This window comes from Microcebus murinus, chromosome 15, assembly GCF_040939455.1.
Source record: "Microcebus murinus isolate Inina chromosome 15, M.murinus_Inina_mat1.0, whole genome shotgun sequence".
In the NCBI taxonomy this organism is placed as follows: domain Eukaryota; kingdom Metazoa; phylum Chordata; class Mammalia; order Primates; family Cheirogaleidae; genus Microcebus; species Microcebus murinus.
The window spans coordinates 52,998,098-53,070,186 of NC_134118.1; the positions used below are offsets into that span (position 1 = coordinate 52,998,098).

Genomic DNA, 72,089 nt, shown 5'->3' on the forward strand with positions numbered 1-72,089 from the left:
CATTAATGAGTTTCTTCTTACTATTCTAGATGTTTCTTCTCTCCCTCCCCCCATTCTCTCCCTGGCCCCTGCTTGTATCTTAATGCTAAACTTTGAAGTTCTTCAGGTATCAGTCCTGGTCTCTATCATATTCTATTCTTACTATGCACATAATCACTAAATGGATTTGTGTGTTCTTTTCTCCTTTAACAAATCCCATATTAATATTTTAAGCCTAGAACTATCTTCTAATTTCCAAATTGGTATATACCATTGTCAGGTTTTCATCTCTGGTTTGATATCACAGATACATTCATGGTTCATGTGTCTAAAAATGGATCATAATAATTAGGAGTGTCAGGGACCCCAAATAATATCCATCATAAGTTAGTACCTTCCTAAGTAAGAGAGATGTAAGATGAAAATTAACATATTTTAAGAAAAGCTGGATTTGAACATTGATTTAGAATTGTGTACAAATTGAGCTTCCTAATACTTCACATTTGAATAAGGCTTACCAGACCATTCACTCTACATAAACCATAGACTTGGCTTCCTGGACAGGCCCCTTAGTACAAAGGAGTAGACATGTTCAGAAGGACTCTCTCTGCTAGCAGACAGATGGAAAAAGAGGAATGAAAGAAGATAAGTGAGAAGCTGGAAGAATTCCCACTATGATTTTCCCTATCAAAAAGAGTGGAGTGGAAATTTTTTTTAATAGAAGCTAAAGGAATTGAGGATAATATCTCTCCCTAACAATGACTTTCCTCTCAACATCCTCAAATATATACACTGTAGTTGGTAGCCACTGTCATCTTTTTTTCCAAGGTAGGATTATCTGTTTTATGAACTACTTCAATATCTTCTAATGATTATTAGCCCTACAATATGTACTCAAAGCAGCTAAATTGGCCTTTTTAAAAACATCAATTCATTTCATGCTCTGCTTAAAAGCCTTCAACGGCTTTCCACTGTCTTCAAATCTTTCATATGGCTAAAGAACCCTTATATAACCATTATTTAATCTTAAAAGCAATAGGTATTTCATTTCCATTGTTCGTATGAGAAAATAGATTCAAAAAGTAAAGATAATGTATAACAAAGAGGTTTCATTTTAAGAATTAGACAGATTGTATGGGTATAACTTTGTGGCTGTCAATTATTTCTTACTATAGTTCATAAAGTGCAAGAAACCATAAAGTGACTCTATCTGTTTCCACTCTCAATAAAAGCATAACAAAATGAAACAAAATTCAGTGCTAATATTTAAGTATCATACTAGACAAATTAATTTTTTGGTGAAAGTTTTATGACTACATTAGTTTTAGCAATAGGTTATTGGTCATACATTTAAATATATAGGAACTTACCACAGAAGTTCGCTGACCAGACATATCAGCTGCCAGATTATCTCAGAAAGAAGGAAAAGTTTTAGATGAAAAAGAAACAAAGAAACAAACATAGATCAGGTGTAACACCAAGGGAAAAGTTCCAGAATCTACCAGAGATTCCATGGGAAGAAGTTGCAGAGTAGAACAAGAAGGAGCAAGATATGGGCAGAAATCAACCTTGAGAGGCTTAGACTTCCATAAAAAGGGTTAAGTGGAGTGATTTCTTTTTCCCTCCCTCACATCTCTGGCAGTTATCAGGTTCCTGAGTTGCTGGAGAGCCTCTCTACCCTCATGTGCCCAAAAGTGGCTGCCACTAGTGAACTGGGAGCTTCTTGAGGACAAAGCACCAGGCCAACAGCTCCTTGGGTTCACTTCCCGACACTACAGCCAAGCCAAGAAGGCAGGGACTATATGTTTCTCTATGCGCCACTGTTTATCCTTCCCAGGGGGCTTTTAGTCCCTCAGTTTTCATCTCATTCATTGCCACACAAACATTTCCCAACTCTGGCCCAGACTGTGGAAGGCACAGGCAGCTGGTGGGTCCCAGGGGATCTGTGGAGCCTGAAAGCCTGGACATTCTGGGTGGGCTCCCATCTGGAGAGAGGGACAGAGATGATCAGATTGCTAGCTTTCCACCATTCAGACTCTTTTCCTCCCTTTCTTCTCTCTGCCTATGGCTGCTGAGAGACATGATTGAGCTGGGGCTTTCAGGATTGGCTGCTCCTCCTCTGTTGGTGCATCCATCACACCAAGGCTTCCAAAGAGAGTGGGGCTCAAACCTCTCCTCTTAAAGACCTGCAGTTGACTAAGGGGTTGTTTAGACTGTCAGCTCCCTACTCGCTAGCCCTCTCTGGTGCTACTTGCCTGGCTACTCCATCAGAGCAGGGCACACCCCAAAACAGAGAGACATCAAACCTGCTTAAGCACTCCATAGGCAACTCAGGACCAGCACACTTCTCCTTGGAACAGTTAGGGATTGATTTTATGGGACCTGGGACAGGCCTGCAGGCCAGATCCTGTACCCCCAGGACTCAATTGTGTTGCTTAGGGGTACAGAAGGGAGATTTGTAAAATATTCTTAGGAGGCAAGGGAGCTCTCATGGCAGAACTGAAAAGAGAGCACAGTGTAGGTCCCAGGCACAGTGCACTTGTGGAGCACCCTTCCTCCCACAGGAAGGCCATGTTCTCAGCCCAGGGAGGGGTCCTGGACAGGGAAGCTCCCAGCCCATATCACCATCAAGGGAGAGATCAGCTAGTTTGTGCCCCTGCCTCCTGGCAGACACTGGAGAGAGACTGCAGAGCAGGGGAAGGAGGAGAAGAGTGAAACCTGCTCCTGACAGCCAGATTGTGAATCTCAGATGGCCCCTCCCCCACAAACAGACTTTCTTTCTGGGTGGAGCCACTTTATTCCCTCCCTGGCTGCTTTCCCTAGAAGCCTGGGAGCAGAGGTTTGACTCTTATGGAGACAGCTACCATACCAGGTTTTATGGACCCTAAAGGAAGGCTCACCCAACCCAGCCCCACCCAGCCTCACTCCCCAACCTGCCTCTGCTGTGGTGGAGAATAAAGACTCACCTGGAAGTTCCAGGGCCTTCCTTACCACCTGGGGCATTCAAATGCTTCCGAAGGGCTAGAGCCAGTCACAGTGCCCCAAAACAACACCACAGCTGGTTCTTATTTCCAGTAGATGCCACCTTCTGACAGGGAGGTAAACTTGCATGGCCTTTTACAACATGTACTGATTCAATCATATAAGGTGTGGTTGATTCTTACCCACATATACCACCTATTCTCTCAGAGATTAAAGTAAGGGTGCCAACACAATTCATATTGTTAAGAAGACTACAGGCCTGGGGAAAGAGAAAGGATTCTAAAGACCTGCATTGTCCTTCTTCAGAGAGAGCCTAAGAAGATGCCGACACACATAGCTCACCACTACTACAGTATACGAACACTAGCAACTAAGAAAACCACCACACTAAGGATGACTATAACTAAGATATCCATTCAGAATCTAGACCACCATCAAAACACCCACAAGCAAAGCCAGAGTTTCTTACCCAACATATGCTACAGACACAGTCTTACAAGTGAGAAAGGGGAAAAATAGCCCCATATAAACAAAAGAAAATCCAAAAATAAGAAGCAATAACTGCTTCAGAGGAGAAGGAATCAGTGCAAGAATTTTGGAAGTATGAAAAATCAGAGTGAAAGAACACCCCAAAAGGGAACATCCACTCTCTAGATATGCACCCTAACCAAAATGAAAATATTGAAATGACAAAGAATTCCAAATATGGATTGTAAGGAAGGTCAATGAAATCCAAGAGAAAATGGTAAACCAACTGAAAGAAACCAGGAAAATAACTCATGTAATGAATGAAAAATTCACTAAAGAGATCAACATATTAAACAAATACCAAATAAAACTTCTGGAAATGAAAAATTCATTTAAGGAAATATAAAACATAGTGGAAAGTTTTAAGAATAGATAAGGCAGAAGAAAGAGCTGAGAGCTTTTCAATTAATTTAGTCAGTCAAAAATAAAAAAAAAAAGAATTAAGATTAATGAACAAAGCTTTATAAGAAATATGGGATTGTGTAAAACAGCCAAATAGAAGAATCACAGGTGTTCCTAAGGGTGAGGAAGAAAATACACAAGGGCTGAAAAACCTATTTATTTGAGGGAATAATTGAGGAAAACTTTCCTGGTTTTACTAGCGATTTATACATCCAGGTACAAGAAATTCAACAAACACCTGGGTAATTAGCAATTTCTTCTAAAATAATATTCTTAGGAAAGGAAGCACTCAGAAAAGCTTTCTATCTAAGCAGCATATCACCAACCCCTGGGTTTGGAGGAGGTAACATAAATCAATCGACCTCCCACCCTGTTGCACACCTGTTCCATCAACAATTCAGGACATTGGGGCCAATACATAGGATGTTGCTACACATTACTGGAGTGATGAAAAACAATGGCATTCCCAAGATGATGTCCCAAGGTGAGAATTTTAAAACTGCCCCCCATTGCAGTATCCTCCTGCAATATCTCTTTCTCCCAGGACACTGTTAACTCATATGCTATCCCCTCTCTCTCTTTTATGTGTACAAATTCACAGCAGCCTCTGATCTCCCAGGTTGCTCACTCTAGTATTAATTCTTCAAATCTGTGCTTCACTATGGCTTCTGTAATTTCTTTGGAGTAAATAATATGGGAGAAATCCAAAAGCATGTGGTAGTTACCATTTTATCAGATATCAGAAGTCCCTTGACTTACTTGCTTAATATTTCAAGTTCTAAAATTTTAAGAATATCTGCATATATACTCCAGAGAACTTCAAAATAATTTGAAGCAAGTTAAACATTTTGTTCATAACCTTTCAATAACTTCTGAAAGCTTATTTTATCTCCTAACCAAATGGGTTATTTTGACATTTTATTGATGTAATCATAAATAGACATATCAAAGAAGTCAAAAAGAGTGGTGAGTCATAATCATTATTAAAATATGTAAAATAAAATGAGAGAATAACTCAGTATAATTTTAGTTTTAATTAAATGAGTGACAATTGAGTTTAGTTAGATTTTGGGAAAAATTCTAGCATATTGTATTGAAATTGTCAAGGTCTAAAGATATTGATGTATGTTTAACATTTTATGACAGAATGATAATAAAGCCAAAGGAAAGATTATATCTCAATGCGGTGGTCCCCAACCTTTTTGGCACCAGACTAGTTTCATGAAAGACAACTTTTACACAGACCAGGGCTGGAGTGGGGGATGGTTTTGAGATGATTCAAGTGCATTACATTTATTGTGCAGTCAGAGTTCTCTGGAAAATAGAAATATATTATAGACAGCAAGGGCACTGCTAAATCTCTAGGAACTTCTTATAATTTCTGAAATATTTATATTAATAACATTTACCCTTATGAAAAATTGAATCAAGGGAATGCTTACCATCTCTTTTGATTTACAATGCCTCCCATGTAACTTATAACATATTAAATAACCTTAATTATTTGTAACACCTCTCTCATAGGAAGGTGAAAACCCAATTCCTTTATGATTCTCAAGGGCCCTTTGGGAAATCTCAAAGACAGTGTTAGGTGCAAATGATAACATTTAGAATTTGTTTTGGGAAGGCAAAAATGTCAAAAGGTGTAAGGAGGTTTGAACACTATTAACTAGGATCATAGGTTACTGAGAAAATACTTGGCTATCTATCTATTTATTGAGAGGGTCGATAAGGATTTTAAAAGCAAACACAAGAGGTAACATGACTGTAAAGAACCTTAGTTCTTTCAAAGGCAAAAAGACTTGATTCTCTTAAATATTCAAGGACATGATAAAGTCAACAAAAGCACAAGAAATTATTCTGGTAAAAGACAGAATTTTTGCCTTCAAGGTAGATTATTCACAAGGTAAAGAAAAACATTCTGTAAACTCTTATTAAGAAACTCTTGTCATTTTAACAGAGAGAAAACCAAATTCTAATCTTGTTCCTGCATAATATTTGATACTGCAGTTCTTTTTTATACATAATCCCATGAAACCTTAGCTAGCTTTGACCACAACAGATAAAATTCTTTTTCTACAAATTTTACACAGCTTTCTATATTCATTCAAATTTTGATCTACAGTTTCCTCTTACTCATTCTGAACAATCAATCATTTTACCTTAAAACAAAACTACTATCTTTTACTTAAAAAAATGTTCTATAATTTGTATACTAAAGTTTTTCTTTCTGATATTATTTCTCCCTGTAGATTCTTATTTATATGATTGGTTATAACTATAATAACTTTTATTTTACAGATGAAACCATGAGGTAAATAATTCTGAATTGTCTGTCACATCAATATTCTATAGGAGACAAGCAGAGTTTATGAATATACATTTCACAATTTTTTATGCCAATATACTTCATTATAGTACAACTTCTTAATTTGGTAAAGATGAACATTAACAGACCGAGATTGAGTCACCTATTTATCTATCTACTCTCTTCTATGTACCATAAAAATGAAAGGCAAAAAGTATATAAAATTAAAACATAGTTTCTATAAAAATACTATTGGAAGTATTAGAAGTTCAATTTTCTTAATATCTGGGAATTATAGGAAGAGCTAATTTATATATGTGCTTATTTATTATTAAGCCAATAGGAAAGAGACCCTTAAAATTTTTTATACCATAAATTGATAATATCTTTTGAGGGTAGGAAAATATTACCTATATATGACTTACATACAAAAATACACACATGTATATTTATAAACATTCAGACAGACACAGATAAAGATCTCATAGATTCAATTTCAAAATTTTAGACAGGAGTTGGGGATAAGCACAGAAAAATGAATCAGATTGCTTTATATAAGGGACCTGGCTCTCTCAATTGCCACACCTTTACTAAGATTGTGTTTTTAGCAGATAAGACAAATTAACATTACTCAGTCAACATAAAGCTAATGTGTCCCCACTGATATCTGTGGATAAGAGCCTTAAGATTTTCTTTGCCTTCATGTGTAATCTTATGAAGACTGTGAACTCAATTTTGGCTGAGAGCCTAAGGAGAAACCAAAAGTCCATTGGGTTATCTCCAAATCCCCCATATGAGTGGATAAAAGATTCAGCATGTTTCCAGTTTTTTAAGCCTCATGTGGTTCCTCTTAGGACTCTTGAGCCCTTCAGAAGCCCCTGATGGGGAGGGAGCCTGAAGCTTGAGTGACCATAGGGAGTGATGTGATGGCCAAAATGGGAGAGAAAAAGTTTGAGAGGTTTGGGTAGAGGGATGGAGAGAGCAGGAGTGGTTAAAGAGGCAGATCAAGGATTTAAGGGAAGGGAAAGAAAGGTCAAAGATGGTAAAAAGAAAGAAGAGGGAGGCTTGGTGATGATAAGGGGGACATCTTAGAAGAGCCAGTGCAGGGAGATCCCAAATTTCCCAAGAAGTCATTGAAGTTCGAAATATTCTTTAACAAAATGTGGCCATATTTGAATCTATGGAACTGAATTAGTGCCTTAATGATGAAGTATGTAGTTTTCTGCAGAAGAAAAGGAGAAAGGATGCCAATACAGTGAAAATTGCAGTGAATTAAAATAATTAAATCAAAGATAAGATCCTAAAGATCTTATCTTATCTTTCTGCAGAAGAAAAGGAGAAAGGATGCCAATACAGTGAAAAATTGCAGTGAATTAAAATAATTAAATCAAAGATAAGATCCTAAAGAACCTGGGGAAATTACAGGGTCCCCATGCTAGTGGTCAAAGTAGCTCACCCTCAACCCCCAACCTCCAGCACAATCCTCAATGGAAGAGCCAGGGAAACACCCTTGCTCAATCCTCATTACAGGAACAAAGGAAAACCATGATAGTCCTCATGGGGGCCAAAAACCATTTCTTTGCCTGAAAGAATCAAATTAATGCCTTACTGTGCTTCTACAGATAAGACAACTGTCACACTGGTTTAGGCAGTGTCTATGGTGACTAAACCAGTCTGACTCACCACCATAGACACTGATTTCTCCAGTGAGGAAAAGGATACAAAGGACCCAAAAAGCTGGCATGAGCACCTGAGTGAAGAATGCTATTTCTGAGGGAGTCAGCACTCATCCAATTCATAACACCAGAAAACCATCAAACAAAACAAACTTGGACTTAGGTCAGAAAAGACTTTACTCCAAAGACTATTGCTACAGGAAGAACACTCTGACCAGCAGATTTACAAATGTCTCACAGGTCAGGAAAAAAGCCATTTTCTTTTACAGAGAAGAATAACCAAGACTAGAAAGACCAGATGTTGGGGACTTGGATGAGCAAATGGCATGACTTTTGATCAGGGGGCGTTTTTCTCTGCAGTCAGAGGATTTTCAGTTAGCATTACTAAGGAATTTTTCCATGTTTCAATGCTTGTTTAAACTCAGGAGAAAGCCAAGTTTCAGGGATCTGTGGGAAGGAGAGAAGCCTAACTAAATTTTGGTCGAGTTAAGTTAGAAGTTAGGTTCTCTGTCCAAATTGATTAGGGGGCAAAGAGTTCAGCTAAACATTTATGAGACAAAGAATGGAAGGTCTTAGAAGGTCTATGTCTGGCTTTGTCATAGGTGAACAAGGGTATCATCCACAAGTCTTAAATAAGTCATAAGGGGAAAGACAGGTTTTTTTTGTTTGGTTTTCTTTTGTAAACCATATCCTGGAACTCAAAAGGATGACAGTTTCTTTATCACCATCATTTTCAAGGACATAGGGCTCAGGTAAATTTCAACATGGTCAATATGAAGAAATTATGAAAAATGTATATAATAATTGATTACTATTTTAAATATTCAAATTGTGTATATATATCTTCTTAAGTCACTGATCATTTAAAAATCTATACATATTTTAAAAATGATTAAAATACTTCTGTCTATAATACTCAGGTTTTCAAAAACTAACAAGGATATTATGATACATAACAATAATTTGTGGCTTTTAAAAATATCCAAAGAATAAAAATATCATAAGCAAACACAACTAAGTTAACATAAAATGTAACTACTAAAAAATGGTTGAAATCACTTTTTCTATGAATATATAAATATGCACTAGATTATCAGCTCAATTTTTTTTTTAATTCTGACAAAGCTATAGAGATAATAAAATAGTCATGGCTTTCACCCTTGGAATTGTAATTCCACTTCCAATCTTTCCATTTGAGCAAGTTTAAGCATAATGAAAAATTTAACAGTAATTAATGGATCTTTAAAATTTTTCTTCAATTGAAGGCATATGCTAATTACAACCCTGCCTGGGTAGAAGCATGGGACGTGTGCATAGAAGAGATCTACGTGAGCTCAACCATGATGTGAACGTCTATGAATAGTTCTTTCCACAAAGTGTGCAGTGTTTGCAAATGCTTCACATTAATTATGATTTGTTCATAAAAATGTTTACTTTTGATTCTGAGCCTAGGACTAAATTTTAAAGCTTGTATTTCATGACTAAGAAGGCAATTATTCTGTCAATTTCAGTAACTATATAGCAGTTATTTCATTACCAGGTTTAAGGTTTTTTAACTACCTGAAGCTGTTATTTAAATTACACTTTAGGGTTTTATTATCTCAACTTCTAACAATGCCAAATCCATCTTCCATTTCGATTCTCTTTTTCCCTTAAGTCGTATCTGTCCTTTTGCTTTATTTCAAGCCATAAGTCTATTAAATACTATGCACAGAGTCCACAAATTGCTACCAGAAGTCACTTTTTATTGCTGCTAAAAAATCAATTGCAGGTTAAATTTTTAAATCTGAATATTTGGACATTGTGTATATGGCTTCAAAACGATATTCCATATAATCCTTTTTATTAATTATAGAAATAATCAAGTTGGAGAAAATCATAATGGTAGTTGAGCATAGGAATTAACATCATTAATCTCAAATAAAACATGGACAATGTTTCTTTCTCAATATAGTAGTTTTTAATAACTTAAATTGAAGACCACTTTACAAGTTTTAACCCAGTTGATATGGCTTTATGAAAAAGTGAATAAAACACTGTATTTGAGAATACAAGCGTGCAGTATTTCTGGTTTTATCATTTCCTGATAAGTAACTTTACTCAATCACTTTTTGTTCAGTTTTTTATCTTATTTATTTATGTATTTTTAAAAGTTTATTTATTATTTTTTATTTCAAAATATTACAGGGATACAAATGTTTTTGGTTACATGGATCACTTTTGTAATGAAATGCAATACTAGTTGATAACATTGTTGTAATACTAAATCAGATCATATACATATATAATAGAGCAGCTGAGATAATTTATAATATTAATGATATTAGTTTAAATATTATGCATACCCTAAAAGTCTTATTTCATATTTAATGAAAACAACTTACTTAAATAGATGACAAAAATAGTTGTGTCATTAAATACAATGATCAGATTACAAACTGGTCATTCTTAATAAGAATTCTCAAGTGCTTTTGATGCTGAGCAGGTCTGAGCAGATTTCCCCTAACAGTGCTAGTTACTTTACACCTAATATCCAATCATTGTAAATGCTCCTTCACTGTTATAAATGTTGCCAGAGTCCTTTCATTAATATATAATTACAATAGGATATTCTATTTTTTTCTTCATTCCCTCCACCCTGCAAGAACTCTGACATGGTCTTATGGCCAGGCTTCTGCTAAAATGACAACAGGGGATATGGTAATCTCTAAAGGGTACTTGAAATAGCAACCACAGTGACCAGACACCATGGTCCAAAACTGGGGCCTTCATGGATACAGTGCAGAGGACTTCTAGGCAGTCCAAACCTACACAATGCCTAATAGTCCAAATATTGCTAGCCAGTCAATGGCATTCAAATACTTTATTTCTTGCTCTCTGCTTCTCCCCATTTGACAGACAGCCACATCTTCTCATGTAGGGCCAGTGACATCTCTGAGACATTATAGTGAAGGTCGGAACAAATGGATCTGGTCATATTAGGTTCCTGGTCAACAGGCCTGCTTTTAACTCAAGCAAAGTGGATATTGTTATTGTCAATGGCCCCCTCATTGACCTCAACTACATACCTCAAATACATATGTTCCAGTATAATTTCACCCATGGCAGGTTTAATGGCACAGTTGACGATGAGAACAGGAAGTTTGTCGTCAATGGGAGGCTCATCTCCATCTTCTAGGAGTGAGATCCTACCATCACATGGGGTGATGCTAGTGCTGAATATGTTGTGGAGTCTTCTGGTGTTTTCACTACCTTAGAAAAGACTGGGGCTCACTTGAAGGGTGAAGTCAAAATGGCCATCATCTCTGCCCCCTCTGCTGAGCCCCCATGTTTGTGATGGGCATGAACCATTGGAAGTATGGCACTTCCCTCTTGATCTTCAGCAATGCTTTCTGCACCACCAACTGCTTAAATGCCATGGCCAAGGTCATCCATGACAACTTTGGGGGCGTCATAGGAGGACTCACTACCACATTCTATGCCATCACTACCACCCAGAAGACTGTGAATGACCCCTCTGGGAAACTGTAGCATGACAGCCATGGGGCTACCCAGAACATAATCCCTGCACCTAGTGGTGCTGCCACAGCTGTGAGCAAGGTCATCCCTGAGCTGAATGGGAAGCTCACTACCATGCCTTTCTGTGTCTCCTTCCCCAGTGTGTCAGCCGCAGATCTCACCTGCCATCTAGAAAAAGCCGCCCAATACGTTGACCTCAAGAAAGCAATGAAGCAGGCATCACAGAGCCCCCTAAAGAGCATCCTTGACTACACTGAGGATATTTCCTGCGACTTTAAGTGACAGCCACCTTCCACCTTCAGTGCTGGCACTGGCATTGCTCTCAACATCACTTTGTTAAGCTTGTTTCCTGGTAGGACAATTTGGCTACAGCAACAAGGTAGTGGACCTTATGGTCCACATGGTTTCCATGGAGTAAGAGCCCCCTGGACCACCATCCCCAGTGACAGCATGAGAAGAAGAGAGAAGTTCTTGGTTGCTAGGGGGTTTCTGCCCCAGTTCCATCCCTCCAAACACTGAGAATCTCTCTTCAAACTATTTTTATTCCATATTTCCTGAAGAAGGGGAAGGGCTGAGGGAGCCCTATTGTCCTGACCCTGCCAAGAAAAAAAGAAAGAAAGAAAAACCCAAAGAGTTTGCTTTCCTGATCTGGGACATAAATTCTATTTTAAAACATAAAAACTTTAAAAATTCTACTTAATTTTTTCCAGAGTTCTATCTCACAAAGTGTGTTGGATCACATGCTCCTTGCCTGGCAATACAGTTCACATGCAGTACTCAATCGTTAGTCCCAGAGTTTTTAATTTTCTCTTTAGCACTTAAAAATTTTTCACATATGTTTTATCTGCCCAGATTGCATCTTTCCAGTGCCATTTCATCTTGCAAACTCCTACTCAACCTTCACATTTTGGACCAAATATGTTCTTGTCTAGAAAAGTTTATAATATATCTGTAGGCAGAGTTTCTGTAGCATTTATAATTTTTATAACAGTGATTATATTTTTCTCTTCATGAATATGATGAGCCCTTGTGTTCTTTGTGTCACTTTTGAATCTCTATACCCTACAACTGTGCCTGGCACAGAGAAGATACCCAATAAATATTGACTAAATGAGTGCTGGTATAAGAAATATTTCTTTAGGATCTACTCTGTGACAGACATTGTTATAGGTGTATAAATAGAACATTCAACCAAACAGCAGTTTGCTTGCGTGTATGTTTGTTTGTTTTGATCTCTATTGGGTGTCCAAGTAGGTCTGCTTATCCCAGGAAGCTGAGCATTTAGGTTTTGTCAGGGTTAGATTCTAATAGCCATTTCTGGGTGTGACGTTCTGAGGAGCCCTAAGGAGATTCTGTAACTTCACAAATTGGAACATATGATAAAACTGTGGTCCTGAGATTATACAGTTAAGAGGGAATATAAAACATTTCTATTCTGAGGTGCTACCCCCCAAAAAAAATAGCCCATAAAACTGTCCTGAATTGTGAGGTAAGAGCAGACACAGTAAACATCAGCCTAGAGAACCGTCAAGCAAAAAAATTTCCAGCACAGGGCAAATTTCTCCTAGATTTTATCAATGATGCAAACATCATAAAATGATAAATGAATCTTTTAACTTACAGAGAAATTAGAGATGAAAGATTTACATGGAACCCTAATATATAAAAACATATGATAGAGATATTAGTCTGTTTGAAATACAAAATTGAGGTACCATGGTTCTACAAATTTGGCCTTTGTCTTACCTCCTGAGAGCCCACCATTAAATTTCTGGGCTTGAAAAGCACTATTAGAAAAACATAGTATATGACATGCATTATTATGAACAGAAATAAGGTTGTTTTATATATTTTGTTAAATGGTGAAAATGAGGACATTAGTTATAAATATGTTAAATTGTACTGCTGGTAGATTATCCTTGTGTAAACTGGAGAGATGATTTTTACTCTTAATTTTCTCAGCCACATTCATTAAGAGAGGGTCTCCAATTCTGTTCCCACATATTTCTTAATGTCAGTTATTATTATTCACACTGATCATGGTATATAATGTCACCGCAAATACTGAATTAGTGAATAGTGAACTATTGCTCCAAAGGAAAACACACACGGTCAGGTTCTCTGGTCTTAACATTTTCACAGACCAAAATGCCACATCTGTTATTCATTTGCAATATTGTAAAACAATCCAGTCTCATCAGCACAGAAAACCTGTGCTTACACATAATCTTTTTTCTGTATAACACATATCAGGTATTTTACATTTTTTCTGCAGTCTCCTGAGTTATAGAACCTGTCTCATCCAAAAGTTTAACATTTTTCATGCCATATCACTTTTTGAAATATGAGAGCTAGCCAATACTAGATAAGAACAATTTAACATTTTCCTGACCCTCTGTAATTTGATCATAAATATCTTAGGCATTTGGCTTCACAATACTGTCTGTTACACTTTTTTAAATCAGTCATCATGTCTTGAAACCACAAACTGTGTTGCTTTCTACCTTTTCTATTGCTTTAGCATGCTATGCACACTCTTTATAGCCATGGAAGAAAGCTAATTACTTCACCTACACTGAAGATCCACATTACCGAGAGAGGAACTTAAGAGTGGTAGCTACTTGAATACTGTGTATTGATAATACTGCAAAAGGATAGCTAGGCATGAGAATTTGTTAAACTCAATTAAAAATGCTCTGTAAAAGCATTTTAGTGAGTGAGAGCTCTCAACTACCACCTTCAAACTGAGGGGCACTGTACATATATCCTGGATGGATTTTAGATGGAACTAGAGAATGTTGAAACCTACAATTATTTATAGGAAGAGATGTAGGAGATAAAGATATATACTCTTATAATAATTCAAAAGCACAGGATATTTAAAAAATATTAGTTCATAACTTATTCCTGATAAAGGTGAGTTTTTTAACAGTAAATTTAGACAATGAGGCCCAGCACATTATTGTGCAATAAGATGAGTAATGAAGAAATAGATATGAGAAACTTTCTGCTTACCTCAACCTAAATGTAAGGGAAAGTGACAGAACAACTAAAATCCATGACCAGGGACATTTTAAACAACCAATTCACTCAGTTCTGTTCACTGACAAAATTGTCTAGAGAGTCTATGCTCTTTAGACACAATCTCAAATTACTTGCAGGAAAAAAAAACAAAAACAAAAAAAAACTGTTTAAGCTGAAGAAAATTTTTTTCTATCCTTTCTGAGCAGGAAAGGAAAAAAAAATACGTAACTGATATTCCACACATGCATAGGAAAATCAAGTGTATTTTAAGCCATTAAATAAAAATATGGTTATATTTACATGTGTAAGTACACATTTCTAAGTATTTATTTAGAGTGAATATAACACTTCGTAAATAGAGTTGATATTAACAAAAAACATAAATATAATTTATGCTGTAGTAATTGCTTTTCCAACTTCCTTCAGAGTAGCATACATCTTTTTAAAGAAAGAGCAATTTGGATTTATTTTTGAATATTTTTTCAATTATGAGAATCTTGCCTGCAATTTGAATGTAGATGTAGGATTCATTTACAGTGTAATGCAGCCAAGGTAGGTTTCGGGTATCTGAAAAGCAGGATAGTTAGGCTAACAAAGGAAAAGAAGAGAAGTACGTCCCAATAGGCACAATTTTAGAAATGCAGTAAGATCCAGATGTCCTGCAAATACTTCCCCACTAATATTTTCCGTCCAATCTGGAGCTAATATTATTAAAGTCATTTTTTTTTTTTTGCTTAAAACATTGTGGTTTGGTTTAAAAATATACAGTTGCAAAAGTAGTAGTCCTGGTAATAACACACAAACAATAATAATCTGATGATGATCTGCCATATACCAGGCATTCTTGGAAGGTCCTTAAAATGTTTCTTTCTCCCAACCCCCCACATCTATTTCCACATGATCACTCTCAGCTGATGACTCTGCTTCTTTTTTCATTGAGAAAATAGAAGCATTTAAAAGAAAACATCCCCATGCTTCAAGTACTGTACTTATCCACCTGTCTTTATCTGTGCCATTCACTGTGTCAGCTGTGCTGTCCCCAGAGACTAAACTGGATCTTATTTAAGGTCATCCTTTCCACTAGAGCAGCAGTTCCCAACCTTTTTGGCGCCAGGGACCAGTTTCATGGAACGTAATTTTTACACAGATCAAAAGGGTGGCGGTGGGTGGGAAGGTTTCAGGATGAATCAAGCTCATTAGATTTACTGTGCAGTCAGACCTCTCTGCTAATGATAATCTATATTTGCAGCAGCTCCCCAGTGCTAGCATCACCGTCTCAGTTCCACTTGGGATCCTCAGATTCTCATAAGGAGCATAACCTAGATTCCTTGCTTGCTCAGGTTTGCTCTCCTATGAGAATACGTCCATTGATCTGACAGGAAGTGGAGTTTACGCAGTGATGCAAGGGGTGGGGAGCAGCTGTAAATACAGATGAAGCTTCATTTGCTCACCTGCCACTCACCTCCTGCTGTGCAGCCTGGTTCCCAACAGGCCATGGACTGGTATCAGTCCATGCCCTGGGGGTTGGGAACCACAGACTAGAGCACTACTTCCTATGCTGGGTCCTATAAAAGCCACCCCTCTCTTCTCTTCTACATCATCAATTTTTCCTTCTCTATTGAATCGTTCTCCTCAGGATACAATCATGTTACTGCCCCATTACTTCTGTTCCTCTCCTCTTGATAGCAAACATTGATGATGCACCACTTCCTACCCTCTCATTTCCTCTTAAACCAGTTTTAATATGACTTTCACCACTACCACTCCACCAAAACTGCTAAATTGAGGTCACCCATAACCTTTTCCTTGCAAAATTCAATGATCACTTATTACATCCAGTGGATCAATCCAGTAATCATATAGTCCTTATTCTGTTTTAACTATTAATAACTTTTGACACAGTTGATCACTCTGTCCTCCATAAAATACACTTTCCATTTCACTTTCAGGACGGCTCACACTCTGTTTCCTTGCTCCCTCTCTGCCTACTTCTCTGTTTCCTGTGTTGGTTCTGTCTAATACAAAAACTGCTAATCATTTAAGTGCCTCAGAATTTGGTTGTCATCACTTATGGTTTCTCTCTCTTCTCTTCTTTGGTAATCTCATTTAGTTTCATGACCTCAAATACTATTTATATGCTCTGGATTCTCACATTTCTGTCTAAAGTCCACACCACTCCTCCTCATCACATATCCAGAAACTGACTATTTCTCATCATAATCTTCATCACTACCCTAATCCAAGCAACCATCAACTGAAACATCATTATGTGGCACATGATTGTATTTGGAATATTAATCTTTCAATAATATTTCTATTTGATGATAAATCAGAAAAAAAAGAAATAGTCAAATGTGTTTCACGACCTTCCCTGCTTTCTTTTGTATCAGCTGTCTCCACTGATAATATTCCTGCCTAGTAAAATGGCCTTATATTTTATGCACAAATACTTATGGTTGTAAGACAATATAATATAAAACACATTCATTTTTACTTAAGATATTTTTGTGGTATGGTAATAAGTACCATTGCTAACATCTCTCTAGCTACCAGGACAAACGCTGATGTTGCAACAGGTAAAAAAAAATAATACTGTCTGTTAATCAATTTAACTTGAGGTGGATGTGTTTAGTGTCAAAATCAAAATAGAATAAAATCTGTGACCAGTTTAGAAGTTTCCAATACTACTTCCAAAAAAGTAATTATAAACATGATTTATTAATATTTAACTATGCATAGGATTAATATACATTTTCCAGCTAAATGCCTTTAGCATAGGCTTGACTATTTATATAATTCTCTACTTCAAAATAAACTTTCAAACATGATTTAAGAAACCATATTTATTTCTGTTTTCTCAGCAATATTTTAAATAATTTTTTACTTTAGTTATATTTGCTGTAAGTGTGAAATCTACTGCCCAATATAGGCTTTATGTCATTCTTTGTTTCAATAGTTTATATCTTAATGTCAAATATAAACAAAAGTCTGTGAAATCCCACAGCACCTATGCCAAGTCAGCAATATTTTGTTGGCACTTCTTTTTATTTTCATGTGAGAACTTTACAATTGTAAGACTCAAAGAATATTTTTTAATCATTCTTAAGTTTTTGGGTCAAGATGGTGGGATGGGTACAGATAATGGAAATGCGATTTAAGATATAAAGGGAATAGAAGCACCATAGTGAAAGAAATAGGAACAGTGTTGAGGCAGGGGCAGGGATTCACGCATCAGGAAGATGGGTGACAGCCAGGGGTGAGGGTGAGGTGGCAATGGAAGCAATGGAAGTAGCAGGGGACGTTCTTTGCCGAACGAAGCGCTGTAAAATGCTCAAGTTGAAGTTAAGTATAGAAGTGAAGAATTAGCTATGTGACTGAAGAAAGAAAGGCTAATAAAAGGTTTCTCTATATAACAGCTGTTATACAAATGATCTCACCTCTACCTTGCTCTCAGAATTCTTACATTTGGGGGTGACGTATAGTAAAACAGTCAGCTCCCTGCCTGAGTACATTCAAATAAAACAGGTGGGCCATCACACCCAGTTTCTGTTCTCATGCAGTTCCCACCCAGCGGGGAGAAGTTTTGGGTAAACAGTTCTATGTACACTGCAGAACAGGAAACTCCCTTTGACTGATTTATGAAACTCTACCTAGTGATTCATTCTGGAAAATGAGTCATTCATTCTGGAAAACAGCAGGATTCATCACATTGGTTTGAAACACAAGCAAAATAAAAGACAAAAACTGAGAGGGTGAAACTAACCCTGATGTAATCAGAGAAAACTAAGAAAGAGAAGGTAACTTTAAAAAATGTATAAAAGTAGAATCTTCGGAGATATAGTAAAAGACAGTATATGGTTAAATGCAAAAAGAGAGACAGAGGAAAAGAGGAAAACAACGAACTCTTAAAAAGCCATATACATATAAGAAAATCAAGAGAGTGACACCACTAAGATGGTGAAGTAGGAAATACCAACCTTCATCCCCCCACAAAAAAACAAATATAGACAGCTATTCACAAGCAAAAAAAAACACCATAGAGGGTTCAAGTGCCAAGTAAAGAATCTGAAGCAACACAGTGGATCAAAATAAACAAACAAAAATCTCTCTCTCAAAAAAAACAAAAAAACAAACAAAAAAAACAAAATAGAGACAGTTATGAGCAAAGAAGAAAGCCAGAGGCTATAGCCACAGCCATAGTGCTAGAACCACTGCGGTCCCTAAAGTCTTAATCCTCAGATGACACCAGCATCTCTTGCGACTGAGGTGACCAACGCCATTCTCACTGGGGAACTCCAGAGAGGGAAATGTGTCTGGACACCCCTGCTCTACCCAACAAGTGGCCACTGTTGTGACACTTTGGAAAAGGACCTTTCCTAGCCCTGAGTATGACCCAACCCTGGAACTGCAGCCCCTACACACGTGCCCACACTCCAGAGCAAGGCTGTGAGACTGCACTGGGCCTGCTCATAGCGCAGATAGCAGAGCCATCACCATAACAAATGAGTTCAGACTTCAGGCCCCAGGCCAAGCCCTCGACTGGATTAGCTGTCATAGGGAATTGGGTCCCGCCCAACCGTGGAAGCAGTCTGACCCTGCACATGCTTGTGCTCTATTCTTTGGCTGGCCGGCTACTTCACAAACATTTATGCCTCACAAAGTACCTCAGAGATATTGTGCATTCAAATCCAGGCAACCAAAATAGAGCAAATATCACAATAATGTGAGTCACACAAATTTTTTGGTTTCTTAGTGCATAGAAAAGTTTATGATAACACTATACACAGTCTATTAAGTATATAACAGCATTGTATCTATACAAATAATAGACATAGCTTAATTAAAAAATAATTTGTTGGCCAGGTGCGGTGGCTCACACCTGTAATCCTAATACTCTGGGAGGCCGAGGCGGGCGGATCGCTCAAGGTCAGAAGCTTGAAACCAGCCTGAGTAAAAGTGAGACCCCGTCTCTACCTACCAAAAATAGAAAGAAATTAATTGGCCAACTAAAAATATATAGAAAAAATTAGCTGGGCATAGTGGCGCATGCCTGTAGTCCCAGCTACTCGGGAGGCTGAGGCAGAAGGATCACTTGAGCCCAGGAGTTTGAGATTGCTGTGAGCTAGGCTGATGCCACAGCACTCTAGCCAGGGCAACAGAGTAAGACTCTGTGTCAAAAAAAAAAAAAATAATAATAATAAAAATTTGTTGCTAAAAAATACTAATGATTGTCTACACTTCAGTGAGTTATAATCTTGCCTTCATTTTGATGACTGCTAACTGATTAGGTTGGTGATTGCTCAAGGTTGGGTTGGCTGTGACAATTTTTTAAAATAAGACAAAAATGATTTCTGCTGCATGAAATGATTTTTGCTTTCATTAAATATTTCTCTATAGCACATGGTGCTGTGTGACAGCATTTTACCCACAGTAGAACCACTTTCAAAATTGAAGTCAATCCTCTCAAACCATGCCAATGCTTTATCAACTGAGTTTATGCAATATTCCCAATCCTTTGTTGTCATTTCAACAATGTTTATATCATCTTCACCAAGAGTTGTTTCCATCTCAAGAAACCACTTTCTTGTATGTTAGGACTTTTGGCCAAAAAAAAAAAAGAAACCACTTTCTTCGTTCATCTATAAGAAGAAACTTCTCATCCATGCAAGTGTTATAAAATTGCATCAATTTAGAGCCATCTTCAGGCTCCATTTCTAATTCTAGTTCCTTTACTATTTTCACAACATCTGTAGTTACTTCCTCCACTGAAGTATTGAACAGGGATTCTCATTATTTATTATATCAAAGATGGTATATTTTTATATCTGTGTGCATAGAAAGTAATGCTGTATTATTCTCTTCAAGATCATTTCTTTGAGCTGGGCAAGTTAAAGAGCTAATTTGCTTTTTAACAACTTACCATTCTGCTGTCACAGGGGACATTCACTTCCATTCTATGTGGCAATATTTCTGTATTAAACTTCTTTGGAAATTTCATTAGTATTTCCCTTACTTTATTTCTCCCATGATTAAGAGCATTTCAATGGCATTAAATCCAACGCCAATTCCCATTGAATTCTTTTAGGTACAAGAAAAATTACATTTTTATTCTTGAGTTATTGTTACAAAACCTAATGAGGAGTTTTTAGTAATGATTAGTTTCCTTTCCATTTAAAGAACTGAGTAACTAAGGCATTTAGAAGAGTGATCTATTACCTCCTCTTCCCTATGTCCTAATAACAATTTAGTTACTATGATAATTTGCCAGCATACTATAATGAATGCAATTAAAGAGAAGACAGGTAAAGATGATGGAATTTCTAACAAAAGATGCCTCCTGCCTCTTCAATCTACTGGTATAAGCCACATTGATCTGGTGAAACCATGTTGGAAAAGTCACCATTGATATCAGATTTCAATTTATAATATATTTGGGGGACAATAGTAGATTAAAGTTGCTGGAACATGGCATAGCAGTTAGTGCAGCCAGAGATGACTAAATAAGTATAAGAAGCCAAGTCCTAGTGACCTAAAATGCCAAGTTAATAAGATATAAATATTAATAATGATTAAATAGTTACTGATTCTGCAGGGCTTACCATGTACTAGACATTGCATAGAACATGTTACATGCATTATGCCAGGTAATCTTGACAAAATCTGATAATAAGTATTTGCATTTTTTCATTATAAATGATTACATTTTACAGAGAATAAAAATAGAGATTAGAGAAGTTATTAAAATTGGGCAAAAATAACACAGCAATAGAGTATCTGGGGTAAAACCTAAGGAGTTTAAGATGTGTTGCATGGAAGAAGATTTCAGTGGATTTTAAACTGAGGAATTATTTTGACAGCAGAAGGTAGCAAACTGAAGGGATAGTGCTTCATAGTATCAACAAAAGTTGACAATGTTATCTGTTTCCTTCTTACACCTCTTTACTCTGGTAGCTTCTGTGAAGCCTCTTCCTTCTGATTCTCCTCACTGTCCATCTATTTTTCTTCTTCTTCTTCTTCTTCTTATGCTACTGCATATTTTTGTCTTGTGTTATCTACTCTTCGTGCCTGCCTCTAGGAAATCTTTCACCCCCATGCACTTCTGTATCCATATGTATCATTGACAAGCCTGCAGCTTTTTGTTGGGCCTTTCTCCTGAGCACTAGTTCTAAATATTCAATTTCTACATATTTACTCAATTCTACACCATTACTATATTAATAATACTTTTTTCATTGCCACTGCTATTGCACTACCTCAGGTTCATCTCATTTCTTTCCTATGTTATTTCAGAAACCTATTGACCAATTATCTGGCATTTAGTTTGCCTCTTTTTAATATACTATCAGAGTGATTTTCTGAAATGTAAGATTTGTCTTACCATTGTCCATGAACGAGATTCACAGTTCACAGAAGTTCATAATGGAAATATAATGTGTATAGACACCAGTATTTGGTGGTGATTGTTTTTGTGATAGCTGGCATTGTTATATGTTAACAAAATTTGTATAGAATAAGTTGTGTTCTCCTATTTGCTGGTCTAGCCTGATTAGGACCTAGTGAATTCAGAGAATTTCAAGCTTTTTAAAAAATGTACTTTAGTTCTGAAATAACTCAGATCATGTTTGTGTCATAGAATATTAAGATCTTCCTTAGTCTATCAAATGAAGCAGAAAAAAATTGTTTCCTCAATATTATCACTTTTTATCATTGTATAAAAGGATAAAATAATTTTACATTATAAAGTCCAAAATAAGATATTACAAGTTAGATCCTAATTGATCTCTGAGAAGAAAAGTATCCCAAAACAATCTAAACTAAAAGCTTATTACTAGAGCTCCAAGTCTACCCTCAACTAGTTGCATGAACAGCTCAGAAAAAAAGTCTCAGTCTCATCATCTATAAAATGAAATTGTAAAATATGTGAACCCAAAGCTCCCCTCCAGTTGTATGATTTATTGCCTTATTTTTCACATGTATCTATTTTGCCATGACAGCTAAATATTCTTTTGTGCTTAGATTTTTGCTATAATATACTTTTTCAATATATGCATTCTTGTATCTACCTTTCTCAAATATTGTAGATTTTTTAGTTTGCTGCATTTTTTTGTTGTTGTTTGGGATATATATATATATATATGTATACATGTATGTGTTTTTTGTGTGTGTGTGTGTTCTGTTATGCCACCGATTATGTAGCTGTAAGAAAAAAAAAGATTTCAGATATTGTATTTTAAATAGGTGATAATGATAAATGGATAGACTCAAATAAATCATGTGAACCCGAAGACAGACCTGTTAAAGACATAATATAGACCAGGATTTATGGTTTGAAAACTGGGGAAAACACTCAAGTTTCAACTTCTGCCAAATTGACTTTCTTGCTTGCTTCTGTGAAAGTTTTAAAGGATTTTCTGATAGCCTAAAAGCATATTTATGTAGTTAATATTCTTAATTACATGTAGACTTTATGATGATTAGTAATTGTTTATGTTGTTTCTATCTAATTATATTGTGCATGTCTAATATCATACAAAGTATATTAAAAAACAAAAGGAAATATCACATCTCCATATATAGTGATCATATTAGGGTTTCTTTTATGTCAGACTTTCCTTGTTTCAGTTTCTTTTCCTATGTCATACTTGTTTGGGATTCTTTCAACTCCTCATCAAGAAATCATCATAGTGTCTGACATGAGATAGATTTTCAAAAACTAAATTGTGTAAAGGAAACACATATATGTAAAAATCCCTCTCTGGTTCTGACATTCTTCTCTTCATGCATGATTAAATTGGAGTTGACAAGAAGCCTATCCAGTAATTAGCTTCAGCTTGCAGTTTCATTATTTGCAGTAGCTAGATTCTTCGTGGTTGCGCTGTAATGTGTATAGGATCATGGCCCTGCTTGGGCTCTAGAATTTTTCGTGCAATAAAATAGGTGACACTTGATTCCTGCTTGTACATCACACATATTTCCAAATAACAGTTTTATTATAGTGTCCTTAAGTATCTCATAGATTCAGAAGCTAGTAGAGTTAAATATTTTCAATTAACTATAAAATTTTCTAAACTTTTGAAAGTTGTCATTAAGTCAGGATATTAAAATCAAATGTAACTTTAAAACATTTTAGTTTATTTAGTAGTTTCTATGGCCAACATTTCTCAAACCCCATATAAGTCAAGAAGTCCTATTAATATTGATTGCCTCACCATTAAACACAGATTATTTTAATGTTTAAAATATCTTAAGATATTTTCAGAAATTGTGGCTTAAGATACTCACTCTAATATGTTGGTGCCTACTGATTAAACATACAGAAGTCAAGGGAATAAATTAAGGTTTTTTATCCAAATTTCCTAGCATCCCTATACTACATATACTCTTGATGAAACATTAAGCATATTTGTTACTATAACTATATAATAACTGTATAGTCATAAATGAAATTCCATGGGTTCATATATTTGAAGTCAATAGTCTCTAATATCCATTTTATACTGAGTTTATATATTTATTCATATTATAAAATATCTATGTTCTAATCTCGTAGATAGAAATCAGCCTTTAGACAGTATTTTTAAGATGTTTGCTCATCAACAGATTCTAAGCACTGATGATTTGATAATTATGCCCCTACTCTGGCATAATGATTATACACTAGTAATATAATACTTTTCTGACTTTCTGTTATAAAAAATTTCAAACATTTATACCCCAGCTTTAATAACTGCCTTGAATTTTCTATAACATTGGCTCCTTTTATTATTTGTTGAAATATTTTATAAAATATTTAAAAAATCATGTTTTATCTTTATACACTTTGGTATGAATCTCTGATAAATAAGGATTTCTAAATAGCTTATCTTAATACTATTATAATAATAAGCTTTTCAAAGGATTATAAAAAGCTCTCAAAACTTCTGACTTGGTGGTATAACAGATTCAGCTTACAATGAGCAGTTCTGATGCATGGTCACATGGCACACCCCAGTTAAGTGTTGCATTACCATCAGAGTCTACTTACACACCTAGAGCTATCTCTCAAAAGGCATAAATTCACTGTTGCCAATGGCATGGCTTTTCTCCCAATTGGGGTACCTTTTGCATTATATGTGTAAAGCCTGGTAGTGTCTTCCTATATAGGAAAATGGGCCACCTCTATAAGTTCTGAGTATTCATGGGGTCTGCAGAGCCAAAAATTTTAGTGACATCTGTGTTAATGTCCTTATCTCTACTTTAGGATTTTTCCCCATCATGGCTCTAACCTTAGTTAGCATAATATAACTACCTTGACTCAGAATGTAACATATCTGGAGCTCTGCAATTCTGTCAACCCTCTATCTGCCAAAGAGCTTTGATTTCTATTGCAAGACTAGTCTCTTTGTAACCTATCAATGATTCCTCTGCCTTTCCCACTTATCCTTAACTATTTAACAGCCCACAGTTTATCATTATCTGTCTTTGGTGTCAATTCGATTTAGAAATAATCAGCAAACTTTGATGTCTTTGTAAGCACTATTTCCTTCTTTTAAATTAATGGATTGTAATACCGGCAAGAATATTCCCCTCCATGGATGTTTTCCTAGGCTAACACAGGTGAAATCTTCAGCATCGTAGCTGCTATCTTATGCCAGGGACTAACCATGCCCCATATTACAGGAGAGTCTTTTGGGCTGAATGATGAGTGATCTAGTTCTAAAACCCCAACTTATTGCTTGTTTTCTCAGAATTCCCTCTCAATACCAGTTATGCCATTTGGGGTCTTCCAAGAAGCAGATGTTAACATGTGATAAGACATGCAAGAGATGTACTGGAAGAAATTCCTGTGAAACACAAACTGGAAGATTAGAAGAAGTATTCAGACAATAATGTCATTCTCACAATTGAGAAGGAGTAAAGGAAGCATGATTTGGGCAGAAATGTTCTCAAACTGCAAAGTTTTTTGTTGTTTGTTTTATTTGTTTTGAGGAAGTTTTGCCAGGCTGATGGCAAGTACTCTAGCAAAGGTTGCCAGTTGGAATAGTTGTGTGATGGGTAGAAATAGACTAGCAATGATGCTCCTTCATGTCATTCATGGGTCAAAAGCATCCTTGGAGAGCTGCTGCTCTAGTGCAGTTGCAGTGGTGAATCCAATGGAGCAAGACCTAGAATTGTATCATTATGCAACCCACAGCAAGTTTGGTTAAAGGAGATCTGAGTGACATATTTCTATGGCCACTGCTCTGAGACTTGGGTGGATCCAAGAGGTATATTTCTTCCAGGAATATATTATCAATGTTGTTAAATAAACTAATATATCATAACTTTTATTCATTCATACAATACATTCTTATTAAGTTCCCTATTGCATATCTGGTATTTCCTGTATTCTAGGAATAAAGTGGAGGAAAAATGTAACCCCTGCCCTCATATTATTTAGACAATCAATAGAGCAGCAGTCCCCAACTTTTTTGACACCAGGAACTGGTTTCATGGAAGAAACTTCTTCTGTGGATGGCAGGGGGGTCAGGTGGAGGGGAGTGGAGCTCAGGTGGTGATGCGAGTGATGGAGAGCAGCTGTAAATACAGAAGAAGCTTTGTCACTCACCCGCCACTCAACTCCCATTTTGTAGCTTGGTTCCTAAGTTTCCATAGACAGGGTGTTGGTGGGGGTCAAAGCAGAGCTCTGTGGTGCGGTTCCTAACAGGCCATGAACTGCATGAACCGGTACTGGTCAGTGGCTCAGGGATTGGGGACCGCAGCTGTAGAGAAGACAGAAATTCAGTCAACAAATAAACATAAAAATATATATTGTATAAAGGCTGAAAAACTCTGTAAAAATATTGAGAAGTGTCCATATTAGAGACATCTGTGGCAAATAGGCTTCTGTTTTATATAGTGTAACCAGGGAAGCCCTCTGTAACATAGACATTTGAACAGAAAACAAGTTATATAGGTTCCATTGGATCCCTTTTCCTGCTATCAATTTTCATTTCTTCATAATTAAAGATGTTGTGAGAACCTATATATGTGTAAATGAACAATGAACTAAGATCCAGTCTACTCATTTTAGGAGTCTCATGATTTCTCTTTGTTTCAAAGTTGTTATTGGATAGTGCTCATCTTTCTGTGGCTGCTCATAGACTTCTCTTTGGATTTTCTGCACTATTTTCACATTAATTTTAGTCCCACGAAATTGCTCAAAATGTGCTTCAATTCCCATGTCTTTATTGATTTTTTTTTAATTTATGTTTAAAACTAACAAAATACTGAATGTCAGTTTTCTATGTGTGGTGGGCATAATAATGGTACCCCAAAGATGTCATGTCCTAACCCCTGGAACTTGTGAATATATTATATATTATATTGCATGCCAAGGGGAATTACTGTTATAGATTAAATTAAATTAGTTAATCAACTGATTTTAAGATAAGGAGACTTTCCTGCATTATCCAGGTAGGTCCAATTAATTTCAAGAATCATTAAAAGGGGGAAGACAGAGACAGAAGAGGGGGTCAGATTGGTATTATAAGGACTCAAGCACCACATTCTGGCTGAGTCTTCAGTGACTTCTAAGATGGAAGAAGCAGCCATGAGCCAAAGGATGCAAATGGCCTCTAGAAGGTAGAAAAGGCAAGAAAATGGATTCTTCCCTAGAGCCAGCAAAAAGGAATGTAGCCTGACTGACACCTTGATTTTAAACTAGTAAGACCTCGATCAGATTTACATACTACCAAAGTATAATGTGATAAATTTCTGTTGTTATTAATATGAGTCACTAAGTTTAAGGTAATTAAGGTAAATTGTTGGGGCAGCAGTAGAAAACTAATAATGTATCATGTTAACCAGAAAATAATTTATTTTCCTGTTATTGTTTTTATTCTGAGAGAAACATTTATTATTATTATATTATTATTTATTTTAGAATATGGAAGTACAAACATTTTGGTTACATATATCGTCTTTGCATCACCAAAGTCAGAGGTATAAGCATGCCTATCCTCCAGACCAGGAGTCCTTAAACTTTTTAAACAGGGGGCCATCTGGGAGGGCGAGACGGGCAGATTGCTCAAGGTCAGTAGTTCGAAACCAGCCTAAGGGAGACCCCATCTCTACTATAAATAGAAAGAAATTAATTGGCCAACTAATATATATAGAAAAAATGAGCCGGGCATGGTGGCGCATGCCTGTAGTCCCAGCTACTTGGGAGGCTGAGGCAGGAGGATTGCTTGAGCCCAGGAGTTTGATGTTGCTGTGAGCTAGGCTGACGCCAGGGCACTCACTCTAGCCTGGGCAACAAAGTGAGACTCTGTCTCAAAATAAACAAACAAACAAACAAACAAACAAACAAACAGGGGGCCAGTTCACTGTCCCTCAGACCATTGAAGGGCCATTGGAGAGTGCAGCACACATTCCACAAATGCACACTGTGGGCCTAAGACGAGTTGGCTGCTAAGCAGGACAGACAGCAGCGGCAAAAATACCCGGTGGGCCAGATAAATATCCTCGGTGGGCCGCACATGTCCCACAGGCCGTAGTTTGAGGACACCTGCTCCAGACAGTACACACAACACCTATTAGGTGTGAATTCACTCATACCCTCCTCAGCCCTCCTACCTGTCCAACATCGGATGAATGTTACTTCCCTATGTGCACATAAGTGTTGATCAATTGGTACCAATTTAATACTGCGTACATGTGGTGCTTGTTTTTCCATTCTTGTGATACTTCACTTAGAAGAATGGGCTCCAGATGCATCTAGGATAATATAAGAGGTATTAGTTCAGCATTGTTTCTTGTCATTGAGTAGCACTACAGGGTATACATATACCACATTTTGTTAATCCACTCATGTATTGATGGGCACTTGGGTTGTTTCCACATCTTTGCACTTGTGAATTGTGCTCTATAAACATTCAAGTGCAGGTGTCTTTTTTATAGAATGTCTTTTGTTCCTTTTGGGTAGATATCCAGTAATGGGATTGCTGGATCAAATGGTAGATCTACTTGTAGCTCTTTGAGGTATGTCATTTCTAATCCGTTTTCCAGTGAAAGACATTGGCTTTATACATTGTGTCTAGTTTATTAGTAGGGTATGGTAGAGGAAGTGGTAAACTTAGTCTCTGTTACTTTGTCATGCCTGGAATTTGAAGTCAAAGGTTTGTGTTGTTTTTTCTATTTTTTCTAATTAGTAAATTGGCTTTTTGGGTGTTGACAATTTCTCTGACATCTAAATTTCTGTATTCTTTTAAAAGTTTGGTAAAGTCTGTTTCTGCTTCTTATAGAAATGAAATATTTTGTAATTTATTTTATTTTATTTCAGCTGATATTCATATTATTTTCTTCTGTTATATTATTCTAAATATTCAATATATATTTCACTTTGTAACTAGTCTATGCCTTCCAGATTTAACTGAATCTCAGAGTGATTCACTGAACCAATGCATTCCTAAATAATAAACACCTGACAGAAGTCTTTTCACTATTCATCTGTTCTGAGGCCAATAACCTTTCCCTCAGATACTTCAACTCTTCTAAAGCTTCATTTCAAAATCCTCTATTTATGATTTTCAGTTTGTTTTCTTCACTTGTTCATCTACATTCACTAATGTTCTCTTTCTAAATTCTCAGTTGGAGAATTATCGAGCTACTAGTAGCTAAAATGGAATGTAGAAAAAAGTATTCTGAGACCAGAAATCATCTTGCAGGCCAATTTGAGTAACTAACCACCAGTGCTAACATTTCCATAATAACATGCTTCAAATTCGATCCAACTGACCTAACTGATGGCCTTGAATACCTGCTATCTGAACTTATACATCAATTATGTACGGAAGAGTCTTTTGGCATTATATTTCTTTTGTTATTTAACTTTCATTCAAAAACAAATGTATAACAGATAATTAATTTTTTAACAGAAAACAAAATATATGATGATAAATCTCTACTTAATAAACTAATGTGTGTGCATGTGTGTGTGTGTATATCTATATAGACATAGATATAGATATAGTTATGCATGTAAGTTTTAGCCCTTTGAGGGACAAGTTCCTGTTTAATATGGTCATAGTTGTTGCTATATATTACACAACATGAGGCATGAAGATGAACACATCAAAATGTTTGATCAGTGTTTACTGATTTTAGGAACAAACACTTTAAGGCTGTAAAGTTCCAAAAAGGGGTATAGGTTCTGTTGAGCCAATTTATAACATGAAAATAGAAATCAGCATGTCATATTTTCACAGTTTTTGGTGTTGCTACTAAATAACAGGTATAGTTTCTGAATATTATACTCCTATGATGCTTATGAGCTCTTCAATTTATTTGAAGCATAATACTTCTCACAGCAAATAATAGTCCTGTCTAACTGCACAGTATGCACTCAGAAGTTCTCCAGGTTGAAATAGCTTCTGTTAAATACATCTGTAGGTGATGAATCTTTTTACTTCTTCTTAGTGTTATGTTCTCAGCTGTCAGCTGATATCATTTTTTTACATGGAATCTCTTTAAGTAATTTGTTATTTTGATGGACAGATATTAAACCTCTTAAAACCCTGATTGGATTCATCTTCAGTTTGTGAAAATTTATCATCAGTGTTCATCTTCAGGCCTAAAAGCGGCAAATAATATCTAACATAATGGCCTTTAGAATCTTCCCTTTCTCCTTATAAGTAGTATTAATATTACCATTATTAAATATTGAGGAATTTTTTTATATAAGATTTACTATAATTATTGCTTCATGAAAATATAAAATTCTAATGTAAAGAATAACTTTCAGACTTATATTAGTTAATCATAAAATAATTTCAAACAGTTTACAATTAACTTGACTGTCCTAACTTTAAGTAGGCTTGCTTATAGTCAATTATTTATATATTTTTCTCTGGAATCTAAGCTTTCTCAGTTCAGTCCCATAGTTAAATTTGAATGAAATAATATTCTTGAAAAAATATAAAGTAATCTTTGTAATTAAGAAAGCTAATGGTTACAAATGGTTGAGATAGTCATACTTTTCCATTCCTATAAAAAGTCTCTAAATTTCTCTCATTGCCATGTGAATTGCAATGTTTCCCTGCATTGGTTGGGGACAGGATTATAGATCTCTGCTCCATTGTTGTTATTATTCATTCCCATCCTATTTTTATGCAGTTTTAAAATTGAATTTATTATTGTTTACATAAATATTTACTTCAGACATTACCTTTACTCATCAAGATATCTGAGTTTTCTCTTCATTAGAAGACATGAATTCTAACACTCCCCTCCCTTTTGGAGATAGGCATGACCAAGTAACTTTAATTTAAACATAATTTTCAGAAATAGATTTTAAAAATAGCTGTTTCATTCTGTATGTTCTTTTTCTTCAAAGTACTTATTATCATTATATTTGTTAATTTTTAGGTTATACAAAAATGAAACTAAATGTGTAGTTACTGAATGGGGGCAGGGTACATTGGAGGGTCACTTGATCATGGAATGAATTGTTTTTGTAATTGATAAATAAATTTTGTTGTGAAATGCTACTGAGCCTGATAACTTGTAATCTTGATTAACAGGATCCTTTTCTCTGTGCAAGTCATTTTTTTTTCATCTTGTTAACTCATACCTGTGGTGCTTGGTATTAAACCTTCAAATACTGTTCCATTTTTCACAATTTTTAAGTTATATCAAGCTACTTATGTCTAGCACTATTGTCTTATCCTTTATAAAAGTTTTCCCAGTTATTCAAGAATTTATCTCTTCTTTCTATCTGTTCCTGTTTCACCTGTAGTGTATGTCGTTGGTCTCCAAAATGAGGACTATATGCCACCATAGTTACAAAAGTAACTTACTAGAGTACAGAAGGAAAATATTAGAATTTAATTTATATATACTTTTCCTTTTAAAAATAAAAATATAGCAAATTTTGCATATTTTCTTGTGCTGTCAAAGATTCTACATGTCATATGTTCAGTTCCTGTGCATCTTAGGTGGCACACAATAAATCCCAGGAAAGAAATGGGAGTTCTACTATATGCAGAGGTTGGCAGTGGGCCCTTTGAACTCCTATTTTCTTTCAATTCACTGAAATATATTGTAGTTAATATGTAGTTTAAATATATGATGTTAAAGATAATATTAATAAGAAATATAATAGCAAACCAAAAGAAAATATGTTTATGTACTTAATAATAATATTTACTAAATGAGATCTGAAAAGACCAATAAAAAATTATCAACCCTTCCTGAATTATGGCCTACAAATTCAAAATAATTAGGATTATATACAATGAGGATTTGCTTCATGAAATGAATTAGTAAGATAAATATAAATATTTTTAAATTAATTTATTATTTTAAATTATCTTTTCAATTTTTAAGTTGGATGTCTTTTATGAAACCCATAATATATTAATACAATTGCATATATATATGGAGCTTATAAATAAATACATAAATGTGTCTGAAAAATATATTTTGGTAGTGATATATAAAAACTGGAAACCAGTAGAAAACTGGAAACCAGTTATATAAAAAACCAGATATATAAACCAGATATATAACCAGATATATAAAAACTGGAAACCAGTAAAAAAATAAACTATATTTTTACTGTATTTTTCTCCTTTATTTTGAGATCTATTGGTATTATGTGGAAACATTTTATTCATCCTGAGAACAAACAGAAAAAAGATATCTTAATTTTTTTCTATATTCACTATAGAAACTATGGCTCTATTGTGCATGTAGTAGGCAGTCAAAACATGTTACTTATAACTATGATCACTAGAAGGCAAACTGTGAATGTGCTTCTGTGACAAGTGACATTTAGCAGTTTACATTTTTGGTAACAGAACTGTGACACCATATTAACAATGGATTATGTTAGCCAATTAGAAAGAATAAAAAAAGTTAAGGTTATGCTCAATGAAGGTCATCCACTCCATTGATATGTCATATTTATTCTTAATAAAATTCCTGATCTATACCTTTTTGGAAAAAGATTTAAATTATCTGAGAAAATTCAATCTATTTCTAAGTTTTCCATTTATGAATTTAAAACAAAAATCCCAGCAAGCTAAAACTTAAAAGTGTGGTTTAACTTTTAATGAGAGATGATTTGTTCGCTATTTGTAAAATTGAACCTAGAATAATAACTACCTTTAGATAAACATTGGATTTTATTGGAGAAAAGTGAACATAACAGAATGTTCCTGATGTCCCACTAGTACAGAGCCATAAGTACTTGTTTGTTTCATTTCAAAGAGATCATGTTGGTAAATAGGAACAAAGGAGTTGTGGACAACAGAAATATACTGCATGATTTTATATCTTACTCTCTGACTGGAGAGATTATGGATTTTTGTAACATATGCATCAGCAACAAGAGCTAAGAAATAAGTGTAAGTAATGTCTGATTATTCTGATTATTACTTATAGTTTATGAAGCAAAAGTTAGGAATTATGTTGAAAATCTTTTTTAAAAAATAATTATGCCTGTCTCTTGGAGTTCCAAATCCTTTTCCACTACAATACGATAAAAAGAACTAGTTAATTAACTTAAGCCATGGAAATTTAAAAGAACCATGTATCTACTAATTGATTTTTCTTGTGAGTGCCATGGTTAGGAATTCCTAAATTCAGATCCTTTTCTACCTTCTCCAGATAAACACAATAAATAACAAAAGAAATATAAAATATGCTGACAGAACTAAAACCAAATATGTGTGCCATATCAGTAAATATAAATGGGCTAATAAAAAGAAAAAGATTTATAGAGTGAGTTATAAATATAATATCTAAACATGTGCTATCAATGAGAGTACAGCACTATGGTTAAAAATTCATATTTGAGTTCAAGTTTGGAGAATTGCTGACTTTGAACCAGGAACAAATTATATGGCCAATTTTTAACTCAATTTATTATTTCTAATGTGGATAATAATAGATCCTACCTCAAAGTGTTGTGAGAAACGTAATCACATTAATACATGTAAAGCTCTTATAAATTGTTCAAGACCGCAGTATATCACACCTAAGATTCCAGCCTGCACACCTGCTGTACAGATTTAATACACTTAGATTTCCACAATGGTAATCTCTTGCAAAACTACAGTACAATATCACAAATAGAATATTGACAGGATATATTAATGATACATAACATTTTCATCACAAGAATCATTCATATTGCCCTGTTATATCTACACCCACTTCCTTCCTACCTCTACCCTTCCCTAACTCTTAGCAGCCACTAGTCTGTTCTCAATTTTATAATTGTATCATTTCAAGAATGTTATATAAATGGAATTATTATGTAATCTCTTGGGAATAGCTTTTTTGACTTAGTATAATTTGCTGGAGATTCATGCAGGTGTTTGCATAAATCATTTATCCATTCTGTTTCATTGTTGAGTAGTATAACATGACATGATGTACTAGAGTTTATTTAACCATTTACCTTTTGAGTTGATCTAAATTGTTGCCAGTTTTGGCTGTTGTGACTATAGCTGATGTAAACATTCATGTACAGATGTTTGTGTATATTCGTAGTATATCTTTATTATCCATTTGATGTCTGCTGGGTCTTTAGTAAATATATCTCATATTTATTTCCCAATACTGAAAATCTGTGTCTTTTTCCTTTGTCCTTTTCCAGTATCGCTATAGGTTTGTAAATTTTATTGATCTTTTCATAGAACCAGTTCATTGTATTATTGATTTTCTTTAATTTTTTATTTCAATTCCTTTGATTTCTACTATTATTTATATTATTTTCTTTTCTTTGTTTAGTTTGGGCTTATTTTGTCTTTTTTTAAGTAATTTATTGAGGTTGGAGGTTATATTATTGATTTGAGACTTTTCTTCTTTTGTAATATAAGCATTTAGTGCTATCAATTTTCCTCCTAACCTTGTTTCAGCTGTGTTAAAACTTGTCAAAACTGACAAATCAATTCTGACAAATTTTGATATATGTTGTATTTTTATTTCACTAGTTTAATGCAGATTTGGATTTTGCTTATGTCTTCTTCTTTGACTCAGATTATTGAAAAAATGTTACTTAGCTTCGAAGTGTTTAGAGATTCTCCTGTTACCTTTGTTATGCTTTCTAGTTTTGTTTCTTTGTTTTCAGAAAACAAATTCTAAATTATTTCAATTTTTGAAATTTTGTTGGAGCTTCTTTTTCTGACACATAACATTGTCAGTCTTGGTATTTGTTCTATGGGTACTTGAAAAGAATATGTAATTTGTTGTTGAGTGAAATGTTATATATGTGTCAATTATAACATCTTGGTTGATGATGTTTTGAATTCTTCGCTTTCCTTGCAGATTTTCTGTCTAGTTATTGGCACACAGGTGACAAAGGATAACTGAAGTGCAATTGAGAATTTTTCAACTTTTCTTTCAGTACTGTGGGTTTTTGCTTCCCATGTTGTCTAGTGCATACACATTAGGATTTCTATCTGCTCTTGGTGGACTGAATCTTTTATCATATTAAGTATTTCTTTCTTTAATTTTTTTCTTTGTTTTAATTTCAATTTTTTTCTAATATTGCTACTCTTGCTTTCTTCTGATTGTTTGCATTAACTATAAGTTCTATACCTTTACTTTCAACCTAACTGCATTTATTTATTTGAAATGAATTTCTTATGAGTAGCACATAGTCAGGCCATGTTTCTAATCAATTCTTCCAATTATTAAAATTAGTGTTTTTAGAATATTTATATTTAATGTGATAATATTATGGCTTAACTTTGCTGTTTTATTTCTTCATTTTTTTCTCTACTTTTTTTATATTTCTATTTTCCTTTTCCTCTATTCTTATAGGTTTCTTGAATTTGGAGGGCATTCCATTGAGATTTATTAATAGCATTTTTGAGCATATTTATACTGCTACTTTAGTGGTTGTCCTAGGTATTACATTATGTGTACAAAACTTATAATCTCCTGGTATACCAGTGAAAATTTACCTTCCCTTATGTTCCTTTAAAATTTTCCATTTATATTATATTTGTATAAAATCAGCCAGTGGTCTAATTTTGCTTCAATTCTCAACCATAATTTTAAAAGTTCAAGAAAAGAAGGAAATCAATTATATTTTCCCATATTATTGTTCTTTCCATTTTTCTTTCTTCTTGATATAACAAGATACCTTTTTATCATTCCTTTTCTATTTGGGGATCTTCCTTTAGCTATTTTTTTAGCACTGGTCTTCTGGAGACAATTTCTCTTAGTTTTATCCATCTAAGAATGTTTGATTTGTCCTAGATTTTGAATGAATATTTTCACTGGATATAGAATATTGTGTTAATAAATCTTTTATTTCTGAACTATAAAAATTGTATTCCATTTCATTCTGGTATCCACAGTTTTGAAAAGAAATCTGCCATTGGAATTGTTTGCTTGTTTCTTTCTCTGTAGGTTAGAGATTCTTGATGTTCTCATAATATTTTTATTTTCTTTATTTTCCAGCAGTTTGACTATAATGTGCTCTGGTATAAATTTCTTTGAGATTTTTCTTTTTTTGAGAGAGAAAGGGGTTACTTGGTTTCTCCAATCTGACATTTTATCTCTTTTGTCAAATTTGGAAAAATTTTAGATATTTTTTCTTTAAGTAACTTTTTAATCCCTCTTCTTTTTCTCTTCTTCCTCTAGAAATCCAATGATATGAATGCTACATCTTTTGTTATAATTCCACCAATCCCTAAGATATAAATGTATTAATTAGAGTTATAAAGAACAGACTATTAATTGAATAGCTAAATAGATTTAAGGACCAAGTGGTTATCTTTAAGAAATATTACTTCTTTTGTTTGCATACTTTCCATATGGTACTTTCCCATAGTGCTTTAGTTTTTATAACCTTACAGAGACATTGCTATAATAACTTTTTAAAAAGTCATTGATCTAATAACCACATTTGTGCAACCATTCCCCTTCTATACTTTCCACACTGCCTTCTTTAAACTTTTGCTTTAATATGTTTACTTTTCCCATTATTCTTATAATTAATATTCCTTAGAGGTAACCACTTGAGACTTTTTTCTATTTAACTATTCTAGTCTGTTCTTTATAATTCAAACAATACTTTTATACCCAAGGGTAATATTCAATATCCTTAACAACTATTGTAGCAAAAGCATATCCTCATCTGAATGAATGCTCATTAGTCCTGAAGTTATGCAAATATTTGTCTCCTGAGTATTAGCTCTGTTTATGTATCTATTGCTTAATTTATTAAATAGAAGCATTATCTAGAATCCACATCAATAAATATAAGTAATTTAACTCATCAATGGTCTTTCTCCTTTAACCTATCTCCTTTCCATTTCATTTAAGGCTTTTTTGTCAGTTAACTTTAAATCTTACTGAGCTTTTCTCTATAGCCTAATATATGGCTACATATCTTAAGGATACCAAGAAATAAACAGATTCTCTGATTTTCTGATCTCCCTCACTTTCCCCCCCTCCCTCTCTTTCATATATACAGATTATTTATTTATATATTACCTTACTTAAGTTTTTTTAAGTCATCCTTTTCATTCACCTGATCTACCAATCATGTGTTTATAATCTCTTCTGTTTTCTGAGGCTGAGGGTTTTATTTTATGGGTGTAGCTTATTTATAATCTGTTGTTTTTGTTGCTGTTGTTATTGTTGAGATGTAGTTTTTGCTCTGTCACTCAGGCTTGAGTGCAGTAATGCAATCATAGCTCACTGAAGCTTTGAACTCTTGTCCTCAAGCGATCCTCCTGCCTCAGCCTCTTTAGTAGCTGGGACTACAGGCATGTGCCACCATGCCTAGCTTTTATTAATAGTCTTAATTTTTTTCTCAAAAAATATTATTCTACTTAACATTTAATACTTAGTTGTTATTATTTATTCTTAATAGTATTTACTTTTGCCTCCCCTATTAAAACATTGGCTTCCATAATTCTATTTTTACATATATTCTAGAGAATTTTTTAAATAATTTATACTTCATAAATACTTCTAAATATTAATAAATAAAATTGTTCTAATTTACATTCAAAGCTGTGCTGGAAGGAACATTAAAATACTTGAGCTGAAAAAGATTTGAGGTCTGGCCCTGGATCTTCCACGTAAAGTCACTTTAATTCTGTTTCTTCTGCTTTTTCTTCTGTGAAATAATGATAACAACTATCACATGGTGTTATTATAAAGATCAAATGTTATTTATTCTATAAAACCACTTACAAAACAAACTATTAGGTGTCCTACTTATGACAAGATGTGTGTTATTTGCTTAGGACACGTAGGTTAACACAATTCAACAATCCTTAGAGAAATGAATTCATACACAAAATCAGACACTTCAGAAAACCCTTCTATGCCTCACATCTACATTTCTTTATTTTGCCAATTTTATTGGTAGTCAGTATATTTAATTTCAGCAATTTGTGTTCCTGAAAGTAGTCATAGCACATTATAGAACCTTCCAGATTATGTTGGCACCATCATCTCATTCCTATCAAAAAATATGTCTGTTTCCTTTGTCATGCACTTCATAATTATCTGTACATCAGCAGCCTGCTGTTGATGCTAGCACAGGAATTAAGGACAGAATAATATTCATTTCTATACACGTGCCTGGTCACTCTTCAGAGACATCCCATGTAATTACCAGTAATAATCTTACACTGATGCTTTTTTACATGTCTATGGCTTAAGACTTTACATTTTTTTAATCCTCCCAGAAAGAATCAGCTTATTCAAGCATATATTAAAACTGCGTGGTCCTGTATTCTGTTCACCAGAGATAATATAAATTATTTCTTGATTTTTAGGCTGTTTTAGGTGGGATAAGATGATATTATTCTTGAATTAAGTGGGCATATATATGTAGGTCTGCTTTGAAAATGTAACTGATAATTTAGAAATTTTGCATTCTTTTCAATACCAAGAGATTTTTTGGTCACTGAAACATAGAAAATAAGGTAAAAGAATTATGTCTTAAAAAACTGGCCCAATAACATAAAACTTACTTGAATTCTTCCAAAAATAAGAATTCTTCTTATTTTATCATTAAGGAAGTTACCAAGTCAGGGGAAAAAAGACTGTTTTTTAAAATCAGGAATCACAAAAGAGAATCATACAATGTGTTTGTTATGGAAAACTATTGTATCATCCTTCTCTATTTATAATATGCAAATTTTAACTGGACCCTCATTTTTCTCATGCAGGCAGATTATCCTTACTTTGGACTTATTTTAGAAGCTATTTCTTTATTATAATTCTTTCATTTAATCATTATAATTTCAACACCTCATTTTCTATTAATCTATTGATATATTTGGATTTATGAGTTCTTCAAAAAATTTTCTGATTTTATGTAAATATTTTTGACATATATTTGTGTGTTCTCTTTATCTCACAGAGGGTCTGTTGCTTGTTGTCTTTATTCAGTTGATCTTATATGCTTTTTTCTTACTTTCTGTCATGTTCTGGGTTTATAAAAAATGGTAGCCCAAATTAATTAGGTATTAAAATTTATATTATTGCCTTTTTTTCTAGCATTAACATACATTTAAAATTTATACAGGAAAGGTTCCAGAAGGACCAATTATCAAATCCAAAAAGTTATACAAAAGATGGTAAAATGTTTTCTCTCTCACAATCTCAAGCATTGTTATTAGACGGAAGTGTTTTATTTGAGACACATATCCATTAGGCCATGAAAGAGGAGAAACTGATATTCATATTATAGGCATATTTTATAATAATAATCCTGATGCATATATTTCATCAAAAGGAGGTACGGAATCTCTACAATAGGAGTTCCATGTACCAAGAACATTGATCAAGTTAAGAACATTGATCAAGAGTCACCTCATATAGCCAACAAGTTTATTTTCCTATTTTTTCCCACAATTTCTTTTCTTTTAGACTGATTGTTCTTTTGAAAACTAATAAATTATATAAAAGTAAGAAAGGGCAGAACAAGATGGCATAATAGGACTCTCCAGTGAGTCTCCTCTTGCAGAAACATCAATTTGAACAACTTAAACAAAAATACCTTTACAAGAGAAAAAAAAAAAGGTGACAGATTACAGTATGTGGCTATGTGGTATGATAATAAGAAAATACACATTGAAGAGAGTAGGAAGTCAGTATTACATTATTGTCATTATTGTGTCACTTCTGCCTCAATCCAAGGCAGCACAATGCAGAAAGAGTTATTGTCTGCTTGGGGCAAAGAGGGGAAAGTGAGTACCAAATGTTGCCTCAGATCCTAACACTGGGTACCACAGTAAATTCAACACTGAACAGAACCCCATGGCCCCTGACTCAAGGCCAATACCTGCAGACAAAGCCTCTAGATCCACTCATCTGTTAGGTAGGACCATGCAGACTCAAGCTTTAGGCTTGCATGGCAGATTTGCTCTCCAGCAGCACCACCATTGGACCAATTTTAGTGGCCCCAAGCTCCAGATGGCCCTTAATGGCAGGCAGGCCACAGTAGCCCTGAGCGTAAAGTACACCCTAGAGCTACATTGGCCCAAGTGGGCCCTGGGCTTAGAAACTACATTATAGAACCTTCTAAGAACCTCTGTAGAGGTGAAAGAGTTTTCCAGATAAAGCCAGTCTGTGAAGATTGAAGTAAGTAACTTCTTCTTCAAATGTGCAGACATTGATCCATGGCCACAAGAATCAAGAACAATCAAGGAAACATGACATCATCAAGGGAACAAAATAAAGTGTCCATGACTGATGCTAAAGAAATGGAGATGTATAAATTATGTGACCAAAAATTCAAAATAAATTTTTTAGGGAAGCTCAGCAAGCTTTAAGAATATACACAGAAACAATTAAACAAAAGAAACAATTAGTGATCAGAATGAAAATTTAATAAAGAGATTGAAATAATTTTCAAAAATCTCTATAAACTCTGGAGCTGAAAAATATAATAAACTAAATTTTACAAATGCAATAGAGAGCATCATCAGCAGAATTAATAAGCAGAAGAAAGAATCTGTGAACTCAAGTATGTTATCTGAAAATACACAGTCAGAGGTAAAAATGAGAAAAATGAAAAGAACATTTGCAAAAGAGCAAACATTCAAGTCACAGGAATTTAAGAAAGAGAAAAGATAAAGAATTGGAAAGCTTATTTAAACAAATGGTAGCAGAACACTTTCCAAACATGGAAAATGATGTAAATATCCACACACAGAAGGTCAAAGGTCTCCAATCAGATTCAATCCCAACAACACTACAAAAAGACACATTACAATTAAAGTGTCAAAAATCAAAGACATGGAGAGGATCCTGAAAGTAGCAAGAGAAAAGAAGCAAATAACATACAAGGGAGTTAAAATAAGGCTAGCAACAGACTTCTTAGCAGAAACCTAACAGGCAAGGAAAGAGTGGGATGATATAGTCAAAGTGTTCAAGGCAAGGAAAGAAAAAAAAAACAAAAAAACAAAACTACAAACTACCAACAAAGAATATTGTACACAGTAAAACTGCCCTTCAAAAATGAAGGAGAAATAAAGAATATGCCAGACAAACAAATGTTGAGAGAATTCATCGCTACCTTACCTGTATTATAAGAAGTGCTAAAGGGAGTTCTAGCTGGAAAAAATGGATGTTAATGAACAACATGAAAACATTTGAAAGTATAAAACTCACTGACAAAAGTAGTACATAGTCCAATTCAGAATCTCTAAACCATAATGGTGATATGTGAATAACTTATATATTTAGTATGAATTTTAAAAGACAAAACAATTAAAATTGATAATAGCTATAATAATTCATTACAGAATACACAATATAAAAAGATGTAAATTTTTGACATCAAAAATTCAAAATGGAGTGAGTAGACTAAAAGTGTGGAGGATTTTTTTGTGTGTTTCTTTGTTTTTTTTTAAATTCTAGTTGTTATAGGTTTAAAATAACCTGTTACAACATCTAAGCATATCACTAGAGTAAAATCACTTAACCATAAAAGAAGACAATAGGAAAGGAGGAAAGGAGAGAAGGGTCTACAAAACAACTGGAAAAAATTTTAAAATGGCAGTAGTCTTTAATTGTCAATAATTGCCTTGAATGTAAATGGGTTAAAGTTTCTAATCAAAAGATATAATATGTCTGAATGAATATAAAAACAAAACCAAAGCAAATGCTACCTATGAGAAACTTACTTTAAGTTTAAGGCCACACATAAACTAACAGTGAAAGGATAGAAAAAGATATTCCATGCAAGTGGAAACCAAAAGAGAGCAGAGTAGCTGTATTTATATATCAGATAAAATCAACCTCAAGTAAAAAACTGTGATAAGACACAAAGAAAGTAATTATATAAGTATAAAGGGGTCAATTCAGCAAGAGGACATAAAATTATAAATATATATACATCTAATGTCAGAGTACCTAAACATATAACACAAATATCCACAGATCTGAAAGGAGAGATAGACTGCAAGATGATAAAGGTAGGGGACTTCAACATTCTACTTTCTGCAATGGACAGATCATCTAGACAAAAGATCAATAAGGAAACATCACATTTTACACCATAGATCAAAAGAGACTAACAGATATATATATAAAACATTCCATCCAAAAGCTGTAGAATACACATCCATCTCAACTGCACTTGAAATATTCACCTTGATAGATTATATTTAGTCCATAAAAACAAGTCTTAACAAATTCAGGGAGATTGAAGTCATGTCAAGTATCTTTTCTTTCCACAATGGTATAAAACCAGAAATTAACAGCAGGAGAAACTGTGGAAGATTTACAAATATATGGGCATAAACAACATGCTTCTGAATAATAAATGAGTCGATGAATAAATTAAAAGGATAATTTATAAATTCTTTCAGACAAACAAAAATGGAAACACAACATCCCCAAACTTATGAGATATAGTAAAAGCAGTTCTAAGAAGTTTATAGCAAATAACACCAACATCAAAAAAGACAAAAGATGTCAAATAAACAACCTAATAATATATATCTCAAGGAATTGGAAGAACAAAGACAAACTAAGCCTGAGGTTAAGAAAAGGAAGGAAATCATATCAGAGCAGAAATAAATAAAATAGAAACTAGAAAAACAATGGAAAAAATCAATGACACTGAGTTATTTTTTTGAAAAGATAAACAAAATCAACCAATTTTTAGCTATCCTAAGAATAAAAGGAGAAGACTCAATAAATAAAATCAAAATTGAAAAAGGAGACATTACAGCTGACACCACAGAAATACAAAGGATCATAAAAGATTATGAATAATTATATGCCGACAAATTGGATAGTCTGGAAGAAATGAATAAATTCCTTGACATATTCAACCTACCAATATTGAATTATGAAGAAACAATAATATGAACAGATCAGTAATGAGTAAGGAGATTGAATCTATAATAAAAAGTTTTCCATCAAGAAAAAGTCTAGGACCTGATAACTTTCCTGCTGAAATTTATAAAGCACTTAAAGAACTATTATCAATCTTTTTCAAAATCTTCCAAAACATTCAAGAGCAGGGAATGCTTTCAAACTCATTTTATGAGGTCAACATTGCCCTGACAGCATAGCACACAAGGATACTAAAGAAAAAGAAAGCTACAGGTCAGTATCTCTGATAAACATAGTTGCAAAAATCCTCAACAAAATCCTGTAAACCAAATGCACCAGCACATTAAAAAGATCATTTACCATGACCAAGTGGGATTTATGCAAAAATGGTTCAAAAGATACAAATCAATAAATGTGACACACCACATTAACCAAAGGAAGGAAAAAATATATGATTTTAACAGATGCATGTTTTAAAAAAAATGTCAATGTTTTCCATGATAAAAATGTAAGAATTATGGATAGAAGAAATTCACTACAACACAATAAAGGCTATATATGACTTTTATCAATGTATTTAAAATTTCAATTATGAGGATTAAGTTCAAGAGATCTATTGTACAACATGGTGACTATAGTTAATAATATACGGTATTGTTGAAAAAGGCTTAGAGAGTGCATGTAAAGTATCTCATCACAAAAGTGATAACTATGTGAGGTAATACATATATTAATTAGCTAAATTAATTTCTTCCACAATGCATATATACTTCAAAACATCATGCTTTACACAATAAATACAATTAGAAAATTATAAAAGTAGATCACTAATTTATATTCTTTGAATTTTTAAAAGAATTGACATTTTTAAATGCTAAACTGCTTTTGTAACTGCTGTAAAGTTATTTACTTTCAATCATATTACCTAAAGCTGGAAATATTACACACTTTTCTTTAAATATTAATAGCAAAAGATAGTATTTCTCTGATCCCTAAGTAACTGGTAGGCATATCATGTTGATAATCATGTGGGTGACTTACCCAAAAGTATTATACTATGCTCAGAGGAAACTCTGATAGCAACCAGGCTACAGTGTTATTATATTTTTTTTCTCATTTCCAGATATTTCAATTTATTTTGATTTCTTGTAATGTTTTACTTCTTTCATTTATTTAACAATTCCAAATTTGAATGTGATTTTTGTCGGTGTTTAATTTTTTCTTCATATTTAAAAATAAGTCATACTTCAAAATAAGATGCATTTGGCTTTCCATTTGGACCTGGACTTGAAATGTAGATTAAGATGGTTGGTGTTTAAAAATCCTTAGAGGATTTGCTTTAATGCCACAATATTCTGGACATATTGACATGGAATTATAATATCTGCTTCCTCTTATTCATTCAGCATTATCTTAACTGTATAGAAAGATACGAGACTCAGTTTCTCTGTGTATCAAAATTTGCTATAAATATTTATGTTATTTTCAGTTAGATCAAATTTTATCATGTTCATAGAACCAGAGCTTTTGAGACCTTCTGTATGTGTGATATATTTCACATAAAAGTCCAAGTGAGTGCAATTATGAGAGAACATTCCATATGCTCTTTCAACCCTTTCAAAAGACTTGTGTGAAGAGACACAAAGGCAATCTTTTATTGAAGAAGTAAAGAATGGTCTAATTTAAACCTCTTTTGATGTGCACTAATGCTTTGAATGTTTGAGAACTATTATTCCATGTGATTATTAAAATAAAATAGCTATTTCATTATTAAAGAAAACATGATATACCCATTCTACTGCAATCTTAAATAAGCACTAGGCAGTCTATTGTTTCATTGTAAAATAAACTTAAAAGCAAAATCCCTAAATCACCAAGTTTTCCAGCAACACATATAAAAAACATATTTGTGCTGCAATTTAAATGGACTAGTAAAAGGAACATTCAACCATTTGGAACTGAAATATTCATGAGCTACTCAGAGAACAATGAAACTAAATATCTTCAGATGTCCTAGAGGAACAAGAGTCAAGGAAACACATGAATAATGAGAGACTGTTCTATTTTAAACTTTTTCTTTTTTCCTCCCTTTTTCCCATTAGATGATAATATACAATTTAATCTTGCTACATTATGAATAGGATGTGACAAGCTGAGTAGTCTATGCATAAAAATTCTCTTAAAGCTTTTGACATGGTTTAATTTTATACTTTTAGGAATATGGGGATTTACTTGGCCTTAATTAAAATTAAAGTATTTAATTGGATAATTAGAAGTATGGACAAAATTTTCTTTATATAGATAAACATTGAATGTTCCTTATATGTGTAAACATATCCATTGGAATATCTTTGAGTAAAAACTTAAAAAATCATTATCTACCCTAAGTTCTACTAATACAATATCTTAATAGAATAAGAACCCAGATTTTTAGAAATTATTACCCAACAATCTCTATAAACTTTCATCAGCAGATAATAATTATTCTTCATTTGAGTTATTTTTACATAGTTCTTTGTCCCTATATTTAATTTTAAATAATCTATTCAGTTTTTAAAATTTCCTATTATAAATACCATATATATTAAAAAGAAAGTTTGAAAAGAGCATTTGGATATTTGGGAATTTTAATTAGATTATAATTCTCAGTCAAATGGGATGATTTTTAAGTAAAAACTGGTCTAGTTGAAAACAGAATGACTCTATATTTTCATAAGCTCTGTGACATTTAGAAAAAGTATATTCAGGTAAAACTTTTAAATTATTTTGAAATTAAAGTTAAACTCATGTATCTTTATTCCTCACATCCTCACACTTTCAATTTTGCCTTTATTCCTGTGATTTCTTTCTTAGTCAATTTTACTATCTTTTCCACTTTTTCCAAATCAGAAACTTTAAGCTCCACTGTTATTTTCTTTGGTGAGCCACCATCTTCTTTTCCCTAGATTATACTACAACAGTCATAATCATTATTCATGTGGAGTTCAACAGCCTCCAAACTAATTTCTCCATCACAATTTTGTCTCCTAACCCCTCCACATGGAACACAAAGTAGTAACTTACAGAAATATATGTTGTCTCATAACTCTGCTAATTAAAACAGCTTGCAACATGTCAGGAGTCAATTCTCCATGATATTTATGCAGGTCTTCTATCACCTTTTGTTCTCGATTATCTTTTCAAGGATGTATGTATAACAAACAGCCATGTCTTTCTCTGAGAAAGAGGGCAGATTTATTTTCAGTCTAGGATAAGAAAAAAAAAAAAAAAGATAATGTCTGTAGCAAAGGTAAGCCAGGTTTGTTAGCAGCTTCCTTTACAAAATAGAAGTTTCCTAAATTTGAAGTTCTTTAGCTGCGACACAAACCCACGGTGTGGGCAGCATCCACCTGGGCCTCCTTCTGCATTGCCCCGGTGGGAGTTGGGAGGCAAGAAAAATCTATGTAAGCGTGAAGCAGCTGCTGCCTTCTCTGATGTAACAGTCTTTTGTCTCAGATCCAGGAGCTTCTTGTCTTCTGCCAGCATCCATGAAGCTGTAGCAGACTCACTGGTAGCTCAAAAGAAGGATAAAATCACAGACCCTTCACAATTATTGATTATTGCTCTTAGAGTAAAATTACAATTCTTGAGTTTAACCCTCATAAAATTCTCAAATCTTCATTTGTCTCTTCCACTGGCTCACTACTTGCCAGCCCCATCAACTGTATTTCACTTTCTTAATCCTTCTAAATGTTTTACAATGTTGGAGAATTTCATCATAATAAGGCTTCTGCCTTAAAAATCTCTTCATTCTAAATGTCACCTGATTATTCTTCTTGTACTCAACTACCATTTCTTGACTCTCCAATACACATGAATAATCTGCCTCTACCCAAATATTATCATTCTAACTATTTTGCTCTTTTTCCTGAGGGTGCTTTTCACTACTTTTTTTTTTTAATTTTTTTTTACTATGTACTTAAATCCCTAATAAAATTATAAATACATTATGTACCTAAATACATAAGTGTCATCAGCCTGTTCTACCTTTGCTTTTGTTTTTATTTGCTTCTCTTCTTTTTCTCCCGGCTTTGGTTCAGCTAGTCTCTCCAAGGCAAAAGCTAACAAACAAAGTTCTGAAACTTTGCAGTTAGTTCTTACCTTGTTTGGTGTGAACAGATGAAGGGAAAATATTGTTATAAGTGTAAGAAGTGGGAGGAAATCAAAGATAGTATCTGGTTAATATTGGTTTAATATTTAGCAATATAACCTAGTGATGTATATTCATGTTTTCATTTTTGCTTCAAGTTTGTTCTGCTTACATGTCTATTCTGTTTTTAACTCTATCCTCAACACTTAGCACAATATTAAACACAAAGAAGGCACATATTATGTATACATATTGAATGAATTATGGTTTCTCTGCTACCAGACCAATCCATAGTAAATATTTCATACACAATGATCTTTCTTAAAGAAAATACATTCTTATTACACATGTGTTTAAAAATTTCTAAATATTTCACACTGCTATGAGAGGTTCCAGCTTATTTTCCATAATGTTGATAATTACGCTTCAACTTCTTTCTACATTTTCACTAGAGAATCCTCTAATATTAAGTGTCCTCCTATAGCACCCTGATTGTATCCTATTGTTCTTACTCAGCTAATTTCAATTGCTTATTTAGTTTTGTGTTTTTTCTATTAGATTGCAAACTCTGTAAAGACATAAGTTTACATATCATTGTATCCCTAGCACCTACCTCAGCCTGCACACAAAGAAAATATATACATGTTTGTTGAATGAATTAGTGAAATAATCCAGTAAATCTGTTGTATTGCCTTTCATAAAACAGCATTTGATTTCCCATGGTAAAATTAATTTGTCCACTTATTTATCTATATTTAATGGTATACAACCTAGATTTTATTTTGTAAAATAATATTGTGCCAATGACAACCATTACTTATTTACTGTTTTCATTTAAATTTTCTTCCCTTATGCATAAATAGCACCTTCTTCTATGCAGAGTAGTCATTAAAAAAATCTAATATACTTTCATATCTTATATTGTGATAATAAGAATAGTTATATTGTTATATTACAATAACAAAAATAAACACAGCATAAAGTACTATAATATATGCATGGCATAAACATAGAAATAGATATTTTGTACCCACATAGGTTTAAAGATATCTATAATTTTGTTTTTAACACATTATGAAAATATGACATTATAATTAAATGACTATATAGCTAACAAATTACTGTACCTAAAATTCTAAGATTTTTTTGAAGTTTTATGAATTAATAAATAAAACAAAAAGGGCTAATATTTTAACATGTACTATGAAAAATGAAGAAAATATCTTCTCATAATTATATATTACCTAAAGAATTTTACATTGGATATTGCATATTATTTAATATAATTCCACATTGCTCACATAATCCAAATCATGAATTAAACTTAAATGGGACTTAATTAAACTAAAAAGTTTAATTTTAGAGAGCAAAGGAAATAATTAACAGAGTAAATATTCAACCTATAGAATGGGAGACAATATTACCAAACTATACATCAAGTAAAGGGCTAATATCCAGCATCTACAAAGAACTCAAACAAATCATCAAGAACAAAACAACCCCATCAAAAAGTAGGCAAAAGACATGAACAGATGTTTTTCAAAAGAAGATAGACAAATGGCCAACAAACATAAAAAAATGTTCAATGTCACTAATCACCAGAGAAATACAAATTAAAACCACAATAAGATATCACCTTACCCCTGTCAGGATCACCAATATTAAAAAGTCAAAAAACAATAGATGTTGGCATAGTTGCAGTGAAAAGGGAATACTTATACATTGTTGGTGGGAATGTAAACTTGTACAACCAATATGGAAAGCAGTATGGAAATTCCTCAAAGAACTAAAAGTAGACCTACCATTTGATCGAGAAATTCCACTACTGGATACCTTCCCAAAGAAGAAAAAGTAATTTGATAAAAAAAAGATGCCTGTATCCAAATGTTTATTGCAACACTCACAATAGCAAGGATGTGGCATCAACCTAAATGCCCATTAATTCATGAGTGGATAAAGAAAATGTGGTATATATACACACCGTTGAGCATCACTCAGCCATAAAAAGAAGTGAAATAATGTGTTTTGCAGCAACTTGGATAGAACTGGAGACCATTACCCTAGGTGAAGGATCTCAAGAATAAAAAATAGATACCACCTGTTCTCACTTATTTGTGGGAGCTAAACAAAGACATATATGGTCCTAAGGAGCAGTAATGGACATTGGAAACTAAGAAGTGGGAGTACATTGTACTATTGAATACAAAATACACTATTCTGTTGATGTGTATACTGAAAGTATTGAGTTAAATATGGTACAATTTACACATATAACAAAATCATTTGTAGCCCCTAAATTTTTTGAAATAAAATACCAATCTTATGCAGTCCATTTTATCTATTGTCCATTTTGTTAAATTACATTTTCTCAGAAAATTTTCCAGTTTTTCAAATTTTCAAACTCATTTATGTTGACTGAGACAAGTGATTTATTATAATATTTTAAGTTTAGTCTTCTCTGCTTCTATTTCCCTCATATCTTTTCATATTGTTTACCTGAAATACTCCTTTTTAAAAATTGATTGGATATTATATATATCTTTCCAAAAATATCTACCCACACTATAATTTTATTAATAAAATTAGCCTTTAATATTAATTAATATTTTATTAATAATAACATGAAGGGTGGTGGTTAATTAGCATTCCAAAGAAGGTCACAATCTGAGGAGGGCACTCACAGGTCTTCACGCAAACATTTATTTATTTGAATCCTTTTTTTTCAAAACATAATGGTAATTGAGGCCCAAAAGATTAGTGTCACTTCAGAGACAGTATCCAGTAATTCCTGAAAACTGGGTATTTTCCTTTCCACAGCATTTATTCACCATGATAATAAGCTGAAAGTCTTATTATCTCCAAAAGGCAAAGGAGAAAGTGTACAGTGCATATTTATCTTATCTGGGGTTTAGAGTTCAGTGGACTTTGTGTCTGTGAGCTGGCTCAGTTTTGGGAAATCATTAAAGAAAAGTGGCCTTATATTGCTGAGAAAGTAAACAGGTAGTTCAACAGACCTTAAGTATTTGGTTTGTCTTTAGTATGCTTTGTTTTATTGTAAATTATAAAAATCTATTAAGATCTTAGCAAACTGATTTCCACATTCAGCCATTCTTACTATCACTTAGACTCTGTAGACCAGGGGTCCTCAAGCTTTTTAAACAGGGGGCCAGTTCACTGTCCCTCAGACCATTGGAGGGCCATTAGAGAGTGTGGCACACATTCCATACATGTGCACTTCTACTGTAGAGTTTTCTATGTATGTTGCCATCTATCTCACCTGTGGACTTTATCATTTCTTGATGAAAGTGGCATCAACTAATTACTACTTGGGGACAAGAATTCATAATAAAGAGAAGAGTAAATGAATCAGACAATAATTCACAATAGCCAAGATATGGAATCAACCTGCATGTCCATCAGTAGATGAATGGATAAAAAAAAAAAAGTGGTGTATATACACACCGGAATAGTATTCAGCCATTAAAAAATAAAATTTTTCATTTGCAGCAATATGAATATAACTAGAAGTCATTATGTTAAGTGAAATAAGTGAGACACATAAAGACAAATATCACATGTTCTCATTCACATGTGGGAGCTAGAAAAGTTGATCTCATGGAGGTAGAGAGTGAAATGATAGTTACCAGAGACTGGGAAGGATATGTATGTTGGGCAGGAGGGAAAAAATAAGAGGTCCCTCAGACCGTTGGAGAGTGCGCACTGTAGGCTCAGGACCAGTTGGCTGCTAAGCAGTACAGACAGTGGCAGCAAAAGCACCCAGAGGGCTGAATAAATGTGCTAGGTGGCCTGCAGAGTCTAAGTGATAGTAAGAATGGCTGAATGTGGAAATCAGTTTGCTAAGATCTTAATAGATTTTTATAATTTACAATAAAACAAAGCATACTAAAGACAAACCAAATACTTAAGGTCTGTTGAACTACCTGTTTACTTTCTCAGCAATATAAGGCCACTTTTCTTTAATGATTTCCCAAAACTGAGCCAGCTCACAGACACAAAGTCCACTGAACTCTAAACCCCAGATAAGATAAATATGCACTGTACACTTTCTCCTTTGCCTTTTGGAGATAATAAGACTTTCAGCTTATTATCATGGTGAATAAATGCTGTGGAAAGGAAAATACCCAGTTTTCAGGAATTACTGGATACTGTCTCTGAAGTGACACTAATCTTTTGGGCCTCAATTACCATTATGTTTTGAAAAAAAAAGGATTCAAATAAATAAATGTTTGCTTGAAGACCTGTGAGTGCCCTCCTCAGATTGTGACCTTCTTTGGAATGCTAATTAACCACCACCCTTCATGTTATTATTAATAAAATATTAATTAATATTAAAGGCTAATATTATTAATAAAATCATGTGGCCTGTGAGCCGTAGTAGAAAAAAGGACGCTTGCTCTATAGAATTTGATATTTTAAAGACATTGGTTTTATCTTAATCCATCAAAATGCACTTTTTTTTCAGTTTTACAAGTGTCATTCTTTCTCTATTAATACAATAATATGTACCCAGAAGACTTGGCAAGGCCATATGCAACTTGAGCTGTAATTCTATAATCTGAAAAATCTAGCATATGTCAATCCTTGGGCTAGAAATGATAAAAACATTTTTATAGCAGATGCAAAATTTCTATATTTTTCTGGACATTCTTTGAGCTCCAGATGTAAAGTCCTGAACATATTATTTTCTACACAAAACTTGCATGCAGTGCAAAACAGACAATCCTCCCCTAATCCTAGAAATCATTACTCCCATTGTGCTATTAATACTTCATTTAAGTAGACGCTTGCTCATTCATATCCTTGCTTTGAGTATACTGTTCTACAGGAATACATATTGTGATTCATATCTGATTGTCACTGAATGATAGGAATTAATAACCAATTTTTGTCTGATGATGTAATCATTACTGCCTTCAAAATTAACCAAGTTGATAACAAATAACAGGTTTACATTTTTGCAGATGTGTTTACAAGTCTACTTCTAAAATGACTGCATCAACCAGGATTCTATCTAGTATCAGGAACTGGTCTATAATTCAATCTGGAAAAATATTAAACATAGGGAATTAGGTGCTTGCACAACACTGAAATTATTAAAAAAAAAAAGAAATGGTCAGAAAATTTTTAAATTCATTTTCCATTTTTGCTACTAGTTCCAATATTGCAGGGAATTTTGGTCAACAGTCACAGCTGCCTTTAGCCTTGACTCATGAAATTTCTAGATGAGGTCTCAGAAACTATTGAAAAACCACAATATGGTGAAATCTACACACATTTCTTCCTTTCTCTGTCTGGAACAATTCCTCTCTGCCTTTCATATTTCACTTACAGACCTCTCATTAGAGGAGTTTAAACTGAAACAGAGATAAAAAGGGATTCTAAGAAATGTAGTTTACAGGCTTCCAACCTCTGTGATATAAGAATAAAACAGAATGTTTCAGAAATGATTTTACATGTTAACAGGGAAATGAACACACATTTATTGTGGTGTCTTCAGATAATACCTATCTCCCAGCCTCACTAAAAATTAAGGTTGAAGGATAAGATTTTTTTTTTATTTTGTGAACAGCTTTTCTTGTCTTCCTAGAAGAACTCACAGTTTATTTCGCTATGCTTATATTGGAATCAATCACTGATTTCTTATAAAACATTGCACTTCTCAAATCTATTTTTCTTCTGAATACATGTAATTTATAAGAGTGTGCCCAAATAACCTTTTTTTTTAAATTTTTTTTATTTTGGCATATTATGGGGGTACAGATTTTAAGGTTTCAATAAATGCCCATTTCCCCCCCTCCCCCCAAAAGTCTGAGTCTCCATCATGACCATCCCCCAGATGGTGCACATCTCACTCATTATCAAATAAAAAAAGGTGAATGTTTGATTTTATGTCCCCTATTTAACACAAATGATTCAGCTTTTATCCAGATATCAAAGTTTAATATAATGAAGATGCAATGTAAAAATATTATGTGCAACTGGCTTATTGTAACCATTCAATGGATAAAACAAATAGATTGTGTTTTAAGTTAATTATTTACTAAAAAACTACAAAATATCAGTTATTTAAGCAAAGGAGAAAAGCAAGTGGGAAAATGTTTTATTAGAAAATGTATATCAGCAGCAAATTAAATCATAAATAGATTCCTTAATGTTCAGTCATAAAAGAAGTTATACAAGTCAGTTATAAAATTTATATAAATTGTACAAGATTATTCAAGGAGTCATTCAAGAAATTACATAAAAAGTTAAACAAGAAATCAGACATCACAGATTCAAATAACCCATGTGACTCTTAATATTTTAGTTCATTTAGATTAATAATCAGAAACATGGATTGAAATTTTGAGTACTATCATTGGTATTAATAAGTATTTCTACTTTTTATACATTGAAATCTGTACATATTATATAGTGGTAATCTGAAAAAGCCAATGCTATCTATAGAATCACTGCCACAATTAATTCAGGCAATCACTAAGCCTTTAATCATGGTACTCATTCATTGGAGAATAACATTGATCGTGTTTCTTTACAGAGTGAGCTTTAGAGCTCAAGAAATCGAATTGAAACTTGAACACTGCCAATTACTGTGTAATCTTTGGCAAGCTACTTACACCTGAGACACCTCACTTTCTTCATGTATGAAATAGATATGTTATATACTTCATATTGTTTACATAAAAATTAAATTAGTTAATCCATAAGAAGTGAGTGCAACATTGCTTAGTATGCAATAAGCTCTCGGTACATGTTATGTGATCATTAATATTAGGTGACAGTAGCAGTAGTAATAGTAGTAGGTTATGCTTATTGTTTTCCTAATGTAAAATTTTACAATACAGAAAATCTATGTTAGCTGCACTGAGAAAATTTCCTGCAGTAAATTGATGCCTTGAAGCTGTTTAGCTGATTCTGTAGTCTAGTTTTGAGAATTGGAGGAAACTTATGAATCATTTCTTCTCAATTTGAAATATACTAGGCCTGTCAAATTGGACTGAAAAAGTTTACATTTTATTTTCAAAATCTCAACTTTTCTCCAAGCAATAAACTCATTGGAAACAAACAAATTCTTCACAAACCTATTCAAGCTAAAAAGTGTGTTTGAGTATATAAGGGAAACAGGAAGAGACAGAGATAAAGATAGAATATGACAAAAACACAGAATAAAACCAACAAAGAAAGAGTCAGAGAGGTAAATGTTTTCAAGATTAACTTCTTTGTAAGGTTTTAGCATGAGATTTATAATGTTTATGTTTATCTTTCTTAGGTTAGTATTACCTCTTTCTTCTTTATCATAATTATGTAATAGAAGAGATTTTATATTTATATTTCCATAAAGCACATCTTATGATTTGGCTATAGAAACATCATATGGGCAAGGTATGTTTTATTCTTGAAAATTTTTATATAATTCTTAGGATGACATCCAAACTGATGTACAGCAAATATTAAGAGAGACTAATATGAGTTAAATAGTCAGAAAATAAGGAGAATATTGTGATTAAAGTTCATCAACCAGCCAGATTCAGACAGTTCAGGAATCCTTTGTTTGATCCACTTCACCATCACCTTTAAATACTATTTAAGTTCCCGAATATACACTTCACTTCTTGAGAAATTCACTAATAAAATATAAAGTCAAAACTTCATTGTTTCTCTCTCTCAAAAACAAAAATCACACAATAACATCAAAAGCTACACAATTACATATTCAAAAATATTCATGTCCGTTATTATGTTCTCATTCTAACTCACCATGGTGCTTTGTTCCTACTAAAATTCCCTTAATATAAGAAACCCCTGAATATTCACCCTGAAATTACTTTCATAGGAGTCTGACTCACCTTTTTTAAGTTATGATTGTCAGAAAGCTAGGAGGAGTTTTTTTTTTTTTAATTGATTCTGCTAACCCATTCTCCAGATAGCAAGTATTGCAAATCCTAGAAGAGGGAGGAACATAAAATATTTAGATAACTAATGGCCAAAAGCTTACCAAATTGTATAAGATTTCATCTACTAAGTAAGATGATAGAAACAATAAAGGAAAGAGCCATAGAAAACAAAATAAAGAGCAGACTAATAATCATAGAGAAAATCAGTGAAATAAAAGTTCTTAATAAGATCTAAAATTGATAAACATCTGAATAGACTAAGGAAGATAAAAGAGAGACATCAGGCTGATGTGTTGCTCATTCCTATAATCCTAGCATTTTGGGAGGCCCAGGCAAGAAGATTGCTTGAGGCCAGGAATTCGAGACTAGCCTGAGTAGCACCCATCTCTACAAAAAAGAGAAAAATTATCTGTATGTGGTGATATGCACCTATAGTGCTACTCAGCTACTCAATAGGCTGAGATAAGAGCATTGTTTGAGCCCAGGAGTTTGAGGTTCCGTTGAGCTATGATGATGACACTACACTCTAGTTTGGGCAACAAAGTGAGACCTTGTCAAGAGAGACACAGAGAAAGAGAATGAGAGAGACATCATCAGTTATCTAGATTAGAAATGAAAAAGGGCATATAATTGCTGATTTCACAGATGTCAAAAAATTAATATAAGGATATCTTGAACAATGCTGTGCCCATAAATACTACTAGTTTGATGAGAAATGTAAATTGCTTAGTAGATGCAAATATAAAAATTGACAAAAGAATTAATAGAAGATCTGAATTATGTCATATTTATTAGAAAAATTATATTATAGTCAAAAAATATTTCCACAAAGAAAATTACAGCTCCACATGTGCTTATTGTTTATTTCCATCAAAAATTTAAGGATGAAAAATATGTCAATCCTATACAAACTCTTTCAGAATTTAGGATGGAAACAGATACTTCTCAATTTATTTTGTGAATCCAGTATTACTTTGATTCCAAAACTAGACAAGAAAGACATTAAAGGGAGAAAAAGACATTTATAGACTAATACACCTCTTCAACACAGACACAAACAGATAATATAGCTATAATTCTATCTGTTGATATATGGATCTATCTGTAGACCTATCTCCGTTTTCTCATTTAGAAAGTCATTATTTTAAAATTTGAAATACATCATGAACTGTTTTCTCTCAGCGAATAGAAGAGTTTGAGAAGGAAATAACTTCCTAAACTAATATTACAATATGCTATAAGAATATATTTCTTATCCATTAGGGCCCCAGTAGAGAAATCTAGCAATAAAGGGTAAATGTAAGCATGTTTTTTTAAAGACGCATCATAACTTATTTTCTTTCAATGAACGGAAGAGTTTGACAGAGAAATACATTTGTAAACAAACATTGAGAATATGATGTTAGAACATCTTTCATTCTCCATTGGTTTATATTATATATGTTGACATATGTAGCAATAAAAGGCAAATGTAAGCATGCTTTCTTAAAAAATAAAATAAAATTTGAAAGAAATTTGTGCTTTTACATAAAATATCTTCTTGTAATGGTTTATATGTGTATTCTTTTTTTAGAAGTGATATTCATAAGTTTGTTTGGCTTCATAATTATTTATAATTCAGCTCTAAGTTGTACTGACTTCATTTATCATGAACTGAACACATTCTTATGTTATCAATTTTGCATCATCTAATACATTTCTTCAATTCTAAATATGAAGAATAAATGAGTAATTACTGATTTTCAGTCATGAGTTCTCTTTTGGATATGTTAGTATGCCATATTGCCTACTGTTACAAGAACAAAAAATTGGTACAAAGCCATTTTTCTAAGAAAAAAATAATATTTAAATTAAAAATGAAATGTTTAAAAATAGTTTATGGATAAAATAATCACTTGTTAACAAGTGATTAACAAGTGATAAAAATAATATCAAATTGACTTGACAAATACTGAATGGATATCAGATTTGCTCAGAAGGAAAATATAATTAAGCAGTATGCATTTGATATATCTGCTACCTCTGAAAATACTCTCAATAAAATGTTGCATATCCACACTTTGACAAATCATATATAAGAAAGAAGCTGCAGTAACACAATATCAATACTATTTTCACTTTCCAAACTTTGAGCATTTGGATTGTTCTATAATATACTTACTTGGAGTAACTTTTTCTTCAGTAATAAATATAAGCATAATGAGCAAAACTTTTTACTTCAAGAAGTCTTAAGAACACCTTGGCAACATTGTAAACTTATAACATATGGTTCATTTACATGGAGAGCATTTTGGCAGAAGATTTTTAAATATCTAAGCCTCAAAGATGATGAAAAGACAAACAACCTGGCCCACAAGGTGATTAATACCATTGTAGACAACCATGATTGATTGCCCAGAACACGTTCTTCTGTCAAATTTCTCCTGGTAAAAACCTAGTGCAAATTGAAACTCTCTCTCTCTTTTTTTTTTTTTTTTTTTTTTTGTCATTTTGAATATTTTAACAGCTTCACTTCCTTGGGTAGAATTATTGCATTATAATTAGCATATATCCTGGGGTTGACTATCATGAAAATAAAGTTAGTACACACTTTTAGAATGTAAACTAATATGATTTAATCCTATTTTTCTTTCTTTTATTTAGCAACTTACACAGATATCTCATTATGTTGAAATGTATAGGACAATGTAAAAGCTAGCAAATCCACAGAGCTACCCATAAAAATCTTGAGAAATGTATAGTCTCATTAAGAAATTTATCTCAATCATGATTAGAATTTTTAATTGAGATTTACAAATATATCCCTGATTTTTATATGATATAGTAATTTCATTTCACCTGTAAGCTTCTAACAAATTTTACTTATATATTTACCCAGGGTGTTTAATATATCAGCTTTTTCAATTATATTTGCAAGGCTGCATTTGTTTCAATTTTGTAATCCTAAATATAGTTTACAAAAATAACTATTTTATAATATCATTGCAACATGTTTTCTGTTTCTCTATTTTCAAAAATAATTCAACCAGCTCTCAAAAACTAACTTATCCTTTAATATCAAACCTATACATGTTTATCTATGTCCTTGTCTAAAGACTAATATCTAAGCATGAAACAGTAGATTTATTTCATCTCTATGAAATACTATGAGTGTATGTTCTATCAATATAAATTACCACATTATAATTTCTTTTTTTTGATTTTTTTTTATTTTGGCATATTATGGGGGTACAAATTTTAAGGTTTCAATAAATGCCCTTTCTCCCCCTCCCGCCACACGTCCGAGTTTCCAGCAAGACCATCCCCCAGATGGTGCACATCTCACTCATTATGTATGTATATACCTGCCCCCCTCCCCACTCCCACCTGCCCAATACCCTATTACTATAGTACCTATGTGTCCACTTAGGTGCTGCTCAGTTAATACCAGTTCGCTGGTGAGTATATGTGGTGCTTGTTTTTCAATTCTTGAGATACTTCACTTAGTAGTAAGGGTTTCAGCTCTAACCAGGAAAATATAAGATGTGCTATATCACTGTTGTTTTTTAGAGCTGAATAGTACTCCAAGGTATACATATACCACGTTTTATTAATCCATTCTTGGATTGATGGGCATTTGGGCTGTTTCCACAGCCTTGCGATTATGAATTGTGCTGCTATAAACATTCTAGTGCAGGTGTCTTTTTTGTAGAGTGTCATTGGATCTTTTGGGTAGATGCCGAGTAATGGGATTGCTGGATCAAATGGTAGACCCACTTGTATCGCTTTAAGGTATCTCCATATTGCTTTCCACAGAGGTTGAACTAGTTTGCAGTCCCACCAGCAGCGTAGGAGTGTTCCTTTCTCTCCGCATCCATGCCAGCATTTATTGTTTGGGGACTATTTGATAAAGGCCATTCTCACTGGAGTTAAGTGATACCTCATTGTGGTTTTGATTTGCATTTCCCTGATGATTAGAGATGTTGAGCTTTTTTTCATATGTTTGTTGGCCATTCTTCTGTCTTCTTTAGAAAAGTTACTGTTCAAGTCCTTTGCCCACTTTTCAATAGGGCTATTTGATTTTTTCTTGCTGATTTTTGTGAGTTCTAAGTAGATTCTAGTTATCAGCCCCTCATCAGATGCATAGGATGCAAATATGGTTCTCCCATTCTGTAGGTTGTCTGTTTACTTGCATGACTGTTTCTTCGGCTGTGCAGAATCTTTTTAGTTTGATCATGTCCCATTTATTTATTTTTGTTGCTGCTGTGATTGCCTTTGGAGACTTCTTCATAAACTCTTTGCCTAGGCTGATGTCTAGGAGAGTGTTTCCAACTTTTTCCTCTAGAATTCTAATAGTTTCATACCTTAGGTTTAAGTCTGTTATCTAGCGTGAGTTGATTTTTGTGAGAGGTGAAAGGTGTGGGTCCTGCTTGAGCCTTCTACAAGTGGCTATCCAGTTTTCCCAGCACCATTTATTGAAGAGAGATTCTTTTCCCCAGTGTATGTTTTTGTCTGCTTTGTCAAAGATTAGATGGCTATATGAGGATGGTTTTATATCAGCATTCTCAGATCTGTTCCACTGGTCAATATTCCTATTTTTGTGCCAATACCATATTGATTTAATTACTACAGCTTTGTAGTATAGTTTGATATCTGCCATATTAATACCTCCCATTTTGTTTTTGTTGCCTAGAATTGCTTTTGATATGTGGGATCTTCTTTGGTTCCATACGAAGCATAAAATTATTTTTTCTATATCTGTGAAGAATGCTGATGGGAGTTTAATAGGTATTGCATTGAATCTGTAGATCAGTTTGGGTAGTATAGACATTTTGATGATGTTGAGTGTGCCGATCCACGAGCATGGTATGGATTTCCATCTGTTTACATCCTCTGCTATTTCCTTCCTCAGTGTTTCATAGTTCTCCCTGTAGAGGTCTTTTATGTCCTTGGTTAAGTATATTAGTAGGTACTTTAATTTCTTTGTTGCTAATGTGAAGGGAATTGAGTCTTTGATTTGGTTCTGAATTTGATTGTTGTTGGCATATATGAATGCCTCTGATTTCTGTGTATTGATTTTGTATCCTGAGACTTTACTAAATTCATTGATCAGTTCCAGGAGTTTCTTGGTTGAATCCTTGGGGTTTTTAAGTATAATATCGTATCATCAGCAAACAGTGAAAGTTTGATCTCTTCTGCCCCTATTTGGATACCTTTAATTCCACTTTCCTGTCTGATTGCTGTAACCAGGACTTCTAGCACTATGTTGAATAGAAGTGGAGATAGTGGGCAGCCTTGTCTGGTTCCAGTTCTAAGTGGGAATGCTTTAGTTTTTCCCCATTCAGTATGATGTTGGCTATGGGTCTGTCATATAAGGCTTGTAGCATTTTTAGGTATGTTTCTTTTATGCCTATTTTATTAAGTGTTTGTATCATGAAAGGGTGTTGAATTTTGTCAAAAGCTTTTTCTGCATCTATTGAAAGAATCATGTAGTCTTTGTTTTTGCTTCTCATAATCACTGGAGATTTCAACACCCCACTGATGGCACAAAACAGATCCTCCAAACAGAAAATTAATAAAGAAATAATGGACTTAAATAAAACTCTAGAACAATTGGGTGTGACTGACATTTACAGGACATTCTACCCAAAATCCACTGAATATACGTTCTTCTCATCAGCTCACAGGATATTCTCTAAGATTGACCATATCCTAGGACACAAAGTAAACCTCAAGAAATTAAAAAAAAAGAAATCATACCATGTATCTTCTCAGACCACAGTGGAATAAAAGTAGAAATCAACCCTAACAGAAACTCACATTTCTACACAAAAACATGGAAATTAAACAACCTCCTACTAAATGATTACTTCATAAGTGAAGAAGTCAAGATGGAAATAAAAAAATTCTATGAACAAAATGACAATGGAGAGACAAGTTATCAAATCCTCTGGGACATAGCTAAAGCAGTTCTGAGATGAAAGTTTATCTCCATAAATGCCTATAACCTAAAGTCAAAAAGATCACAAATAGACAATCTAACGAAATGACTCAAAGAGCTGGAAAAAGAACAGACCAACCTCTAACCCAGAAGAAGTGAAATCAACAAGATCAAATAAGAACTAAATGAAATTGAAAACAGGGAAGCTATTCAGGAGATTAATAAAACAAAAATTTCATTCTTTCAAAAAATAAACAAAGTTGACACGCCATTGGCTAAGCTAACGAAAAGCAGAAAAGAGAAATCTCTAATAAGCTCCATCAGGAACAAAAAAGGAGATATCACAACTGGGATCAGCCCAAAGAGACACAAGATATAATTTATGAATACTACAAAAATCTTTATGCACACAAACTGGAAAATGTGGAGGAAATGGACAAATTTCTAGAAACAGCCTCCCTAGGCTCAACCAGGAAGAAATAGATTCCCTGAACAGACCAATCTCAACAGCTGAAATAGAAACAGCAATTAAAAATCTCCCTAAAAAGAAAAGTCCTGGTCCAGACGGTTTCACACCCGAATTTTACCACACTTACAAAGAAGAACTAGTACCTATCATGCAGAAACTATTCCACAACATCGAGAAGAATGGAAACCTCCCCGACACCTTTTATGAAGCGAATATTACTCTGATACCAAAACCAGGAAAGGATGCAACAAAAAAGAAAACTACAGACCAATATCCCTAATGAATATAGATGCAAAAATTTTCAACAAAATCTTAGCTAACCGAATCCAAACGGTTATCAAAAAAATAATCCATCACAACCAAGTGGACTTCATCCCAGGGATGCAGGGATGGTTCAATATACGGAAATCTATAACTTGTTTATATTATATGTTATCCTAGAAGATGAAGAAAGAATGACTATTAAATCAGTTTTATATATACAGTGCTTTGATATATTGATAGTAGAGAGAAATCTGATGAGATAAAATAATATAGCAAGCTTGCATGACTTTGGGTAACAAAGAGACCCCCAAATACAGGAGCTTAAACCAGATACGTCTATTTCTCTCTTATGTAACATTCTAGAAGTAAACAACAGAAAAAAGCAGAGCAGCCTTGTTTTTCTCAATATGTAGCTTTCCTTCCTGATTCCCAGGTGACTATTTTAATTGTTCCTATTTCTAATTTCAGAGATTCTAGAGAATAATAAATAAGCCTAATGAAAGTAATATGTAAATATTTATTTGTGACTAAAGTTCAGAAAAAATCATTTCTTTCAACACTTTTATTAATATATAAAAAGGCTAATATTTGTGAACTAAGTTTTCAAATCAAGAAGATAAAGAACAAAACCCAGTAAATGAAAAGATATTAATAAATAAACCAAAAATATTTAATTAGAAAATTTCTTCTATGATGATGAAAGTAAAAAGTATTTGCTATAATTTGAGAGAAAGTACCACAGAAGAAATAAAAAAGAAAATAAAAAAATACCTTGAGATAAATGGAAATGAAAATACAGCATACTAAAACTTACAGGATGCAGCATAAGCAGCTCTGAGAAGAAAATTTATAGCAATAAAACTATTATATTAAAAAGAAGATCACAAATAAACAATCTAATGTTATACCTCAAAGAACTAAAAACAAACAAACAAACAATCCAAAAAACAAACTAGCCCAAAGTTAGCAGAATAAAGGGAATAACAAAGATTGGAGCTGAAATAAATAATAGAGACTAGAAAACAAACAGAAAAAAAATCACTGAAACTGAGTTTGGTTTTTGAAAAGATAAACGAAATCAACAAATCCTTAGTTAGACTAACTAGGAAAAATAGGGAGACTATTCAAATAAATAAATAAATGAGATCAGAAATGAAAGAGAATGCCTTATAATTAATACCTCCAAAATATAAAGAGAGGATCATAAGTAACTACTATAAAAATCATATTCTGGCAAATTAAGTAATCTAGAAGAAATGGATAAATTAATATATATATATATATCCATCCTACTAAGACCAAATCATAAAGAAATAGAAAATATAAACAGAGCAATAATGAATCAGAATTGAATCAGTGATAAAATAGTATTTCATCCAAAAAGAAAATGTCCAGGATCAGATGGCTTCACTGCTGAATTCTATCAAACATTTAATATGTAAATGTTTTCTCCCATTCTGTAGTTTGTCTGTTTGCTCTCGTATTAGTTTCCTTGGCTGTGCAGAAGCTTTTTAATTTGATCAGGTGCCATTTATTTCTTTTTCTTTTTTTTTATTTCAGCATATTATGGGGGTACAAATGTTAAGGTTATGTACATTGCACTTGCCTCCCCTTCCCCCTCGAGTCAGAGCTTCAAGCATGTCCATCCCCCAGACGGTACACATTGCACTGACTGTGTATGTATATACCCCTCCCCCCTCCCCCCTCCCACCTGTTGTTGCTGTGATTGCTTTTGGGGTCTTCTTCATAAATTCTTTGCCTAGTCCAATGTCTATAAGAGTTTTTCCAACATTTTCTTCTGGAATTCTGATGGTTTCATGCCTTAGGGTTAAGTCTGTTGTCCACTGTGAGTTGACTTTTGTGAGAGGTGAGATGTGTAGACCCTTCTACATGTGGTTATCTAATTTTCCCAGCACTATTTATTGCATAAGGATTCTTTTCCCAGTGTACGTTTTTGTCTGCTTTGTAAAAGATTAGACGGCTATATGAGGATGGTTTTACATCTGGGTTCTCAGTTCTGTTCTATCAGTCTATGTCTCTGTTTTTGTGCCAATACCATACTGTTTTGGTTACTGTAACCTCGTGGTATAGCCTGAAGTCTAGTAGATGATGCCTCCCAACTTTTGCGTTTTGCTTAAAGGTTGCTTTTGTTATATGGAGTCTTCTCTGGTTCCATACAAAGTGCAGAATTATATTTTCTAGATCTGTGAAAAATGATGTTGCTATTTTAATAGGGATCACATTGAATCTGTAGATCACTTTGGGTAGTATAGACATTTTAACAATGTTGATTCTGTCAATCCATGAGCATGATATGATTTTTCATCTGTTTATATCCTCTGCTATTTTCTTCTACGGTCAATATTTTGACCGTATCAAGACCCTACAGAGGTCTTTCACCTTCTTAGTAAAATATATTCCTAGGTATTTTATTTTCTTTGTTGCTATTTTGAAGGGTATTGAGTCATTGATTTGGTTCTCAGTTTGACTATTGTTGGCTTATAGGAATGCTACTGATTTGTATACATTGATTTTGTAACTTGAGACTTTGCTGTATTTATTTATAAATTTTAGTAGTCTCATGGAAAAATCTTTGGGGTTTTCTAGATATAAGATCATATCGTCAGCAAAGAGCAGTGGTTTGACCTCTCCTGCCTTCATTTGCATGCCCTTGATTTCCTTCTTTTGTTTGATTGTTCTGGACTTGATTTTTTGAAGTTCATAGGACTTCCAGCACTATGTTGAATAGATGTGATGATAGAGGGTGCACTTGTTTGGTTCCAGTCCTAATGAAGAATGCTTTCAGTATTTCTCCATTCAGTATGATGTTGGCTGTGGGTTTCTTTTATATGGCTTTTATCATTTTGAGGTACATCTCATCTATGCCTATTTTGTTAAGTGTTCTTATCATAAAAGGGTGCTGAATTTTGTTGAATGTGTTTTCTGCATCTATTGAGAGAATCATATGGTCTTTGTTTTTACTTCTATTTATATGGTGAATTATATTTATAGATTTGCATATCTTGAACCATTCCTACATGTCTGGGATGAAGTTCCCTTGGTCATGATGGATTATTTTTTTGATGAGCACCTGAATTTAGTTTTCCAGAATTTTATTGAGTTTTTTTGTATCTATGTTTATAATAGATATTTGTAGTTTTCTTTCTTCATTGAATCCTTTGCTGGCTTTGGTATCAGGGTGATGTTGGCTTCAAATGTGTTGGAGAAGATTCCTTCCTTCTCAATGTAGGCATCAATTCTTCTTTGTAAGTTTGGTAAAATTTGGGTGTGAAACTATCTGGCCTGGGATTCTTTTTCTAGGAAGGTTTTTTTTTTTGTTTTTTTGTTTTGTTTTGTTTTTTCTGTTTCAATTTTGGTACTTGATATTCTTCTGTTTAAGAATTCTATTTCTTCCTGATTGTGCCTTAGGAGGCTGTGTGTTTTCTAAGAATTTATCCATTTCCTCCACATTTTCAAGTTTATTTATGTAGAGATTTTTATAGTATTCATAGATGACATTTTGTATTTTCATGATACTGGTTGTAATTTCTCCTTTTTCATTGCTGATTGAGGTTATTAGAGTCCTTTCTTTTCTGCTTCTGGTTAATCTAGCAAGATGTGGGTCAATTTTGTTTATCTTCAAAGAACCAACTTTTTGTTTTATTAATCTTCCATATAGGTTTTTTGTTATCAATTTCATTTAATTCTGCTTGGATCTTGGTTATTTCTTCTGCTGGGTTTGAGTTTAGTTTGATGATCCTTTTCCAGTTCTTTCATTAGATTATTGATTTGTGATCTTTCTTTCGTTTGGATGTAGGCATTCATGGCTATAAATTTTCCTCTCAGAACTTCATTAGCTGTGTCCCAGAGATTTTGATAACTTGTTTCCCCTTTATTATTTAGTTCAAAGAATCATTTGATTTCCATCTTAATTTTCTCCTTAGGGTGACTATCATTCAGCAGTAGATTGTTCAGTTTCCATGAGTATGTGTAGAGATAAGTGTGTCTGTTGGAGTTGATTTTTAATTTTATTCAACTGTGGTCTGAGAAGATGCATGGTATAATTTCTATTTTTTAAAATTTGTTAAGACATGCTTTGTGGCCTAGAATATGGTCAATCTTACAGAATGTCCTATAAGCTGATGATAAAAATATATATTCAGTGGTTTTGGGGTAGAATGTTCTATAAATGTCTGCCAGGCCCATTTGTTCTAGAGTTCTGTTTAAGTCCATTGTTTCGTAGTTTATTTTCTATTTGGAGGATCTGAGCTGTTCTGTCAGAGGGATGTTGAATTTCCCAGCTGTTGTTGTGCTGCTGTTTATCATTTTGTTTAATCGAGTAGGATTTGCGTTATGAATCTGGGTGTGCCTGAGTTAGGTACACAAATATTTAGAATTGTTTTGTCTTCAGGACATTATGCTAAGTGAAATAAGCTAGGCATAGAAAGACAAATATTGCATGATCTCACTTATATGACGAATGCAATAGACTTGAACTGATAGAAGTAGAGAGTAGAATGATGGTTGTCAGAGCCTAAGGAGCTGAGGAGGAAAGGAATGGAGAGTTTGTTGATCAAATGGTACAAAGATTCAGATAGATGAGAGAAATAGGTCTAGAGAATTAGATCTAGTGCACATTAGGGTGAATATAGTCTCTAACAATGTATCGTATATTTCAAAATAAAAAGAGTAAATTGCAAATATCTCACCATAAAAATGAAAGTTAATTGAGGTGATGGATTTATTAACCAGTTTGACTTAATCATGCCACATTGTATATATTTTAATATAACAAAATATCAGATTTTACCCCATGAATTTATACAATTATAGTTTTCCATCAAAGATAATAATACATTTAAAAATTTTTTAAATGAGAAGAGGCAAAAATGGACACTAACAGTTTAGTGGGGCTAGTGTTCATGGCTTCATCAGATTCATGGACAGTTATAACTATCCCTAATGTTTAAAAAATTTCTCTATAGAATTGGATTTATGTAATATGAATATATATTAACTTATACTTCCTCTAAAACAAAGCTAGTGCAACCTTATGTTCTTTATTAGAAATACAGTTGGAGCAGAAGTGTAAAAATATAAGAACAATTTTGAAGTGCTATGCTAGACTTTCTACAAACTCAGATATGTAATTAGAGTAGATAAAACCTCTAACAAAAAAAGCAGGCATAAGTATGTTGTGCTTTCCTAGTTCTCATTTAATGGATCACTGAATGTGATAACACGATGCCCTGTGCAATGTTAATTGGACATGACGTTCTTAGTGGTGCACTAACAGAGGTGAGAAACAGTGTGCCTTTGACTTGAGGCTTCCTTCTCAGAAAGATGCATGATTTCTTAGTCTTGTCTTTTCTAATATAAATGTTTGGTTTTTATTTTGTGTGTGTTTGGTACCCAGATTTATATGTTAAACTTTTTTCTTGTGCTTCTTTATTTGTTTCCTTAATTTATGTAATGTCTTTATTAAAACCAAAATAGAAATCAGGACAAGGACCTCTCCTCTGCCAATTCCTCTTGGAAAAAAAAATATTACCCTTTAAATTGCTTCTAGAAGTGCTCACTGAACAGAGAGGTAAGTTCTTGAATGACTGATTAATGTGGAAGTTGGGACTCTGTGGAAAACACATTGTACTACTGAGCAGATTAAAAATGTGTGCTGAATTATTGTTATGGTAATTATTCTCCACTGAATTTATCTTGGTGTTAAAATGTAATAATAAAAATCTTAAATAGGTAGAATAATTATACTTAACTGTTGTAATTAATATATTAATTTTAGAATATGATTTATATCAGGAATGAATTTTAATGATTGAAAATTAAAACCTTTGTGCTAGCAACTTTCTATAACAAATTGTGTTTAAATCATTATTTAAAAGTATATTTTTCTGGCTTAACTTTTTTTTTTTATATCTTGGTTTTGATTCTCATAGCTACCCAACTTTAGTATGTAATTGATGCCTTGATATTATAAGGATGTAGGAAACCAACACATTTTCAGCAACAGCTCCACTCATTGACAGGAACAATTGTGATTGACTACATGCCCCCAGACACATACACTTGTCAGTGCAAGCAAATGTACAGGCAATAATATACACAGCACATGAAAACCACTATCCATAGATAAATTCTATTCCTTATCACCAAAGCTTGTAAAGCTTTATGAGGACTGAGGCAACTGTAACTCAACACTATTCTGTGTACTATTTATCCAAAATTCTATGATGATTTTGGATAGGATTCATAAACTAGAGAAGAAAGCATTACAGTCCATTGCTTTTGACTCAGAATTTTGTTTGAGAATATTTTAATAACTGTTCAATAACTTGATTTGAACATTCATTGGTCCAAATTTCTTAAAATTCCACCAAAGTGAATGAGAATTTTAGCTAAACAATGCTAGGAAGGCCATGAGATGTAATAGGTGCTGCACTGGAGAAAGAATAATGTTTCTGTCCCACCTCTTATCATTAGATTTCTCAGAACCATCATACTATTTCTGTAAAATCTACTGAAAAAGTCATACGATATAAAATTATCATTGTGTTATAATAAAATAAATAAGCTACAAACAGATATTTTGGAAATATTAAAGTACTAAACAATTAGGCAACATCATATTATTATAATCAAACATTTCCACATTTAATATGCCAAAAAACAGGTGCCAACTTGAAAATAATGAAAAAGAGCACATGTTGAAGAAAATCCAAGTACTATCTCAGAGTAATTTTAATCCAGCAAGTAATAATTTATTTTCAGGGAACATAGGAGGGCTGTCTGCAAAGTATCCAGCCTTATAACCATTCTTATAACAGTAAAAATGGCTGGATACTTTCCAGACAGCCCTTATACTCAGACAGCTGAAGCAGAGTGACTGTATTATCACCATAATTTTTCTCTTTTCCTCCTTTCTTCTGTTTTTTTTTTCTCTTTTGTATTTCTGTTGCTGTGTTTGTTCTTTCATTTAATTTTTTCTGCCAATTTATTGGCTATGTACCAAAAAATACTTTGTCATAGGTATAGCAAAATTAAAATCCCAATGATGTTTTCATGGTTCTATCATGGGTAGACTATCTCTTTTTCTCTTAGCTTGTCATTCTCAATTTGTTTTATTAGTCTATCAAAAATTCTAAAAATTGTGGTTTAAAAATCTTTGGTAAAATCCTGGCCCAATTTTGTTCAATATTTGAAACAAATAGATTGGAACTTGGACTACTCTGGTTAATGATGCCTAGGTTTTATTTTACCATTTTCAATACTATTTCATGCAGTGCAGCCTTAGGCATATTACATGATGTGGAAGCACAAGGAGATGATGAGTAAAGCATCAAAGTGTATCATTTAACTCTTTTGGCATAATGAAACACTCTAAAATGTAGTGGCTTAAAATAATAAACATTTGTTATTTCTTATAAGTGTATGGACATCCAGGTGATTCTATCAATAGCTGGATTCAGTTGATCTTAACTGTGCCCATTCTTATGTCTCCAGCTTTCTGTTAGGCTGAGGAGCTGGACCATGTAAAATGGCCTTCACTGTTATGACTTGGCTCTGCTCCGCATCGTGTGTCCTTCTCTAACAGTAGAACCTGGAGTAGTTCTAACAGCAGAAGAGGGGCTTCAAAGCAGAGAGTGGAAAGCACACAAACCTCTTTAGGTCTAGGTTCAGAATTTACTTATCATATCCATTGTATTCTATTGGCCAGACCAGCCTAAATTCAGGGGTGGAGAAATAGCCTTTTCCTCTTAATGGGAGGAGCTGCAAACTCACAGTGCAAAGGGCACAGATAGAGGGGTAATGGAAAATTGGAAGCATTAATACAATTAATCTTAAACACCAATAAAGGGAGGAAGTAAAGCTGGGCAGGAGAAATAAAATTAAAAATATGTCTCTGCTGCTGACCTTTAATTTGGATTGTGGCTTTTGTGGTTAAGTCCCTGCTTGAGCTTTTGGTGTAAGGCTCAGGCCCAACTCAGCTCTATAAAGTCCCACATCAAATTCTTCCCACAAAACTAATGACTTCTTAAAGATAATAAAGCAGTACCTTGGTTTCCCATGACTTTTCTTATTCTTGCCCGTATCTTCTTCAAGAGCCCTTTAAGAAATGTGAATTTCCCAGAGAAGATGTGGATGTATCTGTGCCACTAAAAATCAAAACCTAACTCTGATTTCTAACATGACTGAAATATTAATCCCAGACCCTTGTCTAGAGTCTATAATTAATCTAAAACTTTTACAAAAGTGGCTATTTAGTTCTAAGATAAGTCTGTAAATGATTTATTTACTTTGATCACTTTTTTTCAAGCAAAAAAATGAACCCTCCCAATTAGAAGTCTAAGCAAATTATAGAAACTTTGGCGAAGGCTGGCCCACCAACACTTTGCAGTCAGACATGGAGTGGGTGACCACTGTTCTATGGAAGAATATGAACAAGAGTACCGGGGTGAAGAATTCTCTCCTACTCTGACTGAAAATAGAGTTATTGCTAGGGAAGTCTAGGCACCAGCTGAGATCCAAAGGGCAACTGTTTAAAATTAACACAATTTCCTACATTACATTGTTTTTACCATGATAACAAATTAGGGCACTGATAGTTATCAACAGATCTGTTCATTGTATCGTATTATTTTATGTACCCATATTCATATGTTTTCTATGATCTCTTAGAAATCTGATGCAATTAATATTCTTACATATGTACTACTAATTAAGAAAATAAACTTTGTTTCTAAATATAATTTTATTACTACTTTGGACAAAACAATTAGTGTCATGTTTAAGTACAACAGAGGACGCACTCAGTGTCACTGTAGCTATTAATGAATTTTATTTTTTATGGGCTAGTATTTATACACTTTTCTCTCTTTTAAAAGGATGTTAAGAAAATCCGTTAATAAATCCATTAGAAGAGGGTGATATCTTGAAAACTCTGTTGGTAATTCTGACTTGCTTCAATTTTTTCAAAGAAATAACATATTTTATTTATGCTAATATCCAGAATTATAAATGAAAATGCTTAATATCTCTATTTTAATGATGTGCTTTGTGTGTTTAATGCAACAAATAAATCATTGTTTGTAAATGTTTAAGTTCATTTAGCATAACATCCCAACTCAATGTGTTGGTCGCATTTTTACCACTGAGGAGGAGATTAATTAGTAAAACTTGAGAGATGCATGCCATAAGAGAAGACCTGTGCAATTTCCTTTATTTAGGCATAATAACATAATCAAAACAGACTACCATTTTCTCTAGAGAGCAGTGAAATCAGTCTCCAATTGATGTCTTGGATTATTGTTCATTATTGGGATGTTAGCCAGTGTGCAAGGGAGATGACCTAAATCTCTACTTGGACAAAATAGAAGCTCTTATCATACCAGCAAAGAGCACCACAAGTAAGGCATTTTACGGAGCCTTTCATTTACTCTCTATCCATATTATTCTGTAAACTAGAGGGGTAATTTACTTTGTGGAATAAGTTTGCTCACCCAAAGGTTAAGGTCCATAAATGTATTAAATTATGTTTACATTTTTCATTGAGGCATAAATTGCCCACTATATTAAAAGCAGAAACAACCAGTAACTCTTGCCCAAATGAATATAAATTACCCAATTCATGAAACCTCTAATGTAATACAGAATAATTAAAATGGAAATAATGCAAGAAATTCATATTCAGAGATTTAAATACAAATTTACTAATTATTTTTATATAATCTTTTCTTGTCTGTGTATGTGCATTTTATTTTATATTCTAACTTAGTATCCTGATAATGTTTTTATGTTCTTGAATACAGCTGGAAATTAGATAGCACTGCTACATGTGCAAATACCTCTGATATGGAAAAGAGACACAAAATTCTACATAATGCACAAACAGAATGTTTTGCCTCCATTTTCTGGATAGTTCAGATGAACAGACATTTGCTTTTACTTTTAATGGAGACACTTTATAAGCTGCATAGACTTCAATTTCACCTGTGATATATCATATGTGGATGGAACCTAAAGGCACATTCCATGTTAGGATGAAATTTCTACTGTATAATAAACTACCAGAGAGCATTCATTCTTTCCAGCTACTAAATTACTACCCTATGTACTGAATAAGCAATGTGTTATATTGAGCTCTCTGAGCTTTCTGTTGCCTTGTTCTTCCAGGTGATTAAGAAATTTGGCATCAGCTCAAACCCTTATCAGACTTACTATGATATAACATCCAATGCCATATTTGGGAATATACTGATTTTTATATTCTTGATTAAAATATATATTATATTCTTGATTAAAATTTGAAAATTTATCATGTGATATTTCTGTTTTAGGATAGGAAAAAGTTTGAGTTATTTCTGGCTAGGAAAAATGTGTTAATTAAATGTTTATTGGTTAGTTTATTTACAACCAGCTATTATAAGAAATCATCAGAATAAACATGTTTTACTTTAGGTCGAATTAAGGTTAATTTTATTTTTGAACTCTTAATGTCCCTAAATATTGAATATACAAGGCTAAGATAATTGAAGTTGGATATATTCACCATTTCTCAGGCAAGTTTAAGCAAAATTTAAAAATTTAATTGTACCTGATTTGACCACTGCTAAAGAGATCAGGTTTTCTCATGAAATTGTTTCATTTTCAATTTTTCCAATAAGAATA

At 33.4% G+C, this 72,089-nt stretch overlaps 1 pseudogene; it reads left to right on the forward strand.

Moving 5' to 3' along the window:
- The first annotated feature begins 4,314 nt into the window (after positions 1–4,314).
- LOC105865104 (glyceraldehyde-3-phosphate dehydrogenase-like) lies at positions 4,315–11,812 on the forward strand (annotated as a pseudogene).
- The last annotated feature ends 60,277 nt before the right edge of the window (positions 11,813–72,089 follow it).